Raw genomic sequence first — 71,808 nt, 5'->3', positions numbered from 1 at the left:
CATTGTTGTGATTACAGGCATTCATGCATGGAGTGTTATGATTAGTCAATTGCATCCGTGATTAATGACCTCCCGTAAGTAAAAAAATATCAACATTTATCCCCTTCTCTCCAACCACCTCTATATTACATTTATGGAATTTATAAGGGAACATACATTAAATGTGATGAAATGGGAGTAATCATTTTATATTACAATGCACATGAAACCTCAATAGTAGCTAAATGCATGTACATGATACAGAAACTACATGTATGTAACATTTATCGTTTACCAATATGTTGGGTTTTTACTTCAATTAATTATACGAATATTGAGGTAGGCACATCTTATGACAGATGTCAGTAAATATACATACCATGATCAGTCATACAGGAGATATACCTATAATACAATGGAACAATATATAAATTGCAAACATTGACATGCCATCTTCACTACCGTAAGCAACACAGCAAAGTGTGTATTTGGTGTTAAATGTGCAACACCATGTATATTTTATCACATTCAAAATGTAAACCAGCCTGGTGTACACATCATATGGATGTACATGTTACACTGCAACAATAACATTGTATGTAACCATACTGCAAGAATGAATGACTATGGCCATACTATGTGTATTGTGTTTGCATAAGGAACAACACAATGCTAAAATATTACTGATTTGTTACACCAGTTGTATTCACATACACACAACTAATTTACAATGGAAGAGGGATTATATAACCTGTGCAACAATAACATACCGGTGCCACATCCCTTTGTGCACACAGCAGAGAAAAGAAAGGTGTGCAACCCATATTCATCTGTGTCCTAACAGAAGGTTATATAAAAAAAAATTATTGTTAATATATTATAATTAATATATAAAAGTAGTACTAGGAACATATATGTTTGTACTTACAAGAAAAAAACGATTGTATGAGATTCTGGCGTGTCTGGCCACCACTGGCTGTTTGTTCATTTTCATCAGCGACATGGGTGGGATGCTCCTCTACCAAAGGCTCAGCTATGTCTGATTGTACATTGTGTCTGAGTGCCACATTGTGCAAAATGCAACAGGCAAGGATAATATCTGACACTTTTTGTGGCTTGTATTGAAGAGCCCAACCAGTTCTGTCCAGACACCTAAATATGGTCTTGAGTAGGCCAAATGTCCTCTCTATAACAGATCTTGTAGATATATGGGCTGCATTGTACCTCTCCTCTGCTTCAGTTTGAGGGTTTAGCACCGGAGTCAAGAGCCACGGCCTAATTCCGTATCCTGAGTCACCTATAATCAATGGAGCACACATAAGCTTTCATTAGTTATAAGATTCTACAATGAAAACATTCCTAAACAAATATGTGTTTTGTGTTACAACATCCAAATATGTACTCACCCAGCAGCCAACCATGTTCAAAATGTCCCTCTTCGAAAGCATGGAAGACTGAAGAGTTCCTCAGGATAGAGGAATCGTGACTGGAACCAGGGAATTTGGGTACCACATGCATTATCCTCATCGTGGCATCACATACCACCTGTACATTCAGTGAATGGTAGTGCTTACGATTGCGGTAAACATGCTCACTCTGACTAGGTGCAATTAAAGCAACATGTGTGCAATCGATTGCACCCAGCACACATGGTATCCCTGCTATGTTATAAAAGCCATTCCTGACTTCCAGCCACTCTGTCGCCTCTGTAGGAAAATGAATATAATTCCTAGCGCGTCTATTGAGTGCATAGAGAAACTGGGTAAAGGCCCGCGAGAATGTAGATTGCGAGACCCCGCCCACTATGCCCACTGTTGTTTGGAATGATGCGGAAGCAAGATAATGTAATGAGCACAGCATTTTAACAAGCCCAGGGACTGCACGACCTCTGGCTGTCAAAAAATCTAAATCTCTTCATAAAGAGATAAGATTGCTGCTGAACTCAAACGATAGCGACTTACTATCTCCTCCTCACTCATCCCATCTAACAGGGTTCTCTCCCTGTACACACGCGGACGAGGCACAACTTGTCTCCTCTGTCTTCTCCTCTGATCTCCTGTCCCTCTACCTCTCCCTCGGCCTGTCCCTCTCCCTGTCCCTGTCGTATCCGCGTGCCTGTCCCTGTCACTGTCCCTTGCCCTATGTCATTCTCTTGATCAGCAAGCCACTCATGCAAAAGAATGTTCCGACGTCTCCTAAACAATCGCAACATTTTTAAATGAGTAGCTGTGAATGAGCAGGTAATGGGCGTCCTTTAAATAGGTATGTGATGATGTCAGGTGACATAGTAAAATGCAAGGTGTTACATTAACATATTAAAGTACTTGGCTCCCAAGCTGTCTCCATTTGATCTAAGAAGTATTTGTTCTGTGTATTCAGCAGGCAATCATGATATTTGACAATGATGTAACGTGAAGCTTTGTACAAACATTGTTTGAAAAATATTAGTGTAATGTGCAATGCATGTAACACTTCTGAACGCAACAGTCAGTCATGTAATTAGACAAAAAGGCGGAGATTGACTGAATCTCAAACCCAATTTTGGCTATAAAATGGCGAAAAAACCCTTATCAACGCTTACTGCATAGAGCCCTTAATGATTTAGAGGTCAGCCCAGGTAACTTCAAGAGTGCCCAGTGGTCTGATCCCACTTTGTCAGTAGCCCAAAATACTATTTCGGTAAGGAATGGAACCCCTACTAATTGTAAGGAATCCGCTCCTTGCTTTGATTCTTGCCTTGCAGACCTCTGCAGTTACAAAGTCTTCCTCTGGCAATCAATGGCACATGTGCTGTCTCTCATTGCAGCTTCAGCCCTGTGCTTCGTCATTGGAGGAATGCTCACACACCTCCTCCCTGTGATTGGATCTCCGCCCTTTATATGCTGGGCTTTGGCACTGAGCCAGTGCCGAGCATAATCTTTCTCTGGATGTTACTGTGTTGTGCCACAAGCCTTCTGGCTTGGCTTGGCTTGTCTTGGTTTGTTTACTAACGTCTCTAGTTCTCATCTCTAGTTCCTGAGTATTCCGAGACCTGCTGCAATTTGCCACGCAGAGGTATGTGTTCCTGTGTTACCTGTGGCCTGCTGCTAGTACCACGCAGAGGCCTGTGTTCCTGTGTTTCCTGTGGCCTGCTGCTACCCTCCACGCAGAGGCATGCTTTGAACTTCTGTGGTGAAGCGTTGGTTTTTCCTCGACGCTGCCCTGCGGTGTACTTCGGCCAGCCTGCTGTCTCCCCCTGCTGAGACCGGCATCATGGGCCGAGGCCGCTCCTCGCACAGAGGTCACTCCCGCGCTCACGCTCCTAAGCTGAAGCGGGGAACTCCTGTCTACCTGTTGCCGAACTCCTGCCTGAATAACGACGATGCTGCCTTCTCTAATCCTGACCCTGCTATGTACGACTACGAACTGCGCACTCCGGATCAGTCTGCGCGGACTAAGGTCGGTGATTATATAACCCCACCTCAGCCCCGCGGTCCGGTCCCGGTTTGTGGCAAGCACAATCGTAACAGTATGCTCGGCCCCACAAAACCGTACCGCGCCGTGGCGGGGGTTGGTGAATATTTAACTGAACCTATGTCCCAGGCTGCAGACCAGTCCCTGTTTGAAAAACCATACCTGTTTGAGAGACTGCTTCCGCCTGAGAGTGCGTTCATGTATGAAGATTTAACCCCTCTGGAAAGACTGATTTGTAAAGAAATCCTTACTAAGTCTCAACAATTTAGAGAGGAAAGAATGTCTCAACAGGCCCTGTACTCCCAACTGCACCTTGCTATTTCCACCTCAGATCAAAAGACTGTGGATCTTGGGGTACTGGCTCAACTTCTAGATAAATCCTGTGTGTGCCTAGATTTTGACCTAATCATAAGAGAGCGTGACCCTCTTCTCGATGCCTACGCACTTTCTAATCACAATTTCTTTTCTGCCAGTCCTGTTACAAAACCCGTGGGGGTACCAACACCTCCTAAGAATTGCAAAACCGTCTCCCTGTCGCTGCCCGCTAAGGAAGAAGCTGCCACGGTTCCTACTCCCGTGTTAACCCCCCTGTGTTCAGACTGTGTTATTCCTGTTTTAACCCCAGCTAGTCAGGCCTATGAGTCTCCCACTGTAAATCCCTGCTTTCCCCAGGTCAGTGTGTCTCTCCTACCACCAGAGAATGAACCCAGTTTGCCCTCACTTTCTAACTCAGAATTTCTAAGCTCTGTCCCGAGGTTATTTCTTGTTACGCCGGTGCTGCCCGCAGACCAGACCCGTCCCCTGAGCTGAACGGGGAAGTGGTAATACACGCACCCGCAGCAAAGGGAGCGTGTCCGGAGTGTGGTATAAAGCGTTGCCAGGCCAGGTGTAGTAAGGTTGACAATACTTGCCGGTACCGGTTGTAGAGATAGAGTGAAGAATGCCTTGCCGAAGTCAGGGAGTGGAGAGTGGAGATAGGTCGTAGTCCAAGCCGTGTTCAAGGGGTTACCAGAGTGAGCGTTGTCCAAGGAGTGCCGAGATCGAGAGCCAGAGGGGGTAGTCGTACAAGCCGCGTCAGAACCTGTGAAAACACTGAGAGAATCCAGAAGTACTTCCATACAGAGACTATGTCGAGCAAAGACTGAGAGCAGAGAGGAGCTAGATAAAGCAGGAAGGTCCAATTAGGAATGGAGGCGGGACAGGAAGAGCTACAGGGAGACACTGCAGATTGGTGCAGGCATAACAGGCCAGGTGAGTCTTGTTAGTAACCTGAGTATGCTCGTGCAGTGTGCGGGGGCGGAGCCTGAGGTCCGGGGGACGGGAATAAGAGTGTGCAGACTGAGCGTGCTCCGTAATTCGTGTACGCTCATGAACCGAGCCAGTGGATGGTGCAGGTGTGCGTGCAGGTGTGCGTGCAGGAGGGCGTGGGCGCGCCCGGCGCTGAGCAGAGGAATCGCCGAGGGGAGTGATCCCGCTACGACGGCAGGGGCGAGGAGCCGTGGAGGCCGGTAAGGCAGGATTGTTTTTTTTTTTGTAAATATTTTTCCTTTATTGGTGTCATACATCACGAGGGTACATATTATCGATACTGGCTCGCAGGCCAACTTGTAAATACGGCGCAGTGCATGTACATGGCATAGAAGGGGTAAATGACACTCAATAAACCCTTTTTCCTTCTTTCAATAGTGAAAAAGAGAGGGGGAGACGAAGGAAAGGTGGATAGTTGGGAACGACTTTGGAGAAAGAGGGGGGGGGGGAGGGGTTAGGGTTCGTCGGCCGTAGGGGGGGGGGGGGGGGAGGGGGGTAGCTGAGGGGTTTATGTGGGGGTTGGAAGCCCTATCCAGGGTTCCCAGGTAGAATAAAATTGTGGGGTTTTTTGCTTTAACATTGCCGTCAGTTTTTCCATGTTCATAATTCCGTCTATTCTGGAAATCACGGTTCTTCTAGAGGGGGCTTTAATTTTCTTCCATGCCGCCGCGATACAGCATCTCGCAGCTGTCAGTATTGCTGCCGCGAGTCTGGTCGCCGGGGCAGGAAGGTCGTCAATTGGTTTTCCCAGCACGTAGGTCAGCGGGTCCAGGGGTATTTCTATATCCAGGGTCTCGGTCAGGAGGCCCTGGATCCGGGACCAGAATCTTTGGATCTCCGGACATGTCCACCAAATATGGGGCATGTCCCCCCTTTGACCACAACCTCTCCAGCATTCGTCTGAAGTGCCTGGGTAGATTTGGCTCAGTCTACTCGGGGTCAGGTACCAGTGGAATAATATTTTATAGATGTTTTCTTTCGTGACGGAACAAATTGAGGTTTTGGTGGCTGCCTCCCAAATATCCTCCCAATCCTCAAGGTCCAAGTTGGTGTTTAGGTCTTCATTCCATTTCTGCATGTATTGGTGGTTAGGGGGGGGCTGAGATGCTTCGAGCGTTTTATAAATTTCTGATATGAGGCCCTTTTGGTATTTGCCTTTGAGGCAGAGGGTCTCGAATCTAGAACGCGGCGGGAACTTAAGAGTAGGGGATTGGGTTCTTAGGAAATGTCGGATCTGGAGGTATTGGAAAATGGGCAAGTTGGGGGACGTGAATGTGGTTCTTAATTCTGGGAGGGACATGGCCTCATCTTTTTCCAGCAAATCCGCAACCACTCTGATGTTTAAGCCTTGAAATTGGCTGAATTGGAATCGGGCGCAGGCAGGATTGTTTTGTGTGTCCAGGGGCTGCCTGCGGGGAGGGAGTGCTCTGTGTGGGGAGCGAGGAGAACGCCGATTTCTGACAGTACCCCCCTCTTCAGGAACGGCCTCAGGACGGTCCAAGAACGGTTTCTCTGGAAACTTTTTCCTGAAGGACTTAAGAAGGGCCGGGGCATGAATGTCCTTTGAAGGTACCCAGGATCTCTCTTCAGGGCCAAAGCCCTTCCACTGCACCAAGAACTGGAGCTGACCCTGGATAGACGAGAATCCAAAAGAGAGTGAACTTCGTATTCCTCGTTATTTTGTATAGTAATGGGATCCGGTTTACGAGTCTGATCCGGAAAGAAGTGACTGGTGATGAATGGTTTTAAGAGGGACACATGAAAGACATTGGGAATCTTCATACTGGGTGGTAGTTGGAGCCGGAATGCCACGGGATTGATTTGTTCACAAATAGGGAAGGTACCCAGGAACTTAGGTGCCAGTTTAGGAGATGGTACCGTGAGGTGGATATTCTTAGAGGAGAGCCATACCAAATCCCCTGGTTTGTAGCTGGGCGCTGAACGACGACGACGATCGGCCTGTAGTTTCGATCTGCGAGTTGAGAAGGGTAGACTGAATCCTGGACCATGCAGTTTGGAGGGAAGAAATGCGTTCATCTATGGCTGGTACTCCAGAAGGTATGTTGGGGATGGGAAGACAGGGAGGGTGGAACCCATAATTTATAAAGAAGGGCGACTCCCGGGTGGATTCGTTTTTGGCAGAATTGACGGCATACTCTGCCCAAGAGAGGAGTTGAGCCCAATCATCCTGGAAATCGGATATAAAACATCTCAGGTACTTCTCCAGGGATTGATTGATTCTCTCCGTTTGTCCATTGGACTGAGGGTGATAGGCGGAAGAGAAAGAAGAAGAGATGCCCAATCTCTTCGTAAAAGCTCTCCAAAATTTGGATACGAACTGAGAACCTCTGTCAGAAACAATGGACGAAGGGATCCCATGAATCCGGAAAATCTGCTCCGTAAAGATATCAGCAAGGGCGGGGGAGGTGGGTAATCCTTTAAGTGGAATGAAATGGGACATCTTCGAGAACCTGTCCACGACCACCAAGATAGTATTCATTCCTCTGGACCTGGGCAACTCCACGATGAAGTCCATCGAAATGTGGGACCAGGGGCGGTCGGGAACTGGAAGGGGTAACAGAAAACCCTGAAGCTTTTGATGGAGAGTCTTGCTTTGAGCGCACGTGGGGCAGGCGCGGGTAAACGCCAGAATATCTTGAGACATCCTTGGCCACCAGAAATTCCGACGAATGAGATCAGTAGTCTTCTTAAAACCTGGATGACCTGCAGATTTAGAGGAGTGACCCCAAGACAGGACCTCTGGAACAAATTTGGAAGGTACGAAGAGTTTGTTGTCGGGAACCACCAAGTCCTTGGGAATGCGTCTCTGGGAGTGCAAAATCTTGTCAAGATTCTTGAAAGAAGACGTGGCGAGAATCCTCTCTTGTGGAAGGATAGTCTCGAAAGATTCCTCTGGCCTCTCTTCAGAAGAATGTATTCGGGAGAGTGCATCTGCCTTTATGTTCTTGGTCCCGGGGATATAGGAAAGGTGAAAATCGAATCGAGAAAAAAAAAGGGCCCAACGAGCCTATCGTGGACCAAGGCGTCGAGCGTTCTCTATGTAAAGAAGGTTCTTGTGGTCTGTGAGAATAGTAAACGGCTCTTTCGACCCCTCCAGCAGGTGTCTCCACTCTTGAAGAGCCATCTTCACGGCCAGAAGTTCCCTGTTACCCACGTCATAGTTCCTCTCGGCAGATGAGAATTTCTTGGAAAAATATGCACAGGGATGTAACTTATCTTGGGGCGTGGGTCTCTGAGAAAGGACTGCACCAGCGCCGCAATCAGAAGCGTCGACCTCCAGGACGAAGGGAAGTTCAATGTTGGGATGACGGAGAATAGGTGCGGATATAAAGGCTTCCTTGAGTGTCTCAAAGGCGGAGATGGCCTCAGATGACCAAGCAGAAGGATCAGCTCCTTTTTTGGTGAGCGCAGTAAGGGGTGCCACAATGGTGGAAAAACTCCGTATAAACTTACGATAATAATTAGCGAACCCTAAAAAACGTTGTATGGCCTTGAGAGAATTGGGTCTTGGCCATTCAGTGACTGCTTGAAGTTTACCGGAGTCCATCATAAACCCCTCATCGGAAATGATGTACCCCAGGAACGGAGTAGAGGTCTGATGAAAGGTGCACTTCTCCAGTTTGGCGTATAAATGGTGTTCACGGAGACGGGAAAGGATGTAGGAGGTGTGGCGTATATGGTCCTGGAGATCTTTGGAAAAAATCAGGATATCATCCAAGTATACAATAACAAAAATATTGAGTACCTTACGAAAGACGTCGTTAATGAAATCCTGGAAGACAGCGGGAGCATTACATAAGCCGAAAGGCATTACCAGATATTCGTAGTGTCCACTACGCGTGTTGAAGGCCGTCTTCCATTCATCCCCCTTCCTGATGCGCACCAGGTTATAGGCACCACGTAGATCCAACTTGGAAAAAATCTTGGCCCCCTGTAATTTATCGAACAGTTCGGTAATAAGGGGAAGGGGGTGACGATTTTTAATAGTGATGTGGTTTAAACCCCTGTAGTCGATGCAAGGCCTCAACGACCCGTTCTTTTTCTTGACGAAGAAAAACCCAGCCCCTGCTGGGGAATTGGAGTGACGAATAAAGCCTTTCTTGAGATTCTCCTGGATATATTCATCCATAGCGTGAGATTCTGGTAACGACAAGGGGTAGGTCTTGGACTTGGGTAGGGAGTAACCTGGAACTAGGTCGATCGGACAATCGTAAGTCCTGTGTGGCGGCAAGAGGTCTGACTGTACCTTATTGAAAACGTCCCGGAATTGATGGTAAACGGAAGGTAGAATAACTTCGGGAACAGAGGTATTGGCCAGCAGTTGATGAGTCTCATCTGACCTCGGCCTCCAGGAAATGGGAGCAGAGGAAGTCCAGTCAATGAGAGGATTGTTAAGCTGTAGCCAAGGAAGACCAAGGGTGATGGGTATCCCAGGAGCGTAAATGGCATCGAGAACTAAGATCTCCTTGTGCAGATGTGAGGACAGAAGCAAGGGAGCCGTCTCTAAGGAGATGTGGGCCGGGGTAAGGGGACGTCCATCGATACCGACGAGTGCGATGGGAACCTTCTTTCTCACGAGTGGTATGCGGTTTACCCTGGCGAATTCAAGATCCACGAAGTTTCCTCCAGCTCCTGAGTCAATGAAAGCGGCGGTAGAAGTCTTGAACTTATCGCCTGAAAGGGAGACTGGAAATGTAAGTTTCTTAGGGAGTTCACCTTTATGAAGGGGACGTGGAGACATTACACCCAGAGAAAGCCCCTCTGTACTCACTGGGTGTTCCCGTTTCCCGGACGCAGTGGACACTCCCGAACCAGATGTTCCATGGATCCGCAGTAGAAACACAATTCCCCGGCGTGGCGGAACTGCCGTATCGGTGTGCGGATGCGTTATACCCCCAATTGCATTGGCTCAGGCAACTCCAGTGAAGGACGAAGAGATGTGGTAGCACTTGGGGGAGCAGGAGTGTTGCTGGGAGTACTGGAGAACGGACCTGGAAAGTTAGGGAAGCGAGTGCGCTGGCGCTCTGAGCGGCGTACCTAGATACGTTGATCCACTCGGACAGCCAAATCAATGAGGACTTCCAATTGATCAGGCCTGGATTGGCGAGAGAGTTCATCCTTGATGGGATCCGCCAGGCCCTGCCAGAATACGGAGACGAGAGCCTCTTGTCCCCAGTTAGTCTCGGCTGCTAGAGTCCGGAATTCCACAGCATACTGTGTCACCATTCGAATACTTGTTGAAACTCGGCTTTAAATGCCGGGTAATCTTGGGTAAGATCAGAACGTCGCTCCCAAACCGGGGAAGCCCAAGCCAGGGCGCTGCCAGTGAGGAGGTTATAAATGTAGGCTACCTTCTTGCGATCAGTATTGTAGAGATGGGGGGCCATTTCAAACTGCACCTCACACTGGTTTAGGAAACCCCTACAATCTTGCGGTTCACCTGCATAAGGCTTGGGGGGAGGAATCCTTACATCTGAGCTGCTAACTGCGCTTGCGGAGTGGGGGCTTACATCTGGCGAGGTCGCGGTCGGTACACGGTCTGTGAGTACTGCGACCTGGCGTGCAAGTGCCACAATTTGATCCGCCATGGCCTGGTTTTGCTGAAGCAGATTGGAGAGAAACTGCTGAAGTTCGGTCTGGTCTGCGTCTTGTGGGCTCGACATAATGTTACGCCGGTGCTGCCCGCAGACCAGACCCGTCCCCTGAGCTGAAGGGGGAAGTGGTAATACACGCACCCGCAGCAAAGGGAGCGTGTCCGGAGTGTGGTATAAAGCGTTGCCAGGCCAGGTGTAGTAAGGTAGACAATACTTGCCGGTACCGGTTGTAGAGATAGAGTGACGAATGCCTTGCCGAAGTCAGGGAGTGGAGAGTGGAGATAGGTCGTAGTCCAAGCCGTGTTCAAGGGGTTACCAGAGTGAGCGTTGTCCAAGGAGTGCCGAGATCGAGAGCCAGAGGGGGTAGTCGTACAAGCCGCGTCAGAACCTGTGAAAACACTGAGAGAATCCAGAAGTACTTCCATACAGAGACTATGTCGAGCAAAGACTGAGAGCAGAGAGGAGCTAGATAAAGCAGGAAGGTCCAATTAGGAACGGAGGCGGGACAGGAAGAGCTACAGGGAGACACTGCAGATTGGTGCAGGCATAACAGGCCAGGTGAGTCTTGTTAGTAACCTGAGTATGCTCGTGCAGTGTGCGGGGGCGGAGCCTGAGGTCCGGGGGACGGGAATAAGAGTGTGCAGACTGAGCGTGCTCTGTAACTCGTGTACGCGTGTGAACCGAGCCAGTGGATGGTGCAGGTGTGCGTGCAGGTGTGCGTGCAGGAGGGCGTGGGCGCGCCCGGCGCTGAGCAGAGGAATCGCAGAGGGGAGTGATCCCGCGACGGCGGCAGGGGCGGAGAGCCGTGGAGGCCGGCAAGGCAGGATTGTTTTGTGTGTCCAGGGGCTCCCTGCGGGGAGGGAGTGCTCTGTGTGGGAAGCAAGGAGAACGCCGATTTCTGACAGTTAGACACAGTGTTGCGATCCCTGTCTCTGCATTATGCCTGTGAGTTGCTACAGCAACCTCAGCCTTTCTATCAGAATGGGCTAGTCTGCCTTCTCCCCCTCTGCCTTGATGACAGATGGTCTGTCCCCAGGCTATCTTGCTACCCAGAATACACTGGCACTTCCTTTTCCACCTTCAACACTGGCTGAGTGAGTACCTTCTGTAATTGCTCTACTGGCAGGGCCTCATCCTTTTCACCTGCCCCTACTACAAATCACCCAAAGAGAGACATTATTCCAACACAAACATCTCTTCCACAAGTGCCTGTCTTTATTGCCGCTTTCCCTAAATAAAGTGAAGAAAATATACAGGACTTGTTGTGTTTTGGAAAGAGGGCAGAGTTGAAGCTAGCTGGGTTCATTCATACCTCAAGACATGACCCTAGATCAAGAATAGTGCTTTATTCATGTCTCGGTTAACCAAGGAGTTATGCAAACTTCTCCACATAAAGCAGCTAAAAAGCTCTGTGTACCACCCACAAATTTATGGTTTGGTGGAGCGGTTCAATAAAACCCTAAAGGCAATGCTGCGGAAAGTGATTGATAAGGATGGAAAGAACTGGGACTTTTTGTTACCTTATTTAATGTTTGCTATTAGAGAAGTGCCCCATGCATCTACTGGGTTCTCACCATTTGAATTGCTATATGGCAGGCACCCTAGGGGGTTACTTGACATAGTTAAGGAAACATGGGAACAGGAGACCACACCCCATCGCAGTGTAATTGAGCACATAACCCAGATGTAGGAACGTATGGCAGCCATTATGCCTATAGGGCGGGAACATATGGAGAAGGTCCAACATGATCAGAGAAATAGCTATAATAGGAATGCTAGGGTCGGTAGGTTTCAACCTGGAGAAGGAGTCCTAGTTTTAATTCCCACAGTAGAGAATACATTTCTGGCAAAATGGCGTGGGCCGTATGAGGTTATTGAAAAAATGGGAGAGGTAAATTATAAAGTGAGACAGCCAGGCAGGCGAAAGCCTGAACAAATATACCATGTGAACTTACTTAAGCCCTGGAAAGAAAGGGAGGTTCTAGTTACTGTGGAAACCGCTGCCTTCCCCATTAAGGAAAACCTGGGTTCAGAAGTGAACATATCAAGGCTCTGTCTATACACCAGACACGGGAGGTAAAGGAATTTGTCAAATTAAACAAAGATGTGTTCTCCGCACTTCCAGGAAGGACTAGGGTTATTAAACATGAAATTATAACCGAGCCAGGGAAAAGGGTCAGTTTTAAGCCTTATAGAATACCTGCAGCTCGTAGAGAGGCAATCCGAGCAGAGGTTAAGAAAATGCTAGAACTTGATGGTGATTGAGGAGTCACAAAGGGACTGGAGCAGCCCTGTCGCGCTTGTACCAAAACCGGATGGTACTATAAGGTTTTGTAATGACTATCGCAAGCTGAATGTCATTTCAAAATTTGATTCCGACCCCATGCCAAGGGCTGATGAGCTAGTGGAGAGGCTTGGGAAAGCCTGTTACCTCACCACACTAGATCTAACAAAGGGTTATTGGCAGGTTCCACTCACAGAGCAAGCAATGGAAAAGACTGCCTTTTTTACCCCTGATGGTCTTTTCCAATGCAAAGTGTTGCCGTTTGGTCTGCATGGGGCTCCTGCCACCTTTCAAAGAATGATGGACAGAATATTAAGGCCACATACATTATATGCAGCTGCATATCTAGATGATGTAGTGATACATACGGAAGATTGGGAATCCCACCTTCCAAAAGTACAAGCAGTGTTAAACTCAATTCGCTCTGCTGGGTTTACGGCTAACCCAAGTAAGAGTACGATTGGCCCTAGAGGAAGCCAAATGTTTGGAATATTCCATTGGTAGAGGGTTAGTGAAACCTAAAATTGAAGTCATACGGAATTGGCCCCGGCCAGTCACTAAGAAACAAGTGAGAACTTTCCTAGGCCTAATTGGATATTACCGGAGATTTATCTCTAACTTTGCTACCCTTGCATGTCCATTAACTGATCTGACAAAGGCAAGATCTTCAGTAATGGTAAAATGGTCCCCAGAAATAAAACAAGCATTCAGGACACTGAAAGCAGCCATATGTGTCCAACCAGTGTGGGTAACCCCTGATTTTTCAAAGAATTTGTTTTGCAAACCGATGCGTCTGAGGTAGGGCTTGGTGCTGTCCTCTCACAAGAGAAGCAGAATGAAGAACATCCTATTTTGTACCTAAGCAGAAAACTTAACCCACAGGAAATAAACTATTCCATAGTTGAAAAAGAGTGTTTTGCTATAAAGTGGGCAGTAGACATCCTTAAGTACTACCTGTTAGGCAGAAAATTCAGGCCATGTACCCCTAAGCTGAGGGAGAAAAATAGTTAGAGTGACCCGCTGGTTTCTTAGGCTGCGTCCAGGGTTACCGCAGCCGTGCGGAGGCGCGCTGAGGCTGAGGGAAAGCGGGTGCTTTCCCTGGCCTTGGTTCGCGCGCCGTCCGGGGGCGTGTCGGGGGGGGGACGGACTGTGACGTCACGGAGCTGGTTCGCCCTCATTGGGCGAACCGCTCACATGACCGGCCCTGCGCTCCCTTGAGCGCTTGAATTTAAAATTTTGGTAAGACTTACGCTTCCGCACCCTTGTGGAAGCGTGCGCGAGCCCCTGCTAAAGCCGCTCTCATTGCGGCTGCAGGGGTTCAGTGTCGAGCATGAGCGCGCCTGAGCACGGGTCAGCGCATAAGCGCTGACCCTGGACGCAGCCTTAGGCAGACCAATTTGTTTTCAGAGAAGTTTGTACTGGGAGAGCTGTGTTTTGTGCTCAGTGGAGCAAGGACTTTTGTTTTGTTTTGATTTATTAATGTTATCTGCTGTAACATCTTAATGGCAAAATAAACAGGCCAAAGCTTTATTTTCACCTCTGTGTCAGAAGACTGTCTCCTCTAAAAAAAAAACAATATACAGCTCAGCCCCGTTATAGCGCGGTCCTCGGGGGCCACCCGATCCGACCGCGCTATAACCGGGGTCTCGCTAGTTAAAAAAAAAAAATGGTCGCCGTGCACCCGATCGGGAGGAGGGTGGAGGGGGGAACAGGTGGAGTGAGGCGTCAGCAGCCGCACACGTCCCCCGCAGCCACCGTACTTCCCCCAGCATTCCCATTGCATTACCCCCAGCAGCCTCACTTCTACCAGCACCCATCCCACCCCCCCCCCCCCCCCCCCCGATCCCCGTCAGCAGCCCCGCACCTCAGCCCGGCACCGATCCCCCTTGCCCGGCACCGATTCCCCCAGCCCCGCACTGATCCCCCCTGCCAGCATCCCCGCACCCCAGCAGCCCGGCAACCCAGTCCGGCACCGATTCCCCCCCCCCCCCCAGCAGCCCGGCACCCCAGCCCGGCACCGATTTCCCCCCGGCAGCAGCCCTGCACCCCTGCACCCCAGCCCGGCACTGATCCCCCCCAGCCCCGCACCTCAAAGGAGGTAAAATCAAGAGAGGGGGGAATAGGAAGAGTTCGGTAACGGCAGAGAGAGGAGAGCAGGAGCCCCACGCCTCCACCCCTGCCATCAGGGCGCAGAGTGTGGGAGAAGGAAAGGCCACCATAGGAGAGGGCAGCTTCCAAAGCAGAGTCAGTCTGAGTGAGTCAGGTCTCAGTTATAGCAAAGAGAAGCAGGGAGTGAGAGAGAAAGAAGTCATGCACAGAGAGGAACTTGTTAGAGAGGGAGCGAGCATTCCAAAGGGCACAGGAGGAAGGGAGAGAGGAGGGAGGGTGGCAGGGGATGGGTGTGAGGTTGGAGGGGATGACACCAGAGGGAGTAGAAGTTGCATTAGGGCTGTTATAAACTGCATGCGGCCCTATGCGAACGCGCGTGCACGTGCCGCATGCTTTTCGTAAGTATACTGTGTTGAGTAAGTATACAGTGTTGAGTGTGTTTATGTGTGTGTGTGTGTGTGTGTGTGTGTGTGTGTGTGTATATGTGTGTATGTTTATGTGTAATTTATTATTTATTAAAAAAAAAAAACATTGGTAAAAATAGAAAATGTATTAGATTTGTGCAGACACACACACACACACACACACACACACACACACACACACACACACACACACACACACACACACACACACACACACACACACACACACACACACACACACACACACACACACACACGCATACATATACAGGCATACCCCGGTTTAAGGACACTCACTTTAAGTACACTCGTGAGTAATGACATATCGCCCAATAGGCAAACTCAAGCAAATAGACAGCTCGCGCATGCGCCTGTCAGCAAGTCCTGAACAGCAATACCACCTCCCTACCTGCACCGAAGCTGTGCGCAAGCGGGGAGACTGTAGAGCCTGTTACAAATGTGTTATTTACATCAGTGATGCACGTATATGAGGATTGCAGTACAGTACATGCATCGATAAGTGGGGAAAAGGGAGTGCTTCACTTTAAGTACATTTTCGCTTTACATACATGCTCCGGTTCCATTGCGTACGTTAATACGGGGTATACATGTATATACACACACACATATAGATACATTCGGCACCGGTAGCAGCGCGAAAAGATGATTTTCCTCATCTTTGCCGCTGTCTGTCGGCTCCCCTCTCCCTGCCGTGCTCGCGCGGCCCTTGTATAGAAAGGCTGACTCACGTCAGCCAACTAAAATTCCGCGCGCGCGCATGGTGTAGCACCCACACGGCACTATAGAACATGCCTTAGACAGGCGAGGGCGAGAGCATGTAGAAATAAGGCAGGGACCAGGATTGAAATATCCCCAGAAGCAAGGAGGAGAAGCATGGATAGAAAGAGAATGTGTGAGGAGGATTTGTAGGGGTGTGTTTTAGTGCAGGGGGAATAGCTGTGTGGTGACAGAGGGCGCAGGTAAGAAAGGAGTTCATGTGAACTGAGAAGTGGTGAAGGAAGGAGAGATGGAGATACAGGCAGTCCTCGGTTATCCGACACAATTCGTTACTCAAAATGGCGTTGGATAGCGAAACGTCTTAAAGCGAAACACGCTTTCCCATAGGAACACTGTTTAAATGAAAGGTTCAGTTCCTGAAGGCATTTTTAACACTAAAATACACCAAATATTTTATGCAGGCAATAAGATACGCAGTACACACATAAATTATATAGTGTATATACTGTATTATATATATAATATAACATAAAATATACTAATATAATATATTATATAGTATAATATTATATAATATATATATTATATACACATAAACAACTTTGCAAAGCGTTGTAAGAGCGTTGGATAAGCCGTTTTGGCGTTGTAAAAATGAATATAGGTATGCATTGCATAGCGTTGGATAAGCCATTCGTTGTAAAGCGAAGCGTTGTAAAACGAGGACTGCCTGTATATGAATAGAGTTGGAGACATGGGGCTGGTAGAAAGAAATGTGTATTTTGAAAAGAAGCGAGGTCAGAGCAAATATAAATAGTAGCAGCGTCATGGCAGCAGTAGTTCAGTGCTGAGATGTGTGGTTTGGGATAGAAAATGTCCACCTTTCCAGCGTAGTTCACATCCAGGATTGAGGGCCAGTACGTGTTCTGTAGTCCCCTTGTTTCCCTCCTGTTAAACTCCCTGTTAAACTCCACACTGCTTGCCACTCAGAACGGGCCACTTTGAAGCTTGGGCTGCATACACAGCTAGGGCTGCTCTGTCTGCCCTTATAAAGGCCTAAGGCTGAGTCCACAGAAGGACCGACAGCGCTGAGCCGTGCGGACGCTCCGCGATGAGCCCCGTCATCCTCAATGAAGATGTCTTGAGAGGGGGCTTCCGCGAGCGTCCGCAGGCGTGCTGAGGCGCAGGGATTTTCAGCCAACATTAGAAATTTTATCTGAGCGCGCTGTCGGCTGAAGCACCCAATCGGAGCGAAGCAGCATCACGTCATCGGCGTTGTGACGTTGGCGCCGTGACGTTGACGTCGGTGCTTCGCGGGCTATTGTCCCCATGACGTCAGTGCTCCGCCTCCCGATCGCGCACGCTGGCTCGCCTGCAAGTCCACACAATGGCTCCTGATTGAGCAGGCGAGCCTCAGCGCGGAGGAGCACTGTCGGTGCTTCTATGGACGCAGCCTAATTAGTCACCTGACAGAATTTAATTCAGCCCATCCACCTTAATTAGCACATGGGAGGCATATTAACACAGATGGTTTTTTCAACAGGGTCTTGTCAGGCCTAAGGGCTGTTATATACAGCATGCTTTTCTTGTCTATAGAGCCGGGAGCTGCAGGTAATGTATATGTGTGTGTATGTGTATGTATGTGTGAGTATATGTGTGTGCGTGGGTTGTGTGAGTGAAAGCAAGTCCTAGATAAGATTTTTTTAAAGAAAAAAAAAAAGTTTAATAAATATTTTTGTTTTGCAATTCTTGACACACACATGCACACACACACACACACACACACACACACACACACACACACACACACACACACACACACACACACACACACACACACACACACACACACACACACACACACACACACACACACACACACACACACACACACACACACACACATTTGAGCGCAGGCAGCGGCGTGAAAAGATGAATTTCCTCATCTTCGCCGCTGTCTGTCGGTTCCCCTCTCCCTGCTGTGCGCGTGCGGCCCTTGTATAGAAAGGCTGACTGACGTCAGCCAACTAAAAATCCGCGTGCGCGCACTATAGAACGTTCCTAAGTGTTAGTGTAAGTTAATTTAATTAAGACTAAACTAAAGACTACAACTAAAAATACACATAGCAGAGGATCGTTTGCAGACAGATAATCAGTAATTCAATAGTCTTCAAATATAAAAAAATACATATAAAAAAACAATACATATAGAAAAAAACAATATATATAAAAATCCCACCAATACATATAAAAAAACACAATACATATAACCCCCCAAATACATATAAACCCCCAAAATACATATTAAAAAACCCAATCCATATACCCCCCCCCCATACATATAAAAAAAACAACACATATAAAAAAAACAATACATATATATAAAAAAAACTAAATTACATATAAAAAACCCACAATACATATAAAAGAACCCCAATACATATTTAAAAAAAACAATACACATATATATATATATATATATATATATACATATTTTTTTAAAAAAACAATACATATAGCCCCCCCCTTCCCAATACATATAAACCCTTACCTTGGGGCTGGTCTCAGGTGTCAGGCCTCTAACCCGGTGGCTGCGGGAGGCCTCGCGGCCGGACAAAGCAGTTGGGCCCAGCCTCTCGTGGCCTCCGGGCCCCAGCTCTACCCCAGCAGCAGGCCTCTCTCTCACTCTGTCCCACGCCACGCTTCTGGCATCAGCACTCGCCGGGCTCTCTCTCATGCCGGCGCGCGCCTGAAGCCGAGCCCATCATACTTCCGGCATCGACGTCAGAGGGCCCGGCGTGGGACAGTTAGTGAGTAGGGAGGCCCGCAGCTGGTGAAGAGCCAGGCACGGCGGCCACAAGAAGTTGTGCCCAACTGCTTTGCCCAGCCGCCGTGCCCCCCTCAGCCGCCGGGCCCCCCCTCAGCCACCGGGCCCAGGACACTTGTCCCGGCTCTCCCACCCTGTTGGCGGCCCTGAGAGATTTAATACCGATATACTCATACATGTCCATTATTACCTTTAATTTTCTTCTGGACAGAGTGTCCAAATACAGGATAGTCCGGTTCAATACTGGACACCTGGCAACGCTAAATTGACAGATACTTTATCCTATATTGTATTGTATTGTATTGTATGTCTTTATTTATATAGCGCCATTAATGTACATAGCGCTTCACAGCAGTAATACATGTGGTAATCCAATAAATAACAGATAATATAAATAACAGATCATGGGAATAAGTGCTTTAGACATTAAGGAAGAGGAGTCCCTGCTCCGAGGAGCTTACAATCTAATTGGTAGGTAGGGAGAACGTACAGAGACAGTAGGAGGGAGTTCTGGTAAGTGCATCTGCAGGGGGCCAAGCTTTATGTATCATGTGTTCAGAATAGCCACAGTGCTATTCATATGCTTCTTTAAGCAAGTGTGTCTTAAGGTGGGTCTTATAGGTGGATAGAGAGGGTGCTAGTCGGGTACTGAGGGGAAGGGCATTCCAGAGGTGAGGGGCAGTCAATGAAAAAGGTTTAAGGCGGGAGAGGGCTTTAGATACAAAGGGGGTAGAAAGAAGACATCCTTGAGAAGAACGCAAGAGTCTGGATGGTGCATAACGAGAAATTAGGGCTGAGATGTAAGGAGGGGCAGAAGAGTGTAAAGCTTTAAAAGTGAGGAGAAGAATGGAGTGTGAGATGCGGGATTTGATCGGAAGCCAGGAGAGGGATTTCATGAGGGGAGATGTTGAGACAGATCTAGGAAAGAGTAGAGTGATTCTGGCAGCAGCATTTAGGATAGATTGTAGGGGAGACAGGTGAGAGGCAGGAAGGCCGGACAGCAGGAGGTTACAGTCATCAAGACGGGAGAGAATGAGGGCCTGAGTCAGAGTTTTAGCAGTCGAGCAACAGAGGAAAGAGCGCATCTTTGTTATATTGCGGAGGAAAAAGCGACAGGTTTTAGAAATGTTTTGAATGTGAGGGGCAAATGTGAGAGAGGAGTCGTGTGACCCCAAGGCAGCGTTCTTGGGCTACTGGGTGAATGATCGTAGTTCCAACAGTAATGTGGAAGGAGGTAGTAGGTTTGGGAGGAAGTATGAGGAGCTCTGTTTTAGCCATGTTGAGTTTAAGGCGGCGGAGGGCCATCCAGGATGATATAGCAGAGAGACATTCAGAAACTTTGGTTTGTACAGCAGGTGTAAGGTCGGGTGTTGAGAAATATATTTGTGTGTCGTCAGCATAGAGGTGATAATTAAACCCAAAAGATGTTATTAGGTCACCTAGAGAGAGTGTATACATAGAAAAGAAAAGAGCCCTGGGGTACCCCCACAGAGAGATCAATAGAGGAGGAGGAGGTATTAGCAGAAGAGACACTGAAAGTACGATGGGAGAGGTAGGATGAGATCCAGGATAGAGCTTTGTTCCGAATGCCAAGAGTATGGAGAATGTGAAGGAGAAGATTGTGGTCCACGGTGTCAAATGCTGCAGAGAGGTCGAGTAATATGAGCAGAGTGTAATGACCTCTGTCTTTGGCAGCATGGGGGTCGTCAGTTATTTTAGTGAGAGCTGTTTCCGTGGAGTGAGCAGTGCGGAAGCCAGATTGTAGAAGGTCTAGGAGAGAATAGGTGTTGAGAAAATGGAGCAAGCGAGCGAATACAAGACGTTCAAGGAGTTTAGAGGAAAAAGGCAGGAGGGAGACAGGCCAAAGGTTCCAGAGCAGAGGGAGGAGTTAAAAATGTGCGTGAGCGTAGGGATTATAGTAGGAGCAAGAGGTTTTAGGAGATGGGAGGGAATGGGGTCAAGAGGGCAAGTGGTAGAGGGAGAAGAGGCGATCAACAGCGACACATCCTCCTCTGAGACAGTGGAAAAAGAGTCAAGGAAGGCAGGAGGAGAGTTAGGAAGAGGTGTAGGATGGGAGGAAGAAACAGAGGGGATGTTCTGACGTATGAATTCCACCTTTTCCTTAAAATAGTCAGCAAAGTCCTGAGCGGAGATGGAGGAAGGAGAGGCAGCTGAGGGTGGTTTGAGTAGAGTATCAAAGACAGAGAACAGTCGGCGTGGGTTAGACTTGTGCATGTTGATTAGTGAAGAAAAGTAGGCTTGTTTAGCTTGCGAGAGGGCAGAGTTGAAACAGGATAGCATAAATTTGTAGTGAAGGAAGTCTGCGAGAGTAGACTGCGAGAGAGGCGTTCAGAGGAACGAGTGGAGGAACGCAGCATGCGCGTGTGGGAATTTAACCAGGGTCTAGGGTTAAAAGGGCGAGTGCGGCAGAGAGAAAGCGGGGCATGTAGATCAAGAGAGGAGGACAAGGCAGAGTTGTAGTTCCTGACCAGTTTGTCAGGGTCTGTAGCAGAGCTTAGAGAGGAGAGGGAGGAGTGTAACGTGGACTCAAAGTCAGGTAAGTGAATAGAGCTCAGGTTTCTGCAGAACCGGGGGGTAGATGGAGGTGGAGAAGTGGAGAAGCGAGATAGAGAGAATGAGATGAGGTGATGGTCAGAGAGAGGAAAAGGGGAAATGGAGAAATCAGAGAGAGAGAAGTTTTTAGTGAAAACCAGGTCTAAGTAGTGGCCATCCTTGTGGGTGCTGGCTGCAGTCCACTGTTGAAGGCCAAAAGAAGAGGTTAGAGAAAGAAAGCGGGAAGCCCAAGGGAGAGAGGGGTCAGCAATGTGGCAATTGAAGTCCCCAAGGAGAAGAACAGAGGAGTCTGAGGAGAGGAAGAAAGAGAGCCAGGATTCAAAGTGAGAGAGAAAGGCAGAAGGGGGATGAGTAGAGGTAGGTGGGCGATAGATGACCGCCACATGAACAGGGAGAGGAGAGAAGATCTGGACAGTGTGAACCTCAAAGGAGGGAAAGGCAAGAGAGGGGGGAATAGGAAGAGTTCGGTAACGGCAGAGAGAGGAGAGCAGGAGCCCCACACCTCCACCCCTGCCATCAGGGCGCGGAGTGTGGGAGAAGGAAAGGCCACCATAAGAGAGGGCAGCTTCCAGAGCAGAGTATATTTGTATTTACAGTATATTGAACCAGAGGAAGGCAAACAAAACCCCAGTGAAATATCATCTAATGATATCTCTAGTATGGTACTAGTTATACCGCACAGAGACTTTATTATCAGGCGCCGATTATATCCTTTTTGGTTTGCACAGTTTAGTATCTGACATAGGTAGTCAGTCATATTTTTCGGCAGCGAACTAATATTTTTGTGATTCTTTGGGTTCACACATTAATTGTATATAATTCACTTGTTGGTGCTATACTACCCCCGTTTTTCTCACTACAGCTGTAGCCTGAGAAACTTTCACATGTTGGCAGGAAATAAACATAACACATGTCTCAGCTAGGTCTGCAACCCTGCCCTTCCCCATTATCCCTTAGTATACAGCGTTTCCCACTGCAGCAAGGGTTTCTGGGTGATGGGCATGCAAATAAGCACTCTGTATTTAATCCATCATTCATTATGAACGCACTCTGATTGGATGATTGGTATTTAAGGGGCGGGGTTAATTGTGATCAGTAATTAATCGTGAGCCGTGTGACGTGTTACTTACTCTCCACATTGGAACATGTTGCTAAGTGGGAGGGGCCTATTTAATATTAATGAGCAAGGAGGCAATTGGCTCTGCAAGACGGGGGCGTGTTCTTAAGCTCTTTTATTTATATCTCGAGGCGTTGGCCAATGAACAGAGGAGGTAAACAGTGAGGGGGCGTGGTTGCCAGGTAGATTACGCAAATGAAGAGCGTGAAGGGAGCTCTCGCATTCAAGATGGCGTCTCCATCGTCGTCGCGTCAGTCGAGCCTCTGCGAGTCTCCGGTCCCGGCTTCCATGTTCTCCCCGGAGCCCGGCGCCGAGGACTCGGACTGCAGCTTGGACGGGGAGCTGCTGACCAACGGGGAGGCCGAGCTGGACTTGACTTGTAAAGTAAGGCCGAGCGGAGGAGGAGGGGGGAGGCCGCAGTGACAGCCGGGCTGTATGAGGGGGGAGGCGGACGTGTCACTCAGGAGAGGCCCGGGATGTGCCACTCAGGAGACACCCGGGGTGGGAGGTCTTCACCTAGGAACTCTTTCCCATCTCTAAACATTTCCTAACTTTGCCTTATCTCCCGGGGCACTTCAGGGGTTGGGGTTACCTTTAACCCCTTCGCTACCAGTGGTCTAATGGTAACCCCCCCCTTCTCACTTTTTGATGGTCATCCTTTTCTCAAAAGTTGGTGGCCAAACGGTTAATAGGAGCAGGTATCGGCTAATAATCCTATTCGCTCATTTAATGTCTTTAATTGAGGCACCAGATGGTAACTACTCATTAACTTACCCCCTCTGGAGTCTCGAAAGGTGGCACCTGAAGGGTTAAGGAGCTGGTATGAGTAACCCTGAAGGGTTAATAAGGTACCAGATAGTAACTGCTCTTTTTCATTGAAGGATTTGTTTTGTCTGTAACTAGTTTGGGTGGCACAATTCTGTAGGGTAACCCAACTTCTGAAGTACTCTTTAACACTGCTACACATGCATAGGGGCCCAATTGGCAGGAAGACCCAAGTCTTTAATAGGTAGCTGTACCCTCTTGATTATCCTTGAGCCCCTAAGCACTTGCCACTGTGGTAATGGGGGTCACATAGCCAAGTATCTCATTGTAACGCCACTACATGCGTGTAATATCGCTCACAGCGCTGGCGAAGCCCTGTCCCATCAAGAGATCCTTTAACAAAGGGTTATTTAATGGTTAAAAGCAAATTGAGGTTAATATGCATCAGGCGCTCGTATTACGCTGCTTTACAATGCACACACTGTAATTAACTGTTGCAGAACAATCTGGCCTTAGATGTATTCACGGGAGAGTTGCATTAGTGATGCCTTTATTTCCCATTGGTCTAATATGTTTGAATTAAGTTGCTACTGTACGGTGTTGGGAGAAGTCCCTGTCCATGAGCTATGCATGATAATATTCCATGTATTTACGTTTGAGTGCTGCGTTTTGTGTATATTTCAATCTTTTGCAAAAAGATGAATAAAATCTTATTTTGGTCTGTAATCCTAATATAATTGTGTTTCTAATCTTTGGTGCAACAGCCTGTGATGAATAAACCAAAGTGCAGTGGTAATTTAGATTGCTAACTGGTAAAGCCGGGGCTGGTCCCTCACGTGTGATGTCAGATAATAGGACATTGTGCATGATGAAATGAGTTGGTAATAGCATGAGATGGTTATATTGCATTTCTGAGCAGTAATAACACAGGTGTGGCTAGGTTCACATTCCATACTTTACGTAACCCTTCTAAATAAATGTATCTATAAATAATACGTTTTTGTTTCCTTTTGAAGTTGACGTAATTCGAATACCTTTTGAAGTTATTAACCCGGCTTAACGTCTTTCCTCTTAAAGTGTGTGCGCTAATTTTTTTTTTTATTTGGATATTGAATCGGTTGAATTATTATTTTTTTTATATACAGCTACTCGTGAAGTTTCTAAAATGCTTTGTAATTTAAGTGAAACCACTGCTATTTTGGATTTTTTTATTATTTTCCCTTTATGGGTATTGCCATTTTTACCTAATCTCATGTCACACTTCTCCTGTCCCCCCTTCAGCCAGAGAGGGACACATAATCTATTTGTAAGCTTCTTGGGACAGTGGCCTCCCTGTGTGTTAATTCAGGGGTTCTCCTCTCCAGCCCCCAAGACATCCCCCCCCAGCAGGTCAGATTTTCAGGATCTTTCCGCTTCAGCACAGCTGGCTCAGTTGGTGATTGTAAAAGAGCCTGCTTCACACAGTGTGGTCAGACTGATTGAGCCACCTGTGCTGAAGCAGGGATATCCTGAGACCCTGACCTGTTGCTGGGGGATTGAGGGCTAGCACTGAGAACCCTGTGTTAACTTCTATGTACTCTGTTATACAATGTTGTCCTGTTGAATATGTTGTCATCCATCTTACAAGATAACTTTAGAAATATATATTAACTTCTTCCCATGAAGCAAGCATTTTGTGTTTCATGATGATTAAATCTTTTTAAGTAGATTACATCCATAAATTACATTTTTATATATTCCAGATGTGGGCCTGCCCCTTGAAACGTTTAAGATCATTGACTTCATGACTGTTTGTTTGCAAACTAACAATTCTTTTCGTATAAATGAACTGAGGCAGAGGACAAAGGGAGTTTCCAATGATCCGGGTTTGTGTTGAAGGCATTAAGCCCAACCTGGAGTGAGAACAGGTTCACCTATGTTTCCTTGTATCATAGAAACTGTATTTCTGCTTCCTTGGGGTGGAGAAACATTAATACACCTAGTTGCTATGTTTGTGTGAACCAGGTACAGACTATTAACAGGGTCACTGCCTCCCGAAACTCCCCCCCCCATGATTTCAGAATATTTGTCGGATTTTGGTGACCGTGTAAATCGACCAGATTAACCCTTAAACATATTGCCAGAATGTGTTGGTCCTAGGCATGATTGACCCCCTGAGTGCTGGCACTGTTGTCATGTAATTGCTCCTTGTGATGTCAGGCACGTGCGTTGCGATCTTCCCTAGCCAACGTGCAGAAGCTCATGACGTAACTTGCGTTATGGGGCTCCTGGCGTGCCAGACTTCATAACATGATAGCCACGTCATGGGACTCTGTGTTGAAGCCACAGGTGACACTGCTCAGTTATGACAATTTTAAAAAAGTGTGTTAAAGGCTGTGTAAACGGATTTCTTGTACCACTCGCAGGATGCAAAGCTGAGTGGCATCAATAAAAGTGACGTGACTTGTAATCCCTATACTGTTTTCTCAGCATGTCCTTGTTAGCCCGAACGCAGAGCAGTATGACGGCTTACTGCATCAGCTGCGGGACAGGATGGACGAGGGGCGCGGGGAGACCATCTATGTTATCGGACAAGGATCCGGTGAGCATCCAACAATTCTAACTCTCTAAGAACACTTATTACCTGCACATAGTAAATGTAGGATATCTGTGTAACAGAAAAGGGTTCTGGATATAGGGTATATTCCTTTTTATCTCCCCTACATTCAATTTAGTTTTAAATTGAAATGTCGGGAAAAGGCAGATCAATGGCTAAGCAAGCGGGACCCTTTCCTGGGGAGCAAAACATTTTATTTTAAAACATCAGTCTGAATAAGTGTGAAGGAGCTGTCTGTTTAAACCATGCTCTCCTACTGAATTCACCAAGGCTATTCTCGTAATCTGTCTCCATATGGTGTCAGCTCTGCTGATATGGTCAGAGCAACTGTTAGTGTTGGGAGGTGATAACACAAGGTATCAAAGTGTGTGTGTGTGTGTGTGTGTGTGTGTGTGTGTCCCAGTCCCTTGGCAAAAGGTTCATGGGTGCAAGACTCTGCAAACTTGGCTCTGAACACTCCACTGACATTCCCTTTGGTAAGAATTAAGCTCAAACAAAGTCCTATGTAATGTATGGTGAATAGCTACCCTATTGAGTCGCTTTGCTTGTGCCCTTTGATCTCCCGTAAACAATGTGTCTCAGGTTGACTCAACTTATTAATGTAGGATATAGGGAGCGTGTCCATGTATGTGGGCTGTACCACTGGTGGGCATTAGAAGAACAAGTGTTATGTTGTGTTCTCTTCCCATCTTTTGGTTTCAGACGGTACAGATTATGGGCTGAATGAAGCGGACATGGATGCATCGATCGCTACGATAACCAGCATGGCGGAGCAGATCGGCGCTGACATGATCCTGCTACGGGAGCACCAGGAGGCAGGGGGCAAAGTGCGGGACTACCTGGTGCGCAAGCGCGTGGGCGATAACGACTTTTTGGAGGTCAGGTGAGAGAGCGATTGTTACCCAGGTCTCTGCAGCATCAGCTCCATGTCCTTGGCTCTGTCACCAGGACAGTCTCTGACTCTTTAGTGGAGATCTTCTGCTTGCAGATGACTCCATATGACAAACCTCTTCTATCCCTTTAACACATGATTACTTTTTTCTTAAGGAACGTGGTGATGGAATGTAGCTGTGGCACACTAAGGGTGTTATTTTTTTTTTTTTAAATGATTGCAACCTAGTGACAGGTGGGTGGTGTCCATGGCCCATTACTTTGATCGTTCTTCTGCTGTTGGGTGTCTTAATCGAAAACTAAACCCAACATGTGGTGTCTCCTGATACATGACAAACTTGTGACGGAACAAACCTCTGGTCTGTTGTCTCAAAGATGGATGGCCCAATGCTCACAGCAGAAGGGATCTGTGGTGGCGGCATGTTCTCCTGATGCAGTGGACCTTCTTTCTAAGAACGCTGGAACCCTTTAGAAATATATTGTTACTCGGTGGAAACTCTTAAATGTAACTTTTTGGAAAGTGTGTGTTTATATAAAACTGGATCTTGAACAGTAAAATATCCGCCATTACCAAATTGCCCTATGTAGCCTCTCCCCAGAGTTTTATGAAACACAAGTTGAAAACCACTGTCTTAACACACCTGTCCTGTCCCTACAGAATGACGGAGCTTATAGACAAGGTTGATCCCTCACAATGCTGGTGGCTTCCATAGTTCTGTTACCTGTGCATTCGAAGCCCATGGAAATGCAAACATTCAATTCTTCCATGATTCACCCAGCGCGTTTGTCCTTTTTGGTTAGGGAATTGCTGGTGTTAGGAGGTTAGATCTTTCCCTTGACGTGCCCCCTTTCTTTAGAGTGGCTGTAGTTGGCAATGTGGATGCCGGGAAGAGCACCCTCTTGGGTGTGCTGACCCATGGTGAACTGGACAACGGGCGTGGCTTCGCCAGACAAAAACTCTTCCGCCACAAACACGAAATCGAGTCAGGCCGCACCAGCAGCGTGGGCAACGACATCCTTGGTTTTGACAACCATGGGCAGGTCGTCAACAAGCCTGATAACCACGGCGGCAGTCTGGAGTGGACCAAGATCTGCGAGAAGTCCTCCAAGATAATCACCTTCATCGACCTGGCCGGCCACGAGAAGTACCTGAAGACCACAGTGTTTGGAATGACTGGTCACCTGCCCGACTTCTGCATGCTCATGGTGAGGCGGAGGGCAGAGAAGGTCCTGCTAGTCTCCATACACAGGATGTTATGGAAACATTTAACAACCCCCGACTCAGATAATGACCTGTCCAATACAGACACAGCCAGCATTACTGTTCTTTAACAAGAATCCAGAATATCTGTTTCTGTAGGATTTAATAGTCGTGATGGTGTTGAAACGCAAAACCTATATCCCATCAGAGGGAACACTAAAGCCTGCTACATCTGAATGTGTACATAACCTCAGTAAAAAAAATACTGCACTTGTATCCACAAATCATCTTTTAAAGCAGCAGAACTTGTTTAACTACAGGATCGAAGTAAAGGGTCTCGGGAGCGGAAAGGTGTTAATTTCCGCTCCGGGGGTCCCCCGCTTCCCGAGATACTACCCTCCGTACGAGTACCGGTATCCCTGGGAAGTTTTAAATGTCCCGATCACGCTGGCCAATAGGAAGCCGCAGCGGATGACATCACGGCTTCCTATTATTGGCCCATGGGACATTTAAATGTCACCATTATGTCAAGCACACCGTTTGCTTACTGCATGGAGGTGAAGTATCTCTAAAAGCAGGGGGGTCCCCTCAGCTGAAATTAACACGGTTCAGCTCTGGAGACCCCCTACTTCAAACCTGCAATTAAAATGAACAATGCAGCTAGGTTCTGCTGCTTCAATGGCGATTGAAAAATGCAGACTGGAGGAGAGCAGCCTGAAGTGAATTGTGAAAGGCTTCAGGGGGCTGCAGTTTGAGAACCAGTAGTTTAAGCTTTTAACATCTCTATTGCAAGCTTCATTTAAAGCCACAATCCTGCTTTCTTTTAGAAAAAATAAAATGTATAGGATTGAAGCAAGGGGGTCTTTGGAGCTAAATTGCGTTAATTTTGTCTCAATTGCGGGGCAATTGAAATGGCAGCGTTTAAGTGTCCCGCGGGCCAATAAAAAGCTTTGATGTCATCCATTGCGGCTTCCAATTGTCCCGCCTGACCGAAACGTTTAAACCTGCAGAGATACCGGCAGCCCCTAAGGAGGTAAGTATTTTGGGAAGCCGGTGTCCCCGGAGCTGAAATTAGCGCAGTTCATCTCTGGAGACCCCCTGCTTCAATCCTAGAACTCAAATAGAGAGCCCGATTGCTGCTTTTAAAGGTCATATTGGGGAAGTGGTGAAAGCGGTGTTCTCCAAAGCTTCCGCAGCTGTTGCTAATATCTCATTGCGGAGACCCATTAATTACATAACGTACAAACTGATGTAACGGGAAGCCTCCGGGTGTCCCCCGAAGCCTGACTTTCTTCCTTATTACCCTAGGTGGGCAGTAATGCTGGTATAGTGGGAATGACCAAGGAGCACCTGGGGCTCGCACTGGCACTCAATGTCCCAGTCTTCGTGGTGGTGACAAAGATAGACATGTGTCCGGCTAACATATTACAAGGTGAACACCAGTACAACAATGAGACTTTTTTTGTTCAGCCCTCTGTATGTGACTTGGTTATTAGGAGCCCTGCATGTGACTGTAATGGCAGAACATGGCACTGGAGGCCATCTCTGCTCTTATTGGGCCGGCAAGTAAAACTGTATAGAGAGGACCGACATGGCAGAAAGACTTGGGTGCGTGCCAAAACCTTTATGCCGCTTGTAACCTTACACACGGACTGAATGTCGGCCCCGACTAGAAGGAAATAATAAGTCATGTACATTTTTAATGGAGCAAAAATGAACTTGTGCTGCATCGAGTGAAATCCACAAACCCATTGTTGCTACATTCATATTAAATGAATGCAAGCATAACGCACAATGTCACCACACATCCAAGCAACAACACCACGCACAACCGTACATAGATAGCATGACTAGTGAAATTGGGGGGTGGGATGTTACAAGGGGGCTGTGTACCCCTCAGTTTAGTCCTGTTGGGAACAGCATCCCACCCCCCTCTCTTGCCGTACTGTGGCCTGCAATTGTGGCGGGAGTGTATTCCACCCTCGTGTGTACAGGTACCCTTCTCTCCACAACACAAAAGATTGGATGCGGCATGACCTGGCTAAACAGATTTGGGGGGGAGCAGGGCGTTTTGTAGAGTGGAAGCTGCCACCCCCATAGAATTGCTCCAGCATGAAATATGTGAACCACTGGTATGAAAACTCACAGTTCCTGTACAGCAAGCAGGCGGTTTCTGCATCATTCTCGGTAGTTTAGTCACATTGAAAGAAGAATTGGTGATCGCCAAACAATTTGTATTAATCACCATGACTTCTATCTCTGTATTTGAACCTGGTCACACCCATTTCCCTGACAGTCCAATTCAGAAGGGGAGGGAGTTTTCAGCAGTCATTGGGTTGGTTTGTTAGTTGGGTGGGGGGAGGTTTGTACTGTACTACTGCAGTCTCCCGCACCCTGCAGAGTTGGGTGTTGAATAGTAAGTTATAGGATAAGGGTACTCCTCTCTTGCATGGATGGCATGAAAGGTCATTTAGCTGAGTGCACACTGCATCTGTGAGGCATTCTTGCGCATCAAGGTCTACAAAAGAAATGTTTTCCCCCCAAGTCCGATATGTAATCATCGACTAAAACCCTTGGGTGGTTCAGTGGCGGTTACATTACAATTTAATTTAATAGACATTAAGGCGGGAAATAAGATTACATTTCAGTGTTTTTTTTAGTATATGCACAGTTCTGGCTTATCAGAAGTCTTAATTTGCACGCTTGGTTTTTGAGGGGCCACTTCTAAAAGGCTTCCCCACTTTGTCCTCGGCAGAGACCCTGAAACTGCTGCAGAGGTTGCTGAAGTCTCCCGGCTGCAGGAAGATTCCAGTCCTGGTACAGAACAAGGACGATGTGATTGTTACAGCGTCCAACTTCAGCTCCGAGAGGTGGGTGTCCCCCTCCCCATGCTTTAACCATTTCACTTGCCAGGAAAAGATCAAATGTAAATGTGGACGCTCGCAGAACCAAACACTCAGACTGAGCGGATCAACTGAACGCAGCCCAGTATCGTAATACAGCGGCTAACCAACCAGCGTCCCAAAGAGCTTGCGTTCTCCCTCAGTTAATTTCCATTCAAGTTGTGAAGAATGGACACTGTGCCCTACTATGTTTACTGCAAAGTAATTTGGTCGTGATTAACATGACCATGTGGGGGAGTTGATCCGTATTGGGGTACCTTTTTTTTTTTTTTTTTTTTTTTTTTTTTAATGCCACTTGATGTAACCTAATTCTCCCTAACCCTTTTGGACTGCAAGAACTCTGCACAAATTACCATTTATGGCAACATAAACCAAAGTTTGACCCACATCTCCATCAAGAGATGAAAACGTCGGTGGTTTTGACATTTCCCATAAATGATGTCCCCTCATTACCAGAGTAGTTCCCAGCGTGCAGCAGTTCTGTACAAACCTCTTGCATTCCCCCACTTCCTGTCGTCGCAGGATGTGTCCAATCTTCCAGATCTCGAATGTCACGGGGGAGAACCTGGAACTCCTCAAGATGTTCCTGAACCTCCTGTCTCCTCGCAGCAGCTCCCGGGAGGAGGAACCTGCCGAGTTTCAGATTGACGATACTTACTCTGTACCGGTAAGTGGACAATGCGCTGTATCTCGCATTAAGCGTGACCGTGCACTAGCGTCCCAACAAGCGGCTTGCTATGTCTTTGGTGGGTTGGGAATGGGTTGGTGTCCTTGGGCATTCCTTGGCAGGCGCTTCTCTTTTGGGAAGGATGTGTGGTCGGAGTGCCCGACACCGGTTCTCTCCCTGTTCCCATCATGGTCTTCTGTTCCCATACGCCAGTCTTACGAGCTTCTCCCCCTCACTCATCACTAGACTGGCTACCTGCAGATACACTGAAGTTTTGAAAGTTCAGTATAATATATTTGCATCTATCAAGAAGCCTAATGTCTGTCCCCTTAAATCTCAATTGGGCATTTGATCATGGCCATCTTTCAGCGACAGTATCAACTGGCGTTTGGCCGCAGAGAGACCCGCAGCCGCCGGCTGTTTCACCAAGGCAAGTTAATATTAAGTGTTAATTTAGTGGTTGGGTATAGGGATAAGTATTTTAGTGGTAGTAGTGGTAGTAGTGTTGGTATTGGGGGTTCTAAAAAAAATTTTTAGTCTGGTCAGGGACTTACCTTGGCGATGACATGGCCGGCGGCGAGGTGAGTAGCGTCAGAGTTCCTCTGTTGCTCCACTGCTTAAACTCTGCCACAGTCCCTCATTCTCGACTGCTGTCCGGCCTTCCTGTCTCCCCTACAACCTATATTAAACGCTGCTGCCAGAATCACTCTTCTCTTTCCTAAATCTGTCTCGGCGCCTCCCCTGCTGAAATCCCTCTCCTGGCTTCCTATCAAATCCCATATCACACACTCAATTCTCCTACTCACTTTTAAGGATTTACATTCATCTGTCCCTCCTTGCATCTCAGCCCTATTCTCTAGCTATACACCATCCTGACTCTTGCGTTCTGCTCAACTACCCCCTTTTTGTGGACAGTGATAGAATCCTCAGATGAGGGGTGCGGAGCACAGCAAGCGAGGAATATAAGGGGTTTCGGCACACCCAAAATTTAATAACTATTTATTGGGTAACAAAAGATGGAGACATTAAAAAATAGGGTACAAAAATCACTTTTTGTACCCTATTTTTGATGTCTCCATCTTTTGTTGCCCAATAAATCGTTTTTATTCAATTTTAGGTGTGCCGAAACCCCTTTATATTTCTCGCTTGCTGTGCTCCGCACCCCTCATCTGAGTGATTCTATCACTGTCTACACCCTTCCTGTCGGACGCACGCCTGTGGAGCCATCTTCTCATCCAACTGTGAGTTTGCTTATGGAGGTTTGCCTGCTGCTATCTACAGCACGTCACTATGGCCTGTTTACTCTAAGTAGTGTCTCTTAATAGTGTGGTGGTTAACAGGATTGAATTGTCATAGTACTGTTTTCTCTCCTTAATACTCCATAAATCCCACTTAGAGAATTATGCCTTGATACACGACTACTACTATTGAGTTAATTGTAGGCATTTGATGTTTGGCTAACCTGAATCAGGATCTGATTAGCTACTCCATTATACTTAATTTATAGCTCACATCAGAGGACATTAATGGATTTTTAAACAAAGATTTATACCCAGCCTGTTCATGCTCTGTTGCACTGATACTTGGACATCACTGTTCGTTTAGCAACCCCCTTTTTGTGTCTAAGCCAACTCCGCCTTAAACCTTTATCACCGACTTCCCCCACACCTCTGGAATGCGCTTCCCCCTCAATACCTGACTTGCACTCTCTATCCACCTTTAAGACCCACCTTAAAACACACCTGCTTAACAAAGCATGATTTAGCTCTGACTGACACTACATCTCCATACATCGACCTTGGCCCCCTGCAGACGCACTTACTATAACACCTTCCTACAACAATGGGGAAAGGGGGAAAGGGATGGAGACCCTCACATCAGCCTGTAGTAAAGTGAAATCAACAACGGTGCAATAAGGGGAGAGAACAGAATGATTACTAGAGAACAAAGACACCCTCTGGGCAGCACTCGTTGTGTGTGCTAATGTAATGGTGATAAACTTAAAATTAAAATACTTTAATTATGCTTGTTAAAATAAGTGTCAAAATCGTTGAGATTAATGGACAACTGACAGTGGTAACACAACACATAAAACAGACAAAAATACACAATACTAAAACTGAGATCTAGGGGGAGAGGTGGAGATCCAAAATATCTGCTAATTAGCAGAGATGAGCTATCACGAACTAAATAGTTAACCCCCTAGTTCAGCAATGACCAGGTTAAAAAGCCTGTAAAATAGATACAGGTGACGGTGGACTGACCATGCAAAAGTGTATGCCAAAATGCTATGCAGAGTAGATAGCAATTGAGTGAGAGCTCACTGATAATAGAATCGTACAGCCACAGTAGGCAACAATATTCTAATAGCTCTGGTCGTGAAGGACCCCTAAATAAAGGGTTAAGCAAGCCTAACCATAGACAGGTGGAGATAATGGTCAAGATCTTCGTGAATAGTGTGCACAGGAGCTCACAAAGTGTGGTACTTGGCTCTGGGGCACGGATCTAGTCCGTATCCAGTTATAGCCCCCTAGTTCAAATGTGCCACTATAGCCAGCTTCATCAAGCCTCACAATACACAGAAATAATTAATTAATTATCTTGACTGTCGTAGATAGTGTGCACAAGAGCTTACAAAGTGTAATACTCAGCTCTGGGGCACGGATCTAGTCCGTATCAAGTTATGGCCCCCTAATTCAAATGTGCCGCTATAGCAGGCTTGATCACAGACAACAGAGAAATAGTGAGCAAACACACACAAATGGCCGAAGGGAGGAAGGGATGAATTCAATGCAGCAAATATAGACAGCAGTTACGTATGAATACTCAGGGTAAAGTGATGGTGTATACACCGTGCCCCTATCAAGTGTAGCGAAGTATTTGGTCGATGTATTTACTACTTTGTTCCGTGAGGTTAGATATACCGGACACGATAGGTCTCCCAGGGGGGGGCAAGGTTCCCTTGTGAATCTTCGGTAAACAATAAAAGGTAGATAGGACTGGTGCGGGGGTTAGAAGTTGTTCAAATTCTTTTTTTGATCTGATCCTAGACTCTAAGGCTGTTGTTAGGATGGCTTTAAGTTCTTTCTTAAAAGATTCTGTAGGGCTCTTTTTAAGCATCTTGTAACATGTAGGGTCAGACAGAAGGCGAGTACATTCTTTAACATAGTCAACGGTGTTCATGATCACTGTGTTGCCCCCTTTGTCCGAGGGTTTCACAGTGACCGTGACATCATTTTGTAAGTCTTTAAGACCTTGACGTTCGGATGCAGAGAGGTTGTCAAATCTGTTATGAGGATTCAGATTCTCCAGATCGCTAGTTACAAGTCTCATAAATATTTCCACATTTGGACTTGTCACCAGTGGAGGAGTGAATTTTGACCTAGGTTTGAGATCAGAAAACGGGCCTTCTCCTTCAATTCCCCCGATCCAGTCTGCAGCAACAAGATATCTGCCATTCTCCTGCAATAGAATCAATTGGTTATACTCAGCTGCTCTGCATAAGTTGGTTACTCAACACACTATATATATCCTGCGTGTAGCTCTCCACGTCACCACCTTTGAAAAAGCGCCCCAGCGAAACGTGCGTCAGGTGGGAGGCGGCTACAGGACTGACGTCATCACGTGATGACGTTCACGTGCCGGGCAGAGGGTGAGAGGCACTGCTAAGTGCCGGTGTATGCGTGAAGGGACATTATGTCGACCTTTAATTGCTACTCTGTATTTGTTACGATGCTTTTGCATGCTGGATTTACTGCATGTAACTAACTTCAGCGTTACTTTGTTTCGTGAGCTCTGACGAGGGCTCGCTACACTTGATAGGGGCACGGTGTATACACCATCACTTTACCCTGAGTATTTAAACGTAACTGCTGTCTATATTTGCTGCATTGAATTCATCCCTTCCTCCCCTCGGCCTTTTGTCTGTGTTTGCTCACTATTTCTCTGTTGTCTGTGATCAAGCCTGCTATAGCGGCACATTTGAATTAGGGGGCCATAACTTGATACGGACTAGATCCGTGCCCCAGAGCTGAGTATTACACTTTTTAAGCTCTTGTGCACACTATCTACGACAGTCATGATAATTAATTATTTATTTCTGTGTATTGTGAGGCTTGATGAAGCTGGCTATAGTGGCACATTTGAACTAGGGGGCTATAACTGGATACGGACTAGATCCGTGCCCCAGAGCTAAGTACCACACTTTGTGAGCTCCTGTGCACACTATTCACGAAGATCTTGACCATTATCTCCACCTGTCTATGGTTAGGCTTGCTTAACCCTTTATTTAGGGGTCCTTCACGACCAGAGCTATTAGAATATTGTTGCTTACTGTGGCTGTACGATTCTATTATCAGTGAGCTCTCACTCAATTGCTATATACTCTGCATAGCATTTTGGCATACACTTTTGCATGGTCAGTCCACCGTCACCTGTATCTATTTTACAGGCTTTTTAACCTTGTCATTGCTGAACTAGGGGGTTAACTATTTAGTTCGTGATAGCTCATCTCTGCTAATTAGCAGATATTTTGGATCTCCACCTCTCCCCCTAGATCTCAGTTTTAGTATTGTGTATTTTTGTCTGTTTTATGTGTTGTGTTACCACTGTCAGTTGTCCATTTATCTCAACGATTTTGACACTTATTTTAACAAGCATAATTAAAGTATTTTAATTTTAAGTTTATCACCATTACATTATCACACACAACGAGTGCTGCCCAGAGGGTGTCTTTGTTCTCTAGTAATCATTCTGTTCTCTCCCCTTATTGCACCATTGTTGATTTCACTTTACTACAGGCTGATGCGAGGGTCTCCATCCCTTTCCCCATTGTTGTAGGAAGGTGTTATAGTAAGTGCGTCTGCAGGGGGCCAAGGTCGATGTATGGAGATGTATAGTGTCAGTCAGAGCTAAATCATGCTTTGTTAAGCAGGTGTGTTTTAAGGTGGGTCTTAAAGGTGGATAGAGAGTGCAAGTCAGGTTGTCAGTTGTCCATTTATCTCAACGATTTTGACACTTACTTTAATTATGCTTGTTAAAATATTTTAATTTTAAGTTTATCACCATTACATTATCACACACGAGTGCTGCCCAGAGGGTGTCTTTGTTCTCTAGTAATCATATAACACCTTCCTACCTTCTCTGAGTTCTCCCTACCTAACCATTAGATTGTAAGCTCTTCGGAGCAGGGACTCCTTTTCCTAAATGTTACTTTTGTCTGAAGCACTTCTTCCCTTTGTGTTATTTGTTGTTTATGATTGTCACGTGTATTACTGCTGTGAAGCGCTATGTACATGAATGGCGCTTTATAAATACATACATACACATTTTTTACTTCATACTGTTGTTGGTGCTGTTTTTTTTTCTGTATTAAAGTTACACCTGAAATGTTTTTGATTTGGATCAGAACAATCGTCTGCAGAGTATCTGTCCCCGTCCTGATTAGTTTCCTACGTAGGTAATGCGTGCACTGAGAAAAAATCACGCTGACACACGTTCAGTATGATAATGTCTGACTTTATTCCTACAGAGCCTGCGTTCATATACAGGGGCTGTATGGGAGGGGGTTTGTATGCAAAAGAGCTGTCTCAGTGGTTCTTTGTTAGGTCTCAGTCCTTGTATGGTCTTGTTGTTATGATTTATGGTCTTGTTATTGTAGGTTTTCTTGGACACATCAGCATTTGAGGGGAATTCCTCGGTGCCATCTTCCTTACTTGAAGGGAGGGGTAACTGCGGTAGCCATTTTGAGTAAGGAATCATAGCAAAGTATTACAGATGAAGAAATAGGCATTTTATCCAATCCATCACAGTCCCCCCTTGAAATGTCTATTTCTGAGTCTGTCCCTAGATGTATACTAACTCATCTGTCCAGATGTGCCTGGGAACTCTTTTGTGCTGTACGTTAGACGAGTCATGGCTTGTCCATGACCCCCCTTGCCACAGACTTTGCACATAAGGAAGTCAGATGCTGTCCCTATGGATTTATACTATTGTACTTAACTGGGAGGGACTGTAACGGAGTAAATGGACCATCTTCCGAGAGTGGAGTATTATTATCTGACTGCAGAAAAAAGGTAGGAGTGCTATTGTCAACAGCTTTGGTCATGAACTTTTTAAAACATGGGAGAACACAGCAGACAATAATCACAAACAAAACAAAAATAATAACTATTGCGATGCCTATTTGGGCAAGAATCTTTTGCTATCCCGTCTTTCCTTGCTAGACCATTTTGTGGTCGGTATCCCCAATCTGTTCCTGTGTTCCATCCTACTGCTCCCCAGTAATCACATTCCTTTCCCCAGTAGGAATCCGTTACGCATATATAAGTAGACCTGAAACCGGAATTGCTGTATAGAACACATTGCCAATGTGTTGAGGGGCAGCGGACTATATTACAATAATCAAAGGAGAAGGTAGCTACATGAGTATTGGATGAATTATACCAAAACGTGACTACCCCTTCATGTTGGGTGATAGCAATCTCTTGTGCCCCCCCTAGACCCAACAAGCAAAGGATATATAGCATCATTTTCCTTCTGAGGTGTCCTCGTTGGAAGCTGGAACCTTCTTGCAATGAGAGGCGTGTATCCAGGTGTTCTTGCCAGCTAGTTTGACTGATGTCGCTGTGGTCAACAGAACTTGGAAAGGACCATCATATCTGGGCTCTAGGGAATGTTTCCTTACAAATTTCTTCACAAGCACCCAGTCTCCGGCCACGAGTTTATGAGTCCCGGTATCTAGATCTGGATCTGGAATAGAAGAAAACACTCGACCATGCATATTGGTTAGTTCTTGCGCTAGGGCAGTTACATATTTGGTCAAAACATCAGACTGCATCTGTAACTGCTGTGGGTAGTAACAACCAAGTTTGGGGGCAGTACCAAACAGTATCTCAAATGGGGATAGAGCATATTCCCCTCATGGGGTGTATCGAATACTGAACAAAACAATGGGTAGACTATCTGGCCAGGGCATATTTGTTTCCTGGGCCATTTTCAACATTCTAGTTTTCAGTGTGCCATTCATTCTTCTACCTTTCCGCTACTCTGGGGATGGTATGGGGTGTGGAAAGCAAGGGTGGTCCCTAGCGCGGACCAAATTTCTTTAGCTAACGTAGCAGTGAAAGCGGGGCCTTGCAAGATATTTCTGCGGTGGTTTTTTCACACATCCTGGGTTACACTTTGCACAAATTGTACATAATTTGCAGAAATTACTAGTCATTGGGGTAATTCCAGGTGCCACATAGTATTTGTCGATCAGTGCATTCATAAGAGTCTTCGAGAGATGTGCTGCTCCATGTGCCCATTGTACCACAGCAGGATACAGTGCACGTGGCAGACAAAGTTTCTTTTTGTACTCATAAATTCCTTCTTGGGGCGATGCACCTCTTTTCTTCCAGCTTTCCTTTTCTTCCTTTGTTGCAGATTCTTGCAACTTCTTCAGATATTCTCGATTTACTGGGAGGTTCTGCATTAACGGAACCATCCTTGTCGTGTCCACTCGATCTTCCACTTCTCGTATCCAGCTGGCAGCTTGTTTTGCCGCAGCATCCGCCAGATGGTTTCCTCTGGCTTCTTCTGTGTTCAGTTTCCCATAGGCTTTACCTTCAGGATGGCCACATGGATTGGAAGGAGTGGGGCGTCCATCAGAGCTTGTATGGCTGAGCTGTGTTTCACTGATGTTCCTGCTGCTGTCAGAAATCCCCTGGTTTGCCAAATGACGCCAAAATCATGTGCTACACCAAAGGCATATCTAGAGTCAGTGTAGATATTCGCCGTTTGTCCTTCTGCCAGTTTACACGCTGCAGTGAGGGCTTGTAGTTCAGCCTCTTGTGCAGATGCTGTTGACGGTAGTGTGCTTGCCAGTAGGACCACAGTGTCTGTGGTGACAGCATAACCCGTATAGTAGGTGCCTTGTTGATCAGCATATCGAGAACCATCCACAAACAGGATTAGATCTGGGTTCTGTATCGGCTTTTCACTCACCGTGGGCAGATGAGCTGTTTCTAGCTTCATGAGTTCGAAGCAATCATGGGGTAGGTCGACTCCAGCTGTGCTTTGTTCTTGTTCGTGTCCCTGCACATCTCCCCCCTCGGGAAGTGGAAGAAGAGTGGAGGGGTTAAGCACTTGGCACCAGAGAAGGGTGACATTGTCTGGAATGAGAAGCAAGCATTGCAACCTGAGGTGTCTGATTGAGAATAGCAGCAATGTCATATGGTGCCAGAAGAATGAGGTCATGCCCTAGAACAATGTCTGAAGTTTTATCCAGCAGTGCTTGAGCAGCAAAGACAGCACGAAGACAGGACGGTCCACCACGAGCCACAGCATCGAGGCGGCTGGAGTAATAACCAATAGGTCGACATCGGCCCGCGTGTGGCTGTGTTAACACTCCAGTTGCATGTCCATTTCGTTCTGATACGAAAAGCTTAAAGGGTAAATCATAGTCTGGGAGGCCCAAGGCAGGGGCAGAGGATATTACCTGTTTGAGAACAGTGAAATTCTTGGAAGCCTCTGGGGTCATCTGGAAAAGATTTGTTGTTAAAACATCGTACAATGGTTGCATCTTTTACTGCTTGAGGATCTTGAACCATTCTATACTTATCAGGTTCACCCTTCGCGGTGCGTTTCTTCACAGGGAAAAGAGGGGTATTGCAGTTTACGGGGAAGCGGGGCCCCTTATTTGAGCTGTACAACAATGGGTGGTACCCTTAGGTGCCCGTTATCCTCAGGGCCGGTGGATCATAATTTGGACGGGATCCTATCCATGAAAGCGGGCGGTATACTGGCAGCTGAGGGTTTGTCCGCGAATGCCAAAAGTATTTGGAAGGGAACAAAGGGCAGAGACATCTGACTCCCAGAGCAGGGAGGTTACATCAATGGTGCCGTCCTCGGAGAATATTATGGAGGCCTGTAACTTTCACAACACAATCATATGCCTTGATTATCTATCAGCAAATTCACTTGCCTTTTCTTTCCTATTCACTTTCTTTTTCCTACTGCAAAGCGTACCTTAACGCGGAAAAAACAGGAGTTCGGGCAGTTTAACGTCTAGGGGTTATCGCCCAAGCACCTATGGGCTATCTCTTCTACTCTCAACAATCCCCACCCATCCTCATGAATTCTCAACACTAATACACAAACACATTTTGGACATAACATACAACTTGATTACAAGAGAGAGAAAGGTCTTTCAGGGATCAAATCGGCAGGATTCCGCGCAGTTACCAACCGTAACGCGCTAAACACTCCTTCCCTCGCAACGCGCCAAACCGCACAGTCACTACCGGGATTCCCGTGTTTCCTCTCTGAACCGACTATCCCTTACTCCCCCTTTACCCCTCCTTCCACCAAGTTTACAACGTACAATGACACGACCTCTAGTCAGCCGACAAAAATCCCACTCCACTCCGGGCTTCCACTTGCGGCACTGACTAACACATATAACATGTAAACATATACCGGGTGACAGATAGTCTAGGTAACAGGTTTGAGTTTAAAACGGGCTCTGGGCAAGATATCTACCTGTCTTTAGGTGACCTTCGGAGAGCCGTATGAGACACAGAAATAGACCAACAGCGGAGACAGTGCGTATCGGTAGATAATAAATGTTATCTTACCGTACTCCAGAGGTGATCAGTCTCCTGCCGCGTCCGCATTTGGTCCACCTCGGTCCCTCTGCGCACGGCTGTCCGTTGGTTCAAAACCCAGAGCCCCACGTTGGGCGCCAACTGATTTGGATCAGAACAATCGTCTGCAGAGTATCTGTCCCCGTCCTGATTAGTTTCCTACGTAGGTAATGCGTGCACTGAGAAAAAATCACGCTGACACACGTTCAGTATGATAATGTCTGACTTTATTCCTACAGAGCCTGCGTTCATATACAGGGGCTGTATGGGAGGGGGTTTGTATGCAAAAGAGCTGTCTCAGTGGTTCTTTGTTAGGTCTCAGTCCTTGTATGGTCTTGTTGTTATGATTTATGGTCTTGTTATTGTAGGTTTTCTTGGACACATCAGCATTTGAGGGGAATTCCTCGGTGCCATCTTCCTTACTTGAAGGGAGGGGTAACTGCGGTAGCCATTTTGAGTAAGGAATCATAGCAAAGTATTACAGATGAAGAAATAGGCATTTTATCCAATCCATCACATTTTGAGGCAACTTTGTGTGCTTTTTAAACGTATTGGGTACTTATTTGCATCATTGCTTTGTTTCTCCTCATCTAGCCAGAATAAAGTGTTTTCTCACCACAATTAAAATGGCTTCAAGACTGCGTGTAAAGATGCAGATCCCCAATATGAACAATTTTGAAAGTGAGCTTGTGTGATGCCTTTAAGGCAAATTAACAACCTTTATTTACATTTTTTACTAGCGGATAAATTAATAAAAAAAAAATTGGAAGGACTGGATGGAGCCTGTAATACTCATGGCAACTCCTGCTGTTTATCACTTTCTCCACTTCCAGGCAGCACAGAGCTGTTCCGTGCATACTACAAAGGGTTTCATCAGGAGAAAAAAAACAGGAAGCCCGAAAAAATAAATAAATCAGACACCGTATTGTAAAATGGTAACGAAATATATATATATTTTTTTAAAAACCATGCAGTGGGAACTGTCCCGTCGAAATAAAAACCAATCTTGCAGGGATGACTAACATTAGTGTTTTCCACCATCTATTATTTAATGACACAGCAGTCTCCGTTACCTGTGACAGCAGTATCCTGACCTTGTGTAAGTATCGGAGGTCGCGGCCTCTGCTGATGTAAGGAGACCGCCAGCCTAGTGATATATTCCTGTTCCCCTGCAGGGTGTGGGGACGGTGGTTTCGGGGACGACACTAAGGGGTCTGATTAAGCTCAATGACCTCCTGCTGCTGGGTCCTGACCCGCTGGGCAGCTTCACCTCCATCGCTGTCAAGTCCATCCACCGCAAGCGCATGCCGGTCAAGGAGGTACGAGGCGGCCAGACTGCTTCCTTCGCTCTGAAGAAGGTGAGGGACCGCAGTGACCTGTCAGTGTCCAGCTGAGCTATATCCCTGTCTCTTCTCCCTTCCCGTCGCCTCTTTCGGTTTTTGAGAATTTTCTGGCTTGTACAATATGAGTAAGGAACAGCTTCATGGTGCCTTGGAAGCAGCTGAGCCCAGTTCAAAACAGTGCATGTCCCTTGTGACCTTGGCCAAGATCACTTATCTCCTTGTCTCTGGCACCAAAATGAGATTGTAAACACTTCAGGAAGTGCTCATTGTTCCTGTGCAGTCCTGTGTACAGCGCTGCGTACACTGCAAGGAAAAAAAAAAAGCTAGTTTTAGGTTTCTCTGAGCACAGAATTGTCTGGCACTGAGACTTAATCGTTCAATAACCTCTGACTTCAGCTGAGACATGACAGGTGTGTAGTGATTGTTCCTTGTAGGGTGCCTAGCGTGTGTGTGTGTCCATAAAACATCACAGTGCTACGGCATTAAGTGATGTATGTGGTTCAGACATTGGAAAGCAAAGACTTTTTCTACAAGTGTCTGGAACTTCTTGTTGTAATCTGGGTAGCATCCCCGACCCAGCAGGTTTCTTCTTGCTCTCCATGACCTGACTGCTTTACTCTAAGAAGAAAAAAAACTGAAATGACCCCAAATTCTGCTCTCTCCCCAGATTAAACGCTCCTCCATCAGGAAGGGCATGGTGATGGTGTCTCCGCGCCTTAACCCACAGGCCTCCTGGGAGTTTGAAGCCGAGATCTTGGTTCTGCATCATCCTACGACCATTAGCCCTCGATACCAGGCCATGGGTACTTAACCTTGTCTGGGTGGGTGGGAGATACAAAGGGGGCAGCGGCCTTCTCGATCTTCTATAAGCAGAACGCAGGCTCTGCCCTTTGGGCCGGGCTTGGTCTTCGTTGAGTGAGCAGAAGTGTAGAGTAAAATATGAAGCAGTAAGAATGGCGTTACTCCTGTGCACTGCCTATCGCGTGCGCCGAAGTCAGCTTGACATTTACAGGATTTCGTTTTGCACATGAGGGGGCACAACCTTTCGCCGATGTAACCTTCGTCAGGTGAAATAACTGAACCTGACAAAGGGGACATTCCCAAGAGTTGTACCTGCTCTTGCCTGCAAAATAAGATCCTAAATTTAAATGTCTCATTGATTAGACTTCGATGCACTCAATGGGGGTTATGTCCATTTATTGCGGTTGCTATCGGGGGTTAATGGGTTACCCCACATCTCCGTACAGCACCACAATGCCAAGTACCATAATGGTGAGCGGCTCTTCCACTAGCTTCACACAGAGTGTTAAGCAGACTGTGCATTCCAGGTGCCAACCCGTACCAATGTGGGGTTCAGAGCCAGAGCCGTGCACACGACACTCAGGCGCTCGGTGCAGCACAATTATACACATGGTCTTTATATGGGGCACAGAGCTGAGATCCCAGCTATAGCGCTGCAGTGCACAAGGTGCATCTCCTTGCTTCTGTGTGCATGGCGGGCGTGTGCATGGCGGGCGTGTGCATGGCGTGCTCTTGCCCCTGTGCAGAGTCAGAGCTCACTGCCTTTTTTTTTTTTTTTTTCAGTGCACTGCGGTAGCATCCGGCAAACGGCCACCATCCTGAGCATGAGCCGCGACTGCCTGCGTACCGGAGACAAGGCTACGGTTCACTTCCGCTTCATCAAAACGCCCGAGTACCTGCACATTGACCAGAGACTGGTGTTCCGGGAGGGCCGCACCAAAGCTGTGGGCACCATCACCAAGGTAGGGTGGGTGTGGGGGGATAGGAGGGTGTCTATCATCAAATCTGTTTGCACCATCCAGGCACAGAGTGAATAAACGGAAAAAAGTATGCACACAGCGCACCAGGGATTGGCGTAATTCAATGATTTTAATAAGATCTTGAATTGATAGAACAGGTTAAAATACAAAGGCAAAAATAAATGTGATGAGTGATCCAAAGTGATTAACTTAATCACCCAATGGGAAATTAACCAAACCTAAATATAGACAAAGCAATGTCCTATTCAGTGGAAATACTGTAGGCACACCAGAAACGGTATACATTTAGGAAGTGCATATACACGTGCATAATAAATACAATGAAACATCACAAAGTGAATATACTCCAAAATTACAAGTAAAATGACACAAATGCTTTTAAATGTAATAAATACAAATTCAATACACAAGTGAAGTGCATATAAAGTGCAACGGCATAAATACAAAATGGCCGAGGATAGCAACCGGGAAGTTCCAGCGGCGATTCCATCTGCCGTGCAGAAGCCGCAGTCCGGACTGTGTAACAGCCGCCCCCTCGGCGTCCCGCTTGCCGCCTCATGGTTAGTGCTGTCCTCCCCCTCTGTGGCCTTTTTTTCCATTTGATTTTCTTGGTTACATTGATTCGGGATTATTGGGGTGTTTCTATTTATCACTGTGGTCACTTTACTAGGTTGACACTTTGTATTTATGCCGTTGCACTTTATATGCACTTCACTTGTGTATTGAATTTGTATTTATTAGATTTAAAAGCATTTGTGTCATTTTACTTGTAATTTGGAGTATATTCACTTTAGGTGATATTTATTTTGCACGTGTGTATGCACTTAATAAATGTATACTGCTTCAGGTGTGCCTACAGTATTTCCACTGAATAGGACATTGCTTTGTCTTGAGATCTACCCTTATGGGTTCTCATCTAGGAGACTGTGGGGAGTGACTCCATGCGCCTAGCAGCAAAGGGATTGGTTCTCGGGTAGAATTCAAGACGGCACCAGCGCGGATTCTCGAATTGTGTACAGAGGGAATAAAGCCTATGGCTTTGTAACTTTTTAAACTTTGGGGTTCAGTGGTGGGAAAAATGGAACTGGATGTTTTCAATTAACCATATGTATCTTGCTATATTTGTTGAATGACGCATTTATAACATTACAAAAGCTACATTTTGAAACCTGTTACAGTATGTGTGTATATAGAATTGTTTATATAGTTTTTGAAATAATCAAAGCCTGTTACAGCGGTGGAAGCACCCCCAAAACTGGTCAGGTTTTCAGGATATCCTGGCTTCAGCACAGGTTGCTCAGCCTCTGATTAAACCACTTGTGCTGAAGCTGGGACAACCTGAACCTGACCTGTTGGGTCGTGAGGACTGGCATTGAGCTCCCCTGTGTTAACGGCACCTGCAATTTTCAGAGATTTTAAGCCACTGGTGAACTTGCTGAACATAATGCATTGTAGCTGTATGTAAGTCCGGAATGGGTTCGGAGCTTGTCTTGCAGGGGAATGCCAAGGTTTTTATTATGTTCAAATACAGCATTTAGCCTTGTGACAAAGCCAAGCCGCCTAATATAAACCACTTGCTTGTGTGTTTACATGATGAGGCAGGACATTGCTCTGAACATCCTACAGTAGCTCAGATGTTTACGAGGTGATCATCCCTTCAGATTGTATACCTGAGGTTAGGACTTGTACGGGAGCAGCGCTTCTGTGCTAATTCCATTACACCATGGTTCACTTCAGTCTGATGTTTGCGATGTTGGGCGAGTTGCTTGGAACTCCCTGGGAAGGTCGCCTGTAACATCTACTGACCTTGTGCAGAGTACACTGCAGTGCTATAGAGGTTATAGTATGTGACTAAGCAAGTTATTGCAAACTAGTACGAAATGGTCCCGCCTCCCTACACTAACTCATTGTATATAAAAACTTGTCCACGGCACAACAAGTTTATTTCGTTCTGGGATTGCCGCAGGGGTTATCCGGCGCGAAACTTCATTCATTTCTGCTCTGGGGACCCCCTACTTCCAGAGATACTTACCTCGGTAGGGGATGCCGGTATTTCCAGACCATAGCTTCAACGGGGCTTGTTAGGGCCAACATAATGGTGGCGTTAAACTCCTGTATCTTGCTGCCCAATAGTAAGCAGTGATGTCGTCATACCTTGCAGCTTCCTATTGGTCTGCCGGACATTTAAACATGGTGATGCCAGCACCCCCTACGGCGGGCTGTGTCTCGGGAAGCAGGGGCTCCTCAGCTGAAATGAACATGGTTTGGCTCTGGAGACCCTGGGCTTAAAACCTAGAACTAAAAAATTCTGCTAAAATTAAAGAAACCAACTTGTACTTTAAGTTGACCTTTTTATTTAATGCATAAAGTACATATACTGTACTAACTTTTTGTTTATTTTTGTATGGATTTAAAATCACTTATTTTTGTTATTTTTTTTTGTATCTTGGATTGCTGTGGACAACTTATCTCGTATGTTCCTGGTTGTATCAGGTGGCCTATGATTGTTCCTCGTGCACCCAACAGGATGGGTACATAAAGCCGCACTGTAGTAGTACTTATCTGAAGTGTCTCCTGGAATATTTATTTATTTCGCCTCCCCGTGTCTCTTCTCTCGCCTCAAGTTGTTACAAAGTACAAACAACCTGCCCATGAACTCCAAGCCTCAGCAAGTCAAGATGCAGTCCACCAAGAAGAGCCCGCTGGGCAGGAAGGAGGAGCAGAGCTCCGGGGCGGCACAGGGGGAGGAGAATCCACCTGCTGCAGGGGTAACACCGGGAGCTACCGCCCTGCAACCACAGGTAACGCCAGAGGGGACTACCCGAGCTAAAACCTCACCTGGGGTCCCTCGTAACAGGCGAGGCTGGAGGGCTGCGTGTTGGTCGGGCTATGGCTGGAGGGCTGCGTGTTGGTCGGGCTATGGCTGGAGGGCTGCGTGTTGGTCGGGCTATGGCTGGAGGGCTGCGTGTTGGTCGGGCTATGGCTGGAGGGCTGCGTGTTGGTCGGGCTATGGCTGGAGGGCTGCGTGTTGGTCGGGCTATGGCTGGAGGGCTGCGTGTTGGTCGGGCTATGGCTGGAGGGCTGCGTGTTGGTCGGGCTATGGCTGGAGGGCTGCGTGTTGGTCGGGCTATGGCTGGAGGGCTGCGTGTTGGTCGGGCTGTGGCTGGAGGGCTGCGTGTTGGTCGGGCTGTGGCTGGAGGGCTGCGTGTTGGTCGGGCTGTGGCTGGAGGGCTGCGTGTTGCTCGGGCTATGGCTGGAGGGCTGCGTGTTGGTCGGGCTATGGCTGGAGGGCTGCGTGTTGCTCGGGCTGTGGCTGGAGGGCTGCGTGTTGGTCGGGCTATGGCTGGAGGGCTGCGTGTTGGTCGGGCTATGGCTGGAGGGCTGCGTGTTGGTCGGGCTATGGCTGGAGGGCTGCGTGTTGGTCGGGCTATGGCTGGAGGGCTGCGTGTTGGTCGGGCTATGGCTGGAGGGCTGCGTGTTGGTCGGGCTGTGGCTGGAGGGCTGCGTGTAGCTCGGGCTGTGGCTGGAGGGCTGCGTGTTGGTCGGGCTATGGCTGGAGGGCTGTGTGTTGGTCGGGCTATGGCTGGAGGGCTGTGTGTTGGTCGGGCTATGGCTGGAGGGCTGCGTGTTGGTCGGGCTATGGCTGGAGCGCTGCGTGTTGCTCGGGCTATGGCTGGAGCGCTGCGTGTTGCTCGGGCTATGGCTGGAGGGCTGCGTGTTGCTCGGGCTATGGCTGGAGGGCTGCGTGTTGCTATGGCTGGAGGGCTGCGTGTTGGTCGGGCTATGGCTGGAGGGCTGCGTGTTGGTCGGGCTGTGGCTGGAGGGCTGCGTGTTGGTCGGGCTGTGGCTGGAGGGCTGCGTGTTGGTCGGGCTGTGGCTGGAGGGCTGCGTGTTGGTCGGGCTATGGCTGGAGGGCTGCGTGTTGGTCGGGCTATGGCTGGAGGGCTGCGTGTTGGTCGGGCTATGGCTGGAGGGCTGCGTGTTGGTCGGGCTATGGCTGGAGGGCTGCGTGTTGGTCGGGCTATGGCTGGAGGGCTGCGTGTTGGTCGGGCTATGGCTGGAGGGCTGCGTGTTGGTCGGGCTATGGCTGGAGGGCTGCGTGTTGGTCGGGCTATGGCTGGAGGGCTGCGTGTTGGTCGGGCTATGGCTGGAGGGCTGCGTGTTGGTCGGGCTATGGCTGGAGGGCTGCGTGTTGGTCGGGCTATGGCTGGAGGGCTGCGTGTTGGTCGGGCTATGGCTGGAGGGCTGCGTGTTGGTCGGGCTATGGCTGGAGGGCTGCGTGTTGGTCGGGCTATGGCTGGAGGGCTGCGTGTTGGTCGGGCTATGGCTGGAGGGCTGCGTGTTGGTCGGGCTATGGCTGGAGGGCTGCGTGTTGGTCGGGCTATGGCTGGAGGGCTGCGTGTTGGTCGGGCTATGGCTGGAGGGCTGCGTGTTGGTCGGGCTGTGGCTGGAGGGCTGCGTGTTGGTCGGGCTGTGGCTGGAGGGCTGCGTGTTGGTCGGGCTGTGGCTGGAGGGCTGCGTGTTGGTCGGGCTGTGGCTGGAGGGCTGCGTGTTGGTCGGGCTGTGGCTGGAGGGCTGCGTGTTGGTCGGGCTGTGGCTGGAGGGCTGCGTGTTGGTCGGGCTATGGCTGGAGGGCTGCGTGTTGCTCGGGCTGTGGCTGGAGGGCTGCGTGTTGGTCGGGCTATGGCTGGAGGGCTGCGTGTTGGTCGGGCTATGGCTGGAGGGCTGCGTGTTGGTCGGGCTATGGCTGGAGGGCTGCGTGTTGGTCGGGCTATGAGCTCTGTATGGAAAAGTGTGTACGTTTTTGGTAAGTGGTGCTGTCTTATTCGGGGCCATATGTATTTGTAGCTCTAACATGGAGAGGAAACTGGCGCCTGAGCTGTGACCTAAAGCAGGGGGCTCCACTCCAGTCAAGTCTCTTTCCCCACCTCCCACACACGGTCTTTGACTGAGCCACCTGTGCTGAAGCAGGGATATCCTAAAACCCTGTTGGAGGGGGGGGGGTGTGGCTTGAGGACTGGAGTTGAGCCCCCCTGACCTAAAGTATGTACCCCGGAGGCGCAGGAAGGGGAGATTTTCCCAGTAGGAGCCCCAATCTGTCAACATTTCTCGGTTTCAAAACTGGTGCAAAAAAGGGACTTAAAAAAAAAATAATTATAAAAAAAAAAAAAATGGGGCAGACCAAGTTGCTTGCGGGGGGTCTATCTCAGGAGGCAGGGGGTCCCTGGAGGTGAACTGAATGAGGTTCAGCTCCGGAGACCCCCTGCTTCAATGCAATGGGGAAAAAACGGCCATTTGGGAATCCTTTAGATTAAAGTGCAATCCAATCCTGAGGAATGAGGTTTTGAGGCCGGGAGACTGTCCTGATCACGTTAAAGGCTGTATTTACCGGGCTTCACCGCTTTGTGTGTGTTCTCAACACGTGTACAGAACTTGTCCCTGGTAGCCGGTGCTCTGATATTCCTTCATCCCTAGCGTTTTCCTTTTTGTAATGTTTCGGCCATGTGCTTTGGGTCTGTAATGCCTGTGTGCACGTGCTGCCACCTCTCGCGCTCGCTCTGCCTGTGTGCGCGTGCTGCCACCTCTCGCGCTCGCTCTGCCTGTGTGCACGTGCTGCCACCTCTCGCGCTCGCTCTGCCTGTGTGCGCGTGCTGCCACCTCTCGCGCGCTCTGTCTGTGTGCACGTGCTGCCACCTCTCTCGCGCGCTCTGCCTGTGTGCACGTGCTGCCACCTCTCGCGCGCTCTGCCTGTGTGCACGTGCTGCCACCTCTCGCGCGCTCTGCCTGTGTGCATGTGCTGCCACCTCTCTCGCGCGCTCTGCCTGTGTGCGCTTGCTGCCACCTCTCTCGCGCGCTCTGCCTGTGTGCGCGTGCTGCCACCTCTCGCGCGCGCTCTGCCTGTGTGCGCGTGCTGCCACCTCTCGCGCTCGCTCTGCCTGTGTGCACGTGCTGCCACCTCTCGCGCGCTCTGCCTGTGTGCGCGTGCTGCCACCTCTCGCGCGCTCTGTCTGTGTGCACGTGCTGCCACCTCTCTCGCGCGCTCTGCCTGTGTGCACGTGCTGCCACCTCTCGCGCGCTCTGCCTGTGTGCACGTGCTGCCACCTCTCGCGCGCTCTGCCTGTGTGCGCTTGCTGCCACCTCTCTCGCGCGCTCTGCCTGTGTGCGCGTGCTGCCACCTCTCGCGCGCGCTCTGCCTGTGTACGCTTGCTGCCACCTCTCGCGCGCTGTGCCTGTGTGCGCGTGCTGCCACCTCTCGCGCGCTCTGCCTGTGTGCGCTTGCTGCCACCTCTCGCGCTCGCTCTGCCTGTGTGCACGTGCTGCCACCTCTCGCGCTCGCTCTGCCTGTGTGCGCGTGCTGCCACCTCTCGCGCGCTCTGCCTGTGTGCGCGTGCTGCCACCTCTCGCGCTCGCTCTGCCTGTGTGCACGTGCTGCCACCTCTCGCGCGCTCTGCCTGTGTGCACGTGCTGCCACCTCTCGCGCGCTCTGCCTGTGTGCGTGTGCTGCCACCTCTCGCGCGCTGTGCCTGTGTGCGCGTGCTGCCACCTCTCGCGCGCTGTGCCTGTGTGCGCGTGCTGCCACCTCTCGCGCGCTCTGCCTGTGTGCGCGTGCTGCCACCTCTCGCGCTCGCTCTGCCTGTGTGCACGTGCTGCCACCTCTCGCGCGCTCTGCCTGTGTGCGCGTGCTGCCACCTCTCGCGCGCTCTGCCTGTGTGCGCGTGCTGCCACCTCTCGCGCGCTCTGCCTGTGTGCACGTGCTGCCACCTCTCGCGCGCTCTGCCTGTGTGCGCGTGCTGCCACCTCTCGCGCGCTGTGCCTGTGTGCGCGTGCTGCCACCTCTCGCGCGCTGTGCCTGTGTGCACGTGCTGCCACCTCTCGCGCGCTCTGCCTGTGTGCACGTGCTGCCACCTCTCGCGCTCGCTCTGCCTGTGTGCACGTGCTGCCACCTCTCGCGCACTCTGCCTGTGTGCGCGTGCTGCCACCTCTCGCGCGCTCTGCCTGTGTGCGCGTGCTGCCACCTCTCGCGCGCTCTGCCTGTGTGCACGTGCTGCCACCTCTCGCGCGCTCTGCCTGTGTGCGCGTGCTGCCACCTCTCGCGCGCTGTGCCTGTGTGCGCGTGCTGCCACCTCTCGCGCGCTGTGCCTGTGTGCACGTGCTGCCACCTCTCGCGCGCTGTGCCTGTGTGCGCGTGCTGCCACCTCTCGCGCGCTCTGCCTGTGTGCGCTTGCTGCCACCTCTCGCGCGCGCTCTGCCTGTGTGCGCGTGCTGCCACCTCTCGCGCGCTCTGCCTGTGTGCGCGTGCTGCCACCTCTCGCGCTCGCTCTGCCTGTGTGCACGTGCTGCCACCTCTCGCGCGCTCTGCCTGTGTGCACGTGCTGCCACCTCTCGCGCGCTCTGCCTGTGTGCGCGTGCTGCCACCTCTCGCGCGCTGTGCCTGTGTGCACGTGCTGCCACCTCTCGCGCGCTGTGCCTGTGTGCACGTGCTGCCACCTCTCGCGCGCTCTGCCTGTGTGCGCGTGCTGCCACCTCTCGCGCGCTCTGCCTGTGTGCGCTTGCTGCCACCTCTCGCGCGCTCTGCCTGTGTGCACGTGCTGCCAGCTCTCGTGCGCTCTGCCTGTGTGCACGTGCTGCCACCTCTCGCGCGCTCTGCCTGTGTGCACGTGCTGCCACCTCTCGCGCGCTCTGCCTGTGTGCGCGTGCTGCCACCTCTCGCGCGCTCTGCCTGTGTGCGCTTGCTGCCACCTCTCGCGCGCTCTGCCTGTGTGCACGTGCTGCCAGCTCTCGTGCGCTCTGCCTGTGTGCACGTGCTGCCACCTCTCTCACGCTCTGCCTGTGTGCACGTGCTGCCACCTCTCGCGCGCTCTGCCTGTGTGCGCGTGCTGCCACCTCTCGCGCGCGCTCTGCCTGTGTGCGCGTGCTGCCACCTCTCGCGCGCGCTCTGCCTGTGTGCGCGTGCTGCCACCTCTCGCGCGCGCTCTGCCTGTGTGCGTGTGCTGCCACCTCTCGCGCGCTGTGCCTGTGTGCGCTTGCTGCCACCTCTCGCGCGCTGTGCCTGTGTGCGCGTGCTGCCACCTCTCGCGCGCTGTGCCTGTGTGCGCGTGCTGCCACCTCTCGCGCGCTCTGCCTGTGTGCACGTGCTGCCACCTCTCGCGCGCGCTCTGCCTGTGTGCACGTGCTGCCACCTCTCGCGCGCTCTGCCTGTGTGCGCGTGCTGCCACCTCTCGCGCGCTCTGCCTGTGTGCACGTGCTGCCACCTCTCGCGCTCGCTCTGCCTGTGTGCACGTGCTGCCACCTCTCGCGCACTCTGCCTGTGTGCGCTTGCTGCCACCTCTCGCGCGCTCTGCCTGTGTGCACGTGCTGCCACCTCTCGCGCTCGCTCTGCCTGTGTGCACGTGCTGCCACCTCTCGCGCACTCTGCCTGTGTGCGCGTGCTGCCACCTCTCGCGCGCTCTGCCTGTGTGCGCGTGCTGCCACCTCTCGCGCGCTCTGCCTGTGTGCACGTGCTGCCACCTCTCGCGCGCTCTGCCTGTGTGCACGTGCTGCCAGCTCTCGCGCGCTGTGCCTGTGTGCGCGTGCTGCCACCTCTCGCGCGCTCTGCCTGTGTGCGCGTGCTGCCAGCTCTCGTGCGCTCTGCCTGTGTGCACGTGCTGCCACCTCTCGCGCGCTCTGCCTGTGTGCACGTGCTGCCAGCTCTCGCGCGCTGTGCCTGTGTGCGCGTGCTGCCACCTCTCGCGCGCTCTGCCTGTGTGCGCGTGCTGCCACCTCTCGCGCTCGCTCTGCCTGTGTGCGCGTGCTGCCACCTCTCGCGCTCGCTCTGCCTGTGTGCGCTTGCTGCCACCTCTCGCGCGCTCTTCCTGTGTGCACATGCTGCCACCTCTCGCGCGCTCTGCCTGTGTGCGCTTGCTGCCACCTCTCGCGCGCTCTGCCTGTGTGCGCTTGCTGCCACCTCTCGCGCGCTCTTCCTGTGTGCGCGTGCTGCCACCTCTCGCGCGCTCTGCCTGTGTGCGCGTGCTGCCACCTCTCGCGCGCTCTGCCTGTGTGCACGTGCTGCCACCTCTCGCGCGCTCTGCCTGTGTGCGCTTGCTGCCACCTCTCGCGCGCTCTTCCTGTGTGCGCGTGCTGCCACCTCTCGCGCGCTCTGCCTGTGTGCGCGTGCTGCCACCTCTCGCGCGCTCTGCCTGTGTGCGCTTGCTGCCACCTCTCGCGCTCGCTCTGCCTGTGTGCGCGTGCTGCCACCTCTCGCGCGCTCTGCCTGTGTGCGCTTGCTGCCACCTCTCGCGCGCTGTGCCTGTGTGCGCGTGCTGCCACCTCTCGCGCGCTCTGCCTGTGTGCGCTTGCTGCCACCTCTCGCTCGCTCTGCCTGTGTGCACGTGCTGCCACCTCTCGCGCGCTCTGCCTGTGTGCGCGTGCTGCCACCTCTCGCGCGCTCTGCCTGTGTGCGCTTGCTGCCACCTCTCGCGCTCGCTCTGCCTGTGTGCGCGTGCTGCCACCTCTCGCGCGCTCTGCCTGTGTGCGCGTGCTGCCACCTCTCGCGCGCTGTGCCTGTGTGCGCGTGCTGCCACCTCTCGCGCTCGCTCTGCCTGTGTGCGCTTGCTGCCACCTCTCGCGCGCTCTTCCTGTGTGCGCGTGCTGCCACCTCTCGCGCGCTCTGCCTGTGTGCACGTGCTGCCACCTCTCGCGCGCTCTGCCTGTGTGCGCGTGCTGCCACCTCTCGCGCGCTCTGCCTGTGTCTTATTCGGGGCCATATGTATTTGTAGCTCTAACATGGAGAGGAAACTGGCGCCTGAGCTGTGACCTAAAGCAGGGGGCTCCACTCCAGTCAAGTCTCTTTCCCCACCTCCCACACACGGTCTTTGACTGAGCCACCTGTGCTGAAGCAGGGATATCCTAAAACCCTGTTGGAGGGGGGGGGGTGTGGCTTGAGGACTGGAGTTGAGCCCCCCTGACCTAAAGTATGTACCCCGGAGGCGCAGGAAGGGGAGATTTTCCCAGTAGGAGCCCCAATCTGTCAACATTTCTCGGTTTCAAAACTGGTGCAAAAAAGGGACTTAAAAAAAAAATAATTATAAAAAAAAAAAAAATGGGGCAGACCAAGTTGCTTGCGGGGGGTCTATCTCAGGAGGCAGGGGGTCCCTGGAGGTGAACTGAATGAGGTTCAGCTCCGGAGACCCCCTGCTTCAATGCAATGGGGAAAAAACGGCCATTTGGGAATCCTTTAGATTAAAGTGCAATCCAATCCTGAGGAATGAGGTTTTGAGGCCGGGAGACTGTCCTGATCACGTTAAAGGCTGTATTTACCGGGCTTCACCGCTTTGTGTGTGTTCTCAACACGTGTACAGAACTTGTCCCTGGTAGCCGGTGCTCTGATATTCCTTCATCCCTAGCGTTTTCCTTTTTGTAATGTTTCGGCCATGTGCTTTGGGTCTGTAATGCCTGTGTGCACGTGCTGCCACCTCTCGCGCTCGCTCTGCCTGTGTGCGCGTGCTGCCACCTCTCGCGCTCGCTCTGCCTGTGTGCACGTGCTGCCACCTCTCGCGCTCGCTCTGCCTGTGTGCGCGTGCTGCCACCTCTCGCGCGCTCTGTCTGTGTGCACGTGCTGCCACCTCTCTCGCGCGCTCTGCCTGTGTGCACGTGCTGCCACCTCTCGCGCGCTCTGCCTGTGTGCACGTGCTGCCACCTCTCGCGCGCTCTGCCTGTGTGCATGTGCTGCCACCTCTCTCGCGCGCTCTGCCTGTGTGCGCTTGCTGCCACCTCTCTCGCGCGCTCTGCCTGTGTGCGCGTGCTGCCACCTCTCGCGCGCGCTCTGCCTGTGTGCGCGTGCTGCCACCTCTCGCGCTCGCTCTGCCTGTGTGCACGTGCTGCCACCTCTCGCGCGCTCTGCCTGTGTGCGCGTGCTGCCACCTCTCGCGCGCTCTGTCTGTGTGCACGTGCTGCCACCTCTCTCGCGCGCTCTGCCTGTGTGCACGTGCTGCCACCTCTCGCGCGCTCTGCCTGTGTGCACGTGCTGCCACCTCTCGCGCGCTCTGCCTGTGTGCATGTGCTGCCACCTCTCTCGCGCGCTCTGCCTGTGTGCGCTTGCTGCCACCTCTCTCGCGCGCTCTGCCTGTGTGCGCGTGCTGCCACCTCTCGCGCGCGCTCTGCCTGTGTACGCTTGCTGCCACCTCTCGCGCGCTGTGCCTGTGTGCGCGTGCTGCCACCTCTCGCGCGCTCTGCCTGTGTGCGCTTGCTGCCACCTCTCGCGCTCGCTCTGCCTGTGTGCACGTGCTGCCACCTCTCGCGCTCGCTCTGCCTGTGTGCGCGTGCTGCCACCTCTCGCGCGCTCTGCCTGTGTGCGCGTGCTGCCACCTCTCGCGCTCGCTCTGCCTGTGTGCACGTGCTGCCACCTCTCGCGCGCTCTGCCTGTGTGCACGTGCTGCCACCTCTCGCGCGCTCTGCCTGTGTGCGTGTGCTGCCACCTCTCGCGCGCTGTGCCTGTGTGCGCGTGCTGCCACCTCTCGCGCGCTGTGCCTGTGTGCGCGTGCTGCCACCTCTCGCGCGCTCTGCCTGTGTGCGCGTGCTGCCACCTCTCGCGCTCGCTCTGCCTGTGTGCACGTGCTGCCACCTCTCGCGCGCTCTGCCTGTGTGCGCGTGCTGCCACCTCTCGCGCGCTCTGCCTGTGTGCGCGTGCTGCCACCTCTCGCGCGCTCTGCCTGTGTGCGCGTGCTGCCACCTCTCGCGCGCTCTGCCTGTGTGCGCGTGCTGCCACCTCTCGCGCGCTCTGCCTGTGTGCGCGTGCTGCCACCTCTCGCGCGCTCTGCCTGTGTGCGCGTGCTGCCACCTCTCGCGCGCTCTGCCTGTGTGCGCGTGCTGCCACCTCTCGCGCGCTCTGCCTGTGTGCGCTTGCTGCCACCTCTCGCGCGCTCTGCCTGTGTGCGCGTGCTGCCACCTCTCGCGCGCTCTGCCTGTGTGCGCGTGCTGCCACCTCTCGCGCGCTCTGCCTGTGTGCGCGTGCTGCCACCTCTCGCGCGCTCTGCCTGTGTGCGCGTGCTGCCACCTCTCGCGCGCTCTGCCTGTGTGCGCGTGCTGCCACCTCTCGCGCGCTCTGCCTGTGTGCGTGTGCTGCCACCTCTCGCGCGCTCTGCCTGTGTGCGTGTGCTGCCACCTCTCGCGCGCTCTGCCTGTGTGCGCGTGCTGCCACCTCTCGCGCGCTCTGCCTGTGTGCGCACGTGCTGCCACCTCTCGCGCGCTCTGCCTAGCTCACTCTGTATCTTGGCTGCTTTACTCGGCCTGGTTCTGATGAGGACCCTCCGAACAGGGTAGGAAATAAGGTACAAAGCCAGCACTCATTTGCAGTCACCTTGTGAGCAGTGCCAATATCTTGTGCTGAGGGACAACACATCTTTAATGTGTAACTTAATGCCCTAGTTGGACCCTTCTGCTGCCAGTCAGACCCCCAGATTATAAATTGCAGCCACATCGTTCCAAATCGGGGTCCCAGTTACAAAGAGTAATACATCTATGCAAATAGTGCCTGGCACGGCCTGTCACCGGCAGTGACCCTGTGTGTGACCCCCCATTGTCTCATTCAGACGGTGCTAACCCTTGTAGAGTTTACGTCATCTTCTCACAGCCTCCCCTTCTCTTTCAGCCCAAGACCGGAGGAGGAGGAAGACGCCGCGGGGGCCAGAGGCATAAAGTAAAGTCTCAAGGGGCATGTGTTGCCCCGGCTGGGGGCTGCTGAACTTGACTGCTCCCCCTAAATCCCCCCAGTGGCTGGCACACGCCAGTCTGCCCCTCGCCAACAGGTGGTGGAGAGGAGCAACAACCTCCCAGTTCCCCCCCCTGTTCCCAGGAGTCTGCCACCTCCGTTGCCCATGCCGCCTCGGCTGCTTTTGCCTTTGGTCGGTGCTTATTCTGATGTCACCGTGTGGCGCTGCGGCCAGTGCAGAGAATCGCCATTATGATGGGATGTTTATTTGGAAGCGGCCTTGCCTTAAGGCGGGGACACGTAGGGAGAATGGAGCAGCCGCTCAGCAGGATTGTAGCGGTAACGCCTGGACGGGGGAGGCTTCAGGGATGGAGGTGCACTGAATTCAAAGGGGTGATGGGAGGGAAGAGGTCTGACCGAAACTTCATTTTAAGTGATTTTGGCATTACCAAACCAGCTCCGTAGCAGTGTGAAGGTGCCGTCCTCTTTGAAACCAAATTACAGTTGTGATATTTTAACCTATTGCTGGTCCTTCTCGAAATTCTCCCTTTTTTTTTCTTTCCCCTCCTTTCTCTAAACCCCTCCCCCCCCCCCCACCCCTCACCCCCAGTCTGGATGTTTTTACATTTGGCTATTTCCTTTTTATTTTATTTATCTCTGAATAGGGGAGAAGTTGTCATGTACTGTGCTCTGCCCCCAATGAGGAACCTGCAGTATTTGTGGCTGCTTCCTCTATGCACCATGGGGAGAACTTTTTAAAAATCTGTATGCAAATTTTAATTGCTAAAGTTATTCAACCCCCCAACTAATTTTAATCTATTAAATGTAGGACTGGCACCAGTTCAGTTTGATCCTATTGGGACTGTACATTTCTTACCGTATTCATTACATTTCAATTACACAAATCACTAACAAGATCTCTGGTTTGCATTTTTATTTTGGGTTATCAATGTAGATGCCTCAACGGTTTGTTTTACCCTGTGATTCTGGCGGTACCTGCATTGCACGCGTCAGAACCCTAACTTCGGGCCTCCCAGCAGGCCAGGTGTGAGGGATATCCCGGCGTCCGCACAGGTGGCTGTCATTGTGACTGAACTCCCTGTGCTGAAGCTGGGATATCCTTCAACGTGGATAAAAACATCCAACATTTTGACTGTCCCGCAGTTTGTCATAGTGAGCCCTTTGACACACGACTGCATGGCAGTCAATGTTGGATGTTGTGCTAAATCACCTTTTTAATTGAGCCTGTGTGCCTGGATACCGGCTTCGTCCTTCGTGACTTGCTGGGGTACTACAGGTTTCTCCCCTTTTCCATGAGCACCGGCAGTTTACCTTCTAGTTGAGACGTGTTCCTGCAATACTCTTCTTTCTACCATATCCTTAAACGTGACCTGCTGGGGACTGGAGCTGTGAATCGCTCTTCTAACAGAAACATGTGCACAGCAATCAGAGTTCCAGGCTGGTTTGCCAGGCCATGGGTAACCACATCCAGAGGGATCTGCAGGCCTCTACCACCAAAAAGGCTCCCGAGTGTGTGGCTGAGAGCCAGACTCTCTACCTGTCCAATACACATGTTACTATGGTTAGGATCTGAGTGAAGACTGGGCTAGATCCTCTGCACACGCTGACCGGGGGTTGGCAGGTTGAAACACTAAAGGTTGCAGGCTCTTGTATTTGAATAATGCCAGTGAGCAAGAAATAAAACACTGAATCCTTGACCACTACATATTGGCTAATTATAAAGGAGATGCTGCCATTGTTTGGTGGGAAAAAAAATTATCCCAGAAAATTCTCAACCCAATTTAAACAGAGCAATTCTCTACAGTTTTTTTCCCGAAGGTTGAAGCTTCTGTTCCCAGCTCGGCTGTGTCTCCGCGTAGCTGTCCCATGTAGAAATCCATGAGATAAAAGGTAGATGTTTGTGTTTCAGTGAGTAAGTTGGGAGTTGCAATGCCCATTCACAAGTGAGTATGTAAGAGTTATCTTAACCCTCTGCATTGCAATCCCTTATACCAGCGGTGGCCAACTCCAGTTCTCAAGGGCCACCAACAGGTCAGGTTTTTGAGGATATTATTGCTTCAGCACAGGTGGTGGTTATTGACGGGCACCTGTGCTGAAGCTGGGATATCTGGAAAACTGACCTGTTGGCCCTTCAGGACTGGAGTTCCTCACTCCCGATTTATACCATAAGAATATTTTGCATTGGAGCGGGGGGCATGAGTGACCGGTTCTGTGTAACAGAGCTCAGCGTTAGTAGCTGAGCGCTTGGTTTCTGTGTGGGAAATGCAGGTTTTAAGACCCATTTAGCAAGCGGTCATTCTAATCTTCCACCTTAGGTGAAGCAACAAATTCATTTAAGTTGAGCCATGCTTCTGCTTGCTGGCCTGAGGACCCCACCCTGCTGGCTGGATATCCCTGCTTCAGCACAGGTGGCTCAATCAGCGATTGAGCCGCTGATGCAGAGTTATCCCTAATACCTGACAGTTGGTGGTCCTTGAGGATGGGAGTTGGCCACCCCTGTACCAACTGCAGAGCTTTGTGGGATCCCTTTACCATTGAAGCACGTGGCTCTCTGATTAAATGTACGCTGGGATTCAAGCCGTCGTACTGTATTGTGACCCTATTGACTTACATGGCTGTTACTGCCAGGGTGAGGTGCAGTAACGCTGCATTACTCCCCACATTACTAAACAGCGCATAATCAGAACAGCCTCTGGCAATAGGAACCAAACGTCAAAAGCACTACTGATCTCGTTTGGCTTTTCACCAAATAACGGTTTCTGAATTGTGTGGCAGGGGAATGTCCTAATACAGGGTGTGAAATAGTGTATGATGTGCCAATGTCCAGCCTGCAAGGGACTATATGGCCGAAGCTGGCTTACCCACCTACCTGTCTGGCCAATAAAGCCACCGGGTAACTGGACTCCCATGCTCACTGCATTCAGCTGCCGGTGAGTTTGGTGCCTCCACGGCGGATGTGGGTGTTGGGTGATGCCACTTTTCTTTTTTTGATGGGTATATGGGGAGAAACCTGTTAACGAGGCTCAATCACATTATTTTATTTTCACGTTTACTTCAATACGAAACTCAAATGAGATATGAAAATGTATAGGAATGTGACGCTTTTTCCTGATCTCCCGAGAATAAAACCTATTGGGAGCTGATTAAATTGCCCAGAGATACCGAGGTACGGCCATTAAAAGAAATGTTTCATACTGTGTGTTTGGGAAGATGTCTTCCATCCCACAATGAGAATGAGAGCGCTGGCGTCACCGCACACACACTGTTTTGTAACATTATAGTGGAGTTGCACAGATCTCGCTTGATTTCCTTCTGTAATGTGTATACTGGGATCCCATTAATGTCATCGACGCAATCAATGGGAGTCATGAGACCCGTTGTAACTAATCATTGGCTTCAGTGCCACACGGACTCTGTGCTCATGCCCTGGTACGTATAATGTGGGGTTTGTTCTGTTTATGGTTTCGGCCTTTACGGAGCAGATTTACGTTTCCCATGGGGTAATTTTGGTGGCTGACTGGTCGACCCTTTCACGGCCAAATAAGCCATCGACACGATCGCTCTGCTCTTCCGACACAGAGAAACGGACTCGTTTTATGATCGGTTGTCTTTAGTATATTGTGTGGACCTTCAATATTAAATGTTTTAATTAATCCGGACATGAAGGAACAATGCACATGGGTGCAGGGTTTTTCATTTCAGCGTAAAACCAAGGGTTCAAAAGTGGGTACCCTAACCAGTTCTGATCTCCCAGTGCAGCGTAGCACCATTTAGTGAATCTCCACCCCCCCCTCCCCCCACCACCACTTGATACTTTTTTTTATTTTTAAATTCTGTATGTATTACGCTTCCTTGGGTTGTTATAGAACTTCCTCTTTTTGAAGTAGGCAGCCATATTGTGTTCTGAGACGCAGGATTTTCGCCGATCGAGCGACCCCTTGGATAATTGCATTGCTGTAAATGTAAGGAACGGCTGCATTTATTCAAACAAAACCCGGGCGAGAGGAAATGCTGCTTTAACTTCACTAAACTCATTTTGAGATTACATTTCCAACCATATTTATCAGGGAGGGACAAATCCGGGTGCCTAAAAATGGAAACCTGGATTGTATGTTGCGGCGCGGACTGGCCTGTCAAACAGCGCTTTGTGCTGCTTTTACTAGTGTGGCTACTTTTACTAGTGTGGCTGCAAGGTGGGCTGGGGCGTGCACTTCCCAATTGTGGGGGTGATGGGTCAGTCAGCGCCGTTTGGTGTCCTGATGAGGGTGTAGACCTCCCACCCTGTTGCTCAGTAATACTGCTGGGCTCCAACAATTTGCAAACTGTGAGGGACATGAAGATAAATCAAAGCTGATATGAAAGTTGGGGCAGACGAGTGGAGAGTCTTGAAAGTAAGGAGGATAACGTTTTATAGGTGATGGGACGTCAAGAGAGGGATTTAAGGAGGGGAGCGTTCTGTGTAAAAATGAAACGATTTGAGCTGCAGAATTGTGGATCGATGACAAAGATGGGAGGCCTGTTGGTCGTCGGTTACAATAATGTGAATGGGAGAAGATGAGGGCATGCATTCAAGTTTTTCAGCAGTAGTGTGGCTATGTTACAGGTAAGAGGTTCTTATTAGTCTGGGTTGCAAGGAGGTAGAACTGGCTAAACAACAGGCTTTGTAACATCCTCTTACTATCTCTGTAGAGGAAAAATAAACTTGGGCATGTATCTCATTGCGTGTAAATTATCCATACACCATATGCTGCTCCATCAAATGTTCACTAGGGGGCAGCAATACAGCAATAAAAATACCGGTATTGTGTGCGTACGCCTGTGTGTACGTAAAGATAAAGCTGACATGTCTGGGCAATTACCGTACCTTTTCTTTTTTAACTGCTCATGTGCGTAACAGCTGCATTGCCATTACATACAAATGTGGCGTCAGATGGATATCACACTCCTGCATTCTCTATTTATATCACGGAATCAGTGTTTCTGCAACGTACTACTGCTCTCGCCCACGGGCGCTTCAGTCAAACGGGTTCCCCCACTGGAAGTCAGAAACACAATAAGCCCACGAGTTTAGCGCATCAATGATGAACGTTTGTGCACCGAATTTCAAATGAGAAATGCCACCAGGACGAGCGCTGCGAGTTTGTTAGCTCTGTTCTTATACAAGTCAAATTTAGCAGTCATTTTCTATTTCATTTATTTATAAAATGTTTTACCAGGAAGTAATACTTTGAGAGTTACCTCTCGTTTTCACATATGTCCTGGACATGGTTAATAAGACAAATAATACATGGTTACAAATACAGTTACATAAATGAACGGTATACATTATATACAAGACATGGCATGCATAGTTAGAGAAGATGTATATTATGGGCGTATGTAACAGTTACAGACCAGATTAACATGAGACGGCCTTGGTTTTGAAAGAACTTAAACTGGTGGTGGATGTGAGTCTCGGGTAGGTTGTTCCAGTTTTGGGGTGCACGGTAAGAGGAGTGGCGGATACTTTGTTGAGCCTTGGCATGTCAGTGTGCAAACCAGTTGTGGAGAAGCTGGACTAGTGGCAAACTAATGGCGCTTTCTTGGGGGTGGGGGATATAAGATGGTGCCTCGGTTTTGAAGTCCCTCCTAGTACCAAAGCGCACTAGAGGCAGTGACCTTCTTAACCCTCGGCGTGACCCCATGACGTAGGGGGCTACACCATGGATGTTAAGGCCTCGTCGAGGTGGCGCGTTCATGCTGGCTGTGATGGCCACACACATTGCCGCAATGTGCTCGGCGCTCAGAGCAAGCAAATTTGTGATGTGGCCGCGCCTAGCCGGCAACGAATCACCAGCCGAGCAGGGCGCAGCGCGCCCGTTCCCTGCCTGGCCGAGGCCTTTGCTTTCGGCGGAGCGCTGAACCCCCGTCGAGCTGGCGGGAACGGAATAGGAGATCTCCCTTCAGTGGCGTCATCAGTGAAGCTGTGATCACACAGAGCGGGACTGACAGTGGCACACACATGGTTAATAGATGACGTGTATGTCATTGGCGCCTTTTTATAAAAAATAAAGATTGGACGAGAAGTGTTTTTAAATATTTTCAACGTTTAATGTCCCATAGTAACAGTGTTGAAGAGGTTTTTACGATCTTTACCTAGTCTCGCTGGTAGTAAGACTGCCACCTCTTATACAGTTAAAGTGGGGAGGATCCACATGTTTTTGTCGTGTTTCCGAACGAATTATTCTGCCATAATTTAGCTGAAGAGATAAAAAGAACGAGCAATAAGTACCAGAGGCGACAATTACACAGGCCGAACGAAAAATAGAAACATACACTATTCAATAGCCGCACTTACCAGAACCCCTTCCTACTGTCTCTAAATTCTCCCCACGTACCACTTAGATTGTAAGCTCTTCGGCGCAGGGATTCCTTTGCCTTATGTTTTATATCTGAAGGGCTTATTCCCATTTTGTAGTATAATATGTCACGTGTATTGTGCTATGTACCTGCATGGCGCTGTATAAAGATATAAATACATACTAAATGCACAACATTAACCCATGATCAGGGCAGCCCTTAGAAAAGTAGACATTGGAAGCTCAGCGGGCCAGAAATCCTTTAAAGCACTAAGTCCATTACTAAGAGCTCTGTTATATTGCAGCCTGAGTCACTGCAAGAAGGGGGTGGTGGGAACGTCGCCTTAACGAGGGACGGAGGCTTTAATAACGTATCTGACACGAGTATATGGATATTAGATTTATCATACAAATGTTAAGAACATCACTTTCACTGCAGTTTTATATAGGGGGGCAGGATTGAACCTCTAAAAGACGTGATTATCAGGTGGACCTAAATCAAAAATTAAAAAAAACTTTTGTAAACAACTTAATCATCTAATTCCTAAAAGAAAATATCTGGCTGCTTATGTTTCTCTGGAAACGAATTGGGGGGGGAGTGATTGATAATGAAGTGTTTGCTTTCCTCCCCACCCCCCCCCCCCTATCCTTATCACAGAGCCAGTAAAGATAAGGGGGAGGGTTGGCTCTGCCTGTGCAAACTCTTGTAGAACGCACAGTGACAGACGGGAGGGGGTTTGATCTCCAGCTGCTCCCTTCTAAATCTCAGCTCCCTGTGCTTACATAACTTTAACGTTTTGGGTAAATAAGCCAGACCCCCTTAAACATGTCACTGTCATTAGGACACTGCCCCTAGGAGAGACTGACCCTTTGTACCTGCCCTTCCCTGGCTGTACACTAGATGGTGCTAAGAAGCAGTGCAGAGGTCACCTTGACATCATGCAGAAAGGGGCAAAGGTTTCACTGGAAATAAATTGCATGATTTGTTTTTTACTCTTTGCCTGAATATTACAAACCTCCCTTCCTTATTCCCCGCCTCCCTTCCTTATTTCCCCGCCTCCCTTCCTTATTCCCCGCCTCCCTTCCTTATTCCCCGCCTCCCTTCCTTATTCCCCGCCTCCCTTCCTTATTCCCCCACCTCCCTTCCTTATTCCCCCACCTCCCTTCCTTATTCCCCCACCTCCCTTCCTTATTCCCCCACCTCCCTTCCTTATTCCCCCACCTCCCTTCCTTATTTCCCCACCTCCCTTCCTTATTCCCCACCTCCCTTCCTTATTCCCCACCTCCCTTCCTTATTCCCCCACCTCCCTTCCTTATTCCCCCACCTCCCTTCCTTATTCCCCCACCTCCCTTCCTTATTCCCCCACCTCCCTTCCTTATTCCCCCACCTCCCTTCCTTATTTCCCCACCTCCCTTCCTTATTCCCCCACCTCCCTTCCTTATTCCCCCACCTCCCTTCCTTATTCCCCCACCTCCCTTCCTTATTCCCCCACCTCCCTTCCTTATTCCCCCACCTCCCTTCCTTATTCCCCCACCTCCCTTCCTTATTCCCCCACCTCCCTTCCTTATTCCCCCACCTCCCTTCCTTATTCCCCCACCTCCCTTCCTTATTCCCCCACCTCCCTTCCTTATTCCCCCACCTCCCTTCCTTATTCCCCCACCTCCCTCCTCAGAAGGCTCACTGTATTATGAAAACATCTGTTAAAAAGTACTGAAGGGTTAACCCCTTCTCTGCCAGACTAAGATTTGCGAATGGATTCAAACAAATGCCTAGCTCAGGAATTTATGCGGGTCACAAATAAGATGTCTGCCGTAGCTTTAAACTATCTCCAGACTCAGAACGTGTTGAAAAATAAATTCTCATTTTAATTCTGCCCCCAGTGTTTTTTTGTTTTTGTTTTTTTTTAAACCCTTAAAAAGAGTGTCCAACGCTGTCATTTTCTTTGTCCCCGATTAAATTTTTTTTTTTTTAAATGCTACCCCATGGGCAATAAAGGGTTAAAGGTTGCTGTCCATCCTAGGACCAAAGTGATCCAATGACAGCGATTGTGTTTTATAGGGTGAAACATGAGTAGGTTTCCCCTTGTGGGGCAGCTACATGTCATGGAGGGGTGTGCGGTTACTGCAGCCGTATCGGGATAACATGGCCTAGTGTCTCTCACATAGCAGTGACGCACTAACATGGGTCTAAATAGGGAGGGAGAGGAGGGAGAGGAGGGGGGAGAGAGCGGAGGGAGAGGAGGGGGGAGAGAGCGGAGGGAGGGGAGAGAGCGGAAGGAGAGAGGAGGGGGGAGAGCAAAGAGAGGAGTTTTATGGGTGACATTACTGTGACTGGGTGATCCTGTTAACACCTATTGGGGTAGTGATAAATGTTAATAGGAATCCCACTGAAGGCGATTAGGCCACTAATAGAACAAAATATGTGTGTAAGAAGGGGATCCCGTGGAATTATACGGGGGTAACTGATGTCTGTAAGAGGGTGACCCTATTGAAATAAGGGATGTGTGTCAGAAGATGACCCTATTTAAGTCTAAGGGGGTGACTGATGCATGTAAGAGGGTGACCCTATTGAAATAAGGGATGTGTGTCAGAGGATGACCCTATTTAAGTCTAAGGGGGTGACTGATGCATGTAAGAGGGTGACCAATTTAAATAAGGGGTGTGTGTAAGATGGTGACCCTATTAAAGTTTACAGGGGTGACTGATGTGTGTAAGAGGGTGACCCTATTGAAATATAAGGGTGTAACTGCAATGCATTAGGTCCCACATGCTGGACATTGCTTTGGTCATCGACACGCACGCGCACGCGCACGCACACGCACACGCACACACACACCCCGTTGCATCCTTTTATTTTTCATTGTGACCTTTTGTGTTTATAATTCTTCCCCCTCTTGTTGCTCCTTGAAATTAACCCCTTCGCTGCCAGAAGTACCTGCAACACAGATTCAGGGATAATTAGTGGGGGTAGGTACAGAAGAGATGGGATTAATAACCACTCACTCTCCCCTCTCATCCCTCCACTTCCTGGGGTACGGGGTTGCCTCCCCCTTACCATACACCATCTGTTGTTGCTCAGTACTAATCTATATTTAACCAGCGTCAGCAGCTGGCATTACATAATCGAGCGTGAGGGGGACACGCTCCTAACGATGACGCCAAAGGTACATTTGTACAGATCCCCCTGGGGGTGGCGTGTAAATAGGATTCTTCTGACACCCAAGGGTGACAGGCAGTGACAGGCGGAAGCATCCGTATACACACACACAACTGTATTCTGCTCACAATCCCGGGGTATTAAAAGGACAAAGCGTCAGCTAAGGTCAGTGACCTGCTTACAAGCTTACTAAACTGATCAACACCTTATTTTTAAACTATTAATATCTTCAGGGATTTCTACAATCGTTAGCCAGTGATAAGACTGTTTGGCAGTCATCAAAATTGTTCGTTTAGCTCCAAATCTCTGTTTGGCAAATTAAGGCTTCATCATTAATTTGCAAACAGACGGGTATGGTTTGCTGGAATTCATTGTTCCCGGGGAAAAAGTAAAACATATTCATTTTTCACAGGATACACATAAGTAAGACAGTTACATTAAGGGGGTTGCCTCTTTCTAAGGAGCCTATAACACCGCAATACAAAGAGAGAATGCAGCCTCCTAACATCTTTACTGCAGTTTTTAAATGCTCCACGAAAATCAAAGTTACGTTTGATAATGTACATTTAACACACTACGGGTTCTGAGTTACAGAAGGGAAGGGAAATCGGGAAGTGAAATATACAGGAGGGCCCCGGGTATACGGCGGGTTCCGTTCCAGGGGCCCCGGGTATACGGCGGGTTCCGTTCCAGGGGCCCGCCGTATAGTGAAAATCGCCGGAAAGCGGATCCGGAGATTTTCAGTTCTCTGCATGCGCAAACCGGCATATTCGCCGTTCAGCGCATGCGCGGCCTATGGTCTGCGCATGCGCGCCAGGCGCAACCACCCGTTCTCCGCATGCGCAACTTTTGATCCAACATGGCGGCCCCCTTCTCGGTGCCGCCGTATCGGCGGATCACCGAAAAGCGGAGCGCCGAGAAGCGGGGCCCTGCTGTATACTAATTTATATATACAATATATAGCAATTTACATATATATATATATATATATATACTGTATATATATATATATACTGTGTATATATATATATATATATATATATATATATATATATACACACTGTATATGTCTATGGGTGGTTGTACTGGCTATGCATCTTAACCCAGGCTGTGCTCAAAGCTGTGAAATGCAGCAAGCATAAGCTTACAGGGGACCATGTTATATGGTTTTGAAGCAAACGATGGCACTGTGTGCTCATTTGCATGTCATGTCCCATAATCCCTTGCTGCAGTGGAAGGGCTGTGTGCTTGGTGATAATGGTGAAAGGCGGGGTTGCAGACCTGCCTAAGACATGCAAATGAGCACACAGTAATATTTCCATTATATATATATATATATATATATATATATATATATATATATATATATATATATATTTATACAATGATAGTTATTACTTAAAATTACTATTAACTTGGAACGGAAAGGGTCAGTAAAATACTCAGAACATAAAAAGTCATAATACAGTATATATCTTTATATGAAATAATTGGAGGAAAAATACATTGATGTATAAATGTATTGCTGCCTGAACCAATATTTTGCTTTTCAATATGTTGCAGGTCCCTTTAGGAGTCTGGCGGTTAGAGCATCACCACTTGGATTGTAAGCTCTGCGGGGCAGGGAATTTCCTACTGTCTGGTTTGATTTGCATGGTATTTAGTGTATTGCGCTCCTTAGTAAAGCGCTGCAGAGAGAGTGTGTGTGTGTTGTTTACAGCACGACCCGATACTCTGCTTTATCTGAGATGACACCGTACGCCAGGTAAGAGAGATGACGTCAGATATTTATGGCCACAGGCTCACCTCCCCCAGCTCCGGCCAATCACAGCGCAGCATCGCCTCCCCATCCTATGATGTCATCAATTCTCCCTCTGCCAATGAATCCCACGCAGGAAGCTTTTCATGTGTTAATGTGGGAAGAGACACGCACACAGACACGCATGTAAAAGACACACACATGCACACAGACATGTAAGACACGCATGCAGACACGTATGTAAAAGACACACACAGACACAGACACGTATGTAAAAGACACACACAGACACGTATGTATGCACACAGACACGTATGTAAAAGACACACGCATGCACACAGACACGTATGTAAAAGACACACACAGACACGTATGTATGCACACAGACACGTATGTAAAAGACACACACACTTTGTGTCAGGCACCAAAATGATATTGTAAGCTGTACAGGGAGGGTCTCATTAAGCGCGCACACGCGCACACGCACACACGCACACACAATAAAGCCAAAGAGTGAATCTAAATGAAAGGAATATATTTGGATATAGTATATACTTATTCTTATATCGGAGAGCGGCTGTGACAGACCCGGCAGGAGCCCGGCCACATTGGGTCTGTGAGTTGCCACCTGACCTGTACGTGGATATGATTGTGCGGGGCTGATTAAGTTAGAGGCAGAGAATCTAGGCCAGGGGCTCTTGGGTTTCTCTGTACAAGATAAAGAAGGTCAGGCTAAAATTGGAAGATAGGATCAGGGGGAGGAGAAGAGAGTGGAGGGGGTGAGAGGAAAGGGGTGGGGAAGAGAAGGAGGGGGTGAGAGGACAGAGGGGAGGGGGGAGAGAGAAGGGAGGAGGTGGTGAGAGGAGGGAGAGAGAAGGGAGGAGGTGGTGAGAGGAGGGAGAGAGACAAGAGGGGATAGTGGAGGGGGAGAAGGTGGGATGGGGAAGAGGGAGGAGATGGAGTGGAAGGAGTGGAAGGGAAGAGGAGGGTAGGGAAGTAGGGAAAGAGGGGAGGGGGAGGAAAGGAGAGGGAGATAGAGGATGTAGGGTTGATAGAGGACAGAGGGGGGAAGGGAGGGGGAGAGACAAGGTGGGATAGTGGTGGGGGATAGACAAAGTGGGCAAGAGGGAGGAGGCGATGGGGTGGAGGAGATGGAGTAGAGGGAGAGGAAGGGGAAAGGAGGAAATGGGGAGATAGGGTGTGGAAGGAGGGGGGAGAGAGCATGAGAGAAGGGAGGGGGGGGAGAGAAGGTGGGATAGTGGAGGGGGAGAGGAGGGAGGGAGAGGAGATGGACTGGAGGGAGGGAGGAGAGAGGAGGGGGTGAAAGTAGGAGGGAGAAGAGAAGGTGGGATAGAGGAGGGGAGGGGGTAGAAAGGGAGAGATAGGGAGGTAGTAGAGAAAGTTAAAGGGGATAGAAAGGGAGGGGAGAGAGGTATCAGAGGTGAGAGAGAAGGGAGGAGTGAGAGCAGAGGTGAGGGAGAGAGGAGGTGAGGGGGTAGATAGAGGGAAGAGAAAATGTATGGATAATATAAACTTTTGATCACATTTACTGCAGTGCTGTTTCTTTAATCGGGCCTGGTGTACATGAAGAAACGCACCCGTTCCGGAGTAATACTCCTGAACATTACTATTGTATCATTCATTATTTCCAAGATGGCAGCTGAACAATTTCTTGTTAGCAGCCATTTTAAAGTCCCAACAGCGTCAGGCTGTTGAATACTTGCTGAACGGGAGCAGGCGAGGCTCTCGTCTGGAGGACGCTGGTTCCGAAATCAAGGGAATTTGAAATAATTAGCTCCGAATACCCCCCGCCCCCCCCAAAAAAAATCCCTGACTTACACGGTTGGATATTGGCACAGAATGGACGCGCACTGTATGGCGCGGTTAACGTGTATGTGAGTGTCAGCGCAGTACGTATGCACCGAGAGGGACGAGGCGTTCGGGACACCCGTAATGATATTTTATTCACCTCCCCCCACCCCCAAAATGGCCTGGAGCCAGCCCTGCCATTAACCCTTCACCTGGTTTATCCAGTTCCAACGCGACCCAGGCCACCCACACTGTCCCACATACAATGCTGTCGTGGCACCGCCCGCCGTGGTGACGTGTAATAAAGGACACCCACACTGTCCCACATACAATGCTGTCGTGGCACCGCCCGCCGTGGTGACGTGTAACAAAGGACACCCACACTGTCCCACATACAATGCTGTCGTGGCACCGCCCGCCGTGGTGACGTGTAAGAAAGGACACCCACACTGTCCCACATACAATGCTGTCGTGGCACCGCCCGCCGTGGTGACGTGTAACAAAGGACACCCACACTGTCCCACATACAATGCTGTCGTGGCACCGCCCGCCGTGGTGACGTGTAACAAAGGACACCCACACTGTCCCACATACAGTGCTGTCGTGGCACCGCCCGCCGTGGTGACGTGTAACAAAGGACACCCACACTGTCCCACATACAATGCTGTCGTGGCACCGCCCGCCGTGGTGACGTGTAAGAAAGGACACCCACACTGTCCCACATACAATGCTGTCGTGGCACCGCCCGCCGTGGTGACGTGTAACAAAGGACACCCTGGGAAACGCATCTGTGTTCAGCTCCAATTCAAATGGTTTCATTTTTTCCATGGCTGGGAAGCGACCGGCGCTATTGTTACCGGTATTTCGGGAACGGAGGGAGGAAGTCCCCGGGGCTGAAATGAGCACGGTTCCGCTCTGTGAACCCGCAACAAACACACCCCCAATTGGAGTGATATCAATTTATATTGATTTATTTAATAATCACAAGGGGATTTGGGTTTGCACCTATTTCCTGTGCTGCACCAGCTCTGTGAACCGCCTGCTTCACACTCATTAAATAAGACTACTGTACAGGCATACCCCGGTTTAAGGACACTCACTTTAAGGACACTCGCGAGTAAGGACATATCGCCCAATAGGCAAACAGCAGCTCACGCATGCGCCTGTCAGCACGTCCTGAACAGCAATACCGGCTGTCTACCTGTACCGAAGCTGTGCGCAAGCGGGGAGACTATAGAGCCTGTTACACATGCGTTATTTACAGCAGTTATGCACGTATATGACGTTTGCCGTACAGTACATGTATCGATAAGTGGGGAAAAGGGAGTGCTTCATTTTAAGTACATTTTTGCTTTACATATATGCTCTGGACCCATGACGTACGTTAATGTGGGTTATGCCTGTATACAGCTGTAATAGGACTGGCCGAGGCAGCGTTAATGCTCCCGGCTCCGAACCCACACAGCACCGAGTTAGCCGCAGTCGTACAGCTGGCCACATCTGAATATTTACATTACAGTAATAACTATTTATATCACGCTTTTCTCCCCCCTCGGACACAAACGTGTCAGTTACAAAAAAGGAAAAAGAATAACATTTAAAGGTTATAAAAGAGGCCAAACACAAGGACAGGCACAATACAGGATGGGACGGTACTGTAGCTATGAAATGCCGGACAGGTTGTGGTTCATTATTTAAATGCCCGGGTAAGCAGGTAGGTATTGAGCCTGTTTTATAGATTCCCAGAGGGGCCTCTCGCACTGTACGAGGCAGACTGTCCCGCAGAGAGGGAGCAGCGTGGCTAAAAGCTCAGGCCCTAAAGGAAGCCGAGGAGATTCTG

At 49.4% G+C, this 71,808-nt stretch overlaps 1 protein-coding gene across 1 annotated transcript; it reads left to right on the top strand.

Moving 5' to 3' along the window:
* The first annotated feature begins 22,606 nt into the window (after positions 1-22,606).
* GTPBP1 (GTP binding protein 1) lies at positions 22,607-57,801 on the top strand. Its single transcript, XM_075574033.1, has 12 exons — positions 22,607-22,810; positions 25,661-25,772; positions 26,490-26,670; positions 27,536-27,884; positions 29,188-29,311; positions 30,635-30,749; positions 31,305-31,449; positions 42,251-42,433; positions 43,086-43,221; positions 44,003-44,181; positions 46,824-47,000; positions 56,825-57,801. The coding sequence occupies exons 1-12, from the start codon at positions 22,622-22,624 to the stop codon at positions 56,915-56,917; spliced, it is 1,983 nt and encodes a 660-aa protein (XP_075430148.1). The 5' UTR covers positions 22,607-22,621; the 3' UTR covers positions 56,918-57,801.
* The last annotated feature ends 14,007 nt before the right edge of the window (positions 57,802-71,808 follow it).

Source organism: Ascaphus truei, chromosome 17, assembly GCF_040206685.1.
Source record: "Ascaphus truei isolate aAscTru1 chromosome 17, aAscTru1.hap1, whole genome shotgun sequence".
NCBI classification, from domain to species: Eukaryota; Metazoa; Chordata; class Amphibia; order Anura; family Ascaphidae; genus Ascaphus; species Ascaphus truei.
The sequence above is the reverse complement of the archived record's forward strand: the minus strand, read 5'-3'. Positions and strand labels throughout refer to the sequence as shown.

Coding starts and splice junctions, on each gene's coding strand:
- GTPBP1 (XM_075574033.1), top strand. CDS start 22,622: ATGAAGAGCGTGAAGGGAGCTCTCGCATTCAAGATGGCGTCTCCATCG. Junction 22,811..25,660: donor AGCTGGACTTGACTTGTAAA/GTAAGGCCGAGC, acceptor CTGTTTTCTCAG/CATGTCCTTGTTAGCCCGAA. Junction 29,312..30,634: donor TCCGGCTAACATATTACAAG/GTGAACACCAGT, acceptor TGTCCTCGGCAG/AGACCCTGAAACTGCTGCAG.